At 40.3% G+C, this 63903-nt stretch overlaps 4 protein-coding genes and 1 long non-coding RNA gene across 10 annotated transcripts; 3 read left to right on the forward strand and 2 right to left on the reverse strand.

Moving 5' to 3' along the window:
• Positions 1-1426: 1426 nt before the first annotated feature.
• On the reverse strand, positions 1427-5963 carry LOC147872614 (uncharacterized). Its single transcript, XR_015537043.1, has 2 exons — positions 5790-5963; positions 1427-1647 (listed from the first exon to the last, which is right to left on the reverse strand). It is a non-coding gene; the product is annotated as an uncharacterized LOC147872614 (long non-coding RNA).
• Positions 5964-13329: 7366 nt separating this feature from the next.
• LOC110834265 (uncharacterized) lies at positions 13330-26010 on the forward strand. Of its 4 annotated transcripts, XR_015537092.1 has the most exons (3): positions 13330-13820; positions 19806-24443; positions 25538-26010. XR_015537092.1 is itself a non-coding variant. In XM_087355981.1 (2 exons), the coding sequence occupies exons 1-2, from the start codon at positions 13791-13793 to the stop codon at positions 23697-23699; spliced, it is 3924 nt and encodes a 1307-aa protein (XP_087212107.1). In that variant the 5' UTR covers positions 13330-13790; the 3' UTR covers positions 23700-26010. The 4 variants fall into 4 exon arrangements, 3 of the variants coding, with proteins under 3 accessions (XP_087212107.1, XP_087212108.1, XP_021928914.2); XM_087355981.1 differs by having other exon boundaries at positions 19806-26010; XM_087355982.1 differs by lacking the exon at positions 13330-13820 and adding an exon at positions 15781-16661 and having other exon boundaries at positions 19806-26010.
• Positions 26011-34561: 8551 nt separating this feature from the next.
• On the reverse strand, positions 34562-43038 carry LOC147872615 (mitochondrial import inner membrane translocase subunit TIM44-like). Of its 3 annotated transcripts, none has more exons than XM_087355983.1 (6): positions 42894-43032; positions 42584-42700; positions 39927-40090; positions 38932-39065; positions 36714-36987; positions 34562-35429 (listed from the first exon to the last, which is right to left on the reverse strand). In XM_087355983.1, the coding sequence occupies exons 1-6, from the start codon at positions 42894-42896 to the stop codon at positions 34790-34792; spliced, it is 1332 nt and encodes a 443-aa protein (XP_087212109.1). In that variant the 5' UTR covers positions 42897-43032; the 3' UTR covers positions 34562-34789. The 3 variants fall into 3 exon arrangements, with proteins under 3 accessions (XP_087212109.1, XP_087212110.1, XP_087212112.1); XM_087355986.1 differs by lacking the exon at positions 34562-35429 and adding an exon at positions 35549-35788 and having other exon boundaries at positions 42894-43038; XM_087355984.1 differs by lacking the exons at positions 39927-40090; positions 42894-43032 and having other exon boundaries at positions 42584-42658.
• LOC147872616 (transmembrane protein 218-like) lies at positions 42989-44654 on the forward strand. Its single transcript, XM_087355988.1, has 3 exons — positions 42989-43063; positions 43194-43397; positions 44514-44654. Exons 2-3 carry the CDS (start codon positions 43197-43199, stop codon positions 44652-44654), a joined length of 342 nt encoding a protein of 113 aa, XP_087212114.1. The 5' UTR covers positions 42989-43063; positions 43194-43196.
• A 79-nt stretch (positions 44655-44733) lies between these two features.
• On the forward strand, positions 44734-51031 carry LOC110834254 (thioredoxin, mitochondrial). Its single transcript, XM_087355987.1, has one exon. It carries the CDS (start codon positions 44734-44736, stop codon positions 45232-45234), a length of 501 nt encoding a protein of 166 aa, XP_087212113.1. The 3' UTR covers positions 45235-51031.
• The last annotated feature ends 12872 nt before the right edge of the window (positions 51032-63903 follow it).

Consider the following 63903-nt stretch of genomic DNA (forward strand, 5'->3'; position numbering starts at 1 on the left):
AATATAAATGCATGAAATTAGCTTGTTTCAATTATACAGCAAAATTTCATGTAGAGTGAATTTCAAACATCTGTACAAAATATTACGTCTGAATTGTCAGTATGTTTGTAATTAAGAAAACACAATGAAAATTCAGAGACAAGTAATAGATAAGTTTCACGGCTGTCATAGTCGGATATTTTATGTATCTTGATATTTATCAGACGAAGTCATCAACAAGCAGTGTAAATACCGATATTTTCTGCCATCATATCGTGTCATTCTATAAAATTATAGCGTAACTACGAGAGAACAACAAACATTGCGTGCGACGAAAATAAGTAGTTATTAAATCCTCAATAACATTCAAGGCAATCCGCAGACCAGTGGTTCTGAATCTGTGGTGCAGATACCCCTATAGGGTACACGCATATATATAGTTAGATATTTAGTTAGTTAGTTGGTTAGTTAGTTGGTTAGTTAGTTGGTTAGTTAGTTGGTTAGTTATTTGGTTAGTTATTTGGTTAGTTATTTGGTTAGTTATTTGGTTAGTTGGTTGGTTAGTTAGTTAGTTAGTTAGTTAGTTGGTTAGTTAGTTGGTTAGTTAGATGGTTAGTTAGTTGGTTAGTTAGTTGGTTAGTTAGTTGGTTAGTTAGTTGGTTAGTTATTTGGTTGGTTGGTTAGTTAGTTAGTTAGTTAGTTGGTTAGTTAGTTGGTTAGTTAGTTGGTTAGTTGGTTAGTTAGTTGGTTAGTTATTTGGTTAGTTATTTGGTTAGTTGGTTGGTTAGTTAGTTAGTTAGTTAGTTAGTTAGTTGGTTAGTTAGTTAGTTAGTTGGTTAGTTAGTTGGTTAGTTAGTTGGTTAGTTAGTTGGTTAGTTAGTTGGTTAGTTGGTTAGTTGGTTAGTTAGTTAGTTAGTTAGTTATTTGGTTGGTTATTTAGTTGGTTAGTTAGTTGGTTAGTTAGTTGGTTAGTTGGTTGGTTAGTTGGTTATTTAGTTGGTTAGTTATTTGGTTAGTTAGTTGGTTAGTTAGTTGGTTAGTTAGTTGGTTAGTTAGTTGGTTAGTTAGTTGGTTAGTTAGTTGGTTAGTTAGTTGGTTAGTTATTTGGTTAGTTAGTTGGTTAGTTTGTTGGTTAGTTAGTTGGTTAGTTAGTTAGTTGGTTAGTTAGTTGGTTAGTTATTTGGTTAGTTATTTGGTTAGTTAGTTGGTTAGTTATAGCCAAAATTATCCAAAATATTTCACAGTTTAAATTTGAAAGTCTGTTTATAAAACGAAAGAGTCTTTGTATGAATATCTTGTCGTTTGTACAATACACGATTACTCTTGGTTTCAAATACAAATTAAGTCCCTATTAAAAATTGGTACGTGGACTGAAAAGGCTCAAACGTTGCCCCAGACATTTGCTTTACTCTGGATTGAATACCACGAACGTATTAGTTTAGACAGGTTTTGCAGAATACAGTTTTAATTCACAGTAACAGATATTATTTTATGTTGTAATAACACAAAATGTCAGCATATTTTCAATGAGTAATTTTCATTTCTGAAATTTCTTAAAGAACTGCTTGAGTTGTATTACACCTTCTTCGTTAATTTCCTTATAGCCATCTGGGCTCTTGCGTACCATTTGGCAACGTTGGAATATTTGTTGACGTCAAATCCAAAGCCCTGGAAATGAAACAGCATTTTGTTTTAACAGTATTAATAATACTTTTACCTCGGATTGTGGGTTTCATTTATATGACTGCAACAGCTAACAAAGAATAGTCAACTCCTCGCAGATCCCCACAGGATTTTAAATAGGTGGAAAATTTTCTTTAATCAAATGTTAAATGTTCAATGGGTTTCATGATACTTTCGCAGATAGATACAAATACGGCTGAGCCATTAGTGCCAGAACCTAGCCTCATCGAAGTAGAGACTACTATTGAGAATTGTAAAAAGGATAAATTCAGATTCCGGCCGAGCTGACCAAATCACAAGACGAATCTTTGGGTTCCGAGATACACAAACTTATTTGCTCTGTATGGAATAAGGACGAAATTCCACAGCAGTGGAAGGAATCTGTTATTGTACTAATTCATAAGAATACATTGCACTAATTATTGAGGAATCTCCTCCCTCGTATCATCTGCCTACAAAATTTGTTATCCAACATTCTTCTGGTGAGGTTGACTCCATATGCCAATGACATTATTGGGGATCATCATTGAGGGTTCCGTCGTAATAAATCTACATCTGTTCAAATTTTCTAGATTCGCCAAATACTGGAGAAAAATTGTGAGTACAATGGGACAGTCCATCAACTATTTATACACTCCAAGAAAGCCTGTGACTCAGTTAAAACAGAAGCTCTTTACAATAATTTGCTTAAATTTGGTATACCTAAGAATCTAGTCAAGTCAATTAAAACGTGTTTAAGTGAAATCTCTGGCAAAATTCGTGTAGGTAAACATATGTATATAGCCTGAAACAGGGAGATGCTTTATCGCCGCTGCTTTTAAGTTTTGCCTTAGAAGTTGCCACCATGAAAATTCAAGGATATCAGGACTGTTTGGAATTGAATGGGCACATCAGCTTTCGGCCTATGCTGATAACATTAATCTGTTGGGTGATAATATAAATACTCTGAAAGCGAAAACAGAAACTCTCCTAAGGGCTAGTAAGGACGTTTGTCTGGAAATAAATGCAGAAAAGACAAAGTATATGATAATATCTCGGCATCAGAATCCAGGACAGGACCAGAGTATAAGGATAGCTAGTGAATTGTTCGAAAATGTGAAAAAAATTAAATATTTTGGGAAGACACTAACAAGTCAAAATGACATTCATGACGAAATCAAGAGCAGATTAAATTAAGGGAATGCTTGCTATAAATCAGTTCAAAGTCCTTTGTCCTCCAGTCTCAAATCAAAAAATGTAAAGATTAAAATGTACAAAAATGTAATTTTTCCAGTTGTGCTGTATGGGTGTGAAACTTGGTGTCTCACTTTAAGGGAGGAACATAGATTGATGGTCTTTGAAAACGGAGTGCTGAGGAATACGTAAAAGGCAGTAAGAAGGATCACGGAGAAAATTGCAAAATTATGAGCTTCACGGCCTGTACTCCTCACCTGATGTTTTTAGGGTGATTAAATCGAAGAGGATAAGGTCGGCAGGACATGCGGCACGCATGGGGAGTGTACTGGTGTTTACAGGGTACTGGTTGAGAGGCCTGAAGGGAAGACTTAGGCGTAGGTGGGAGGATAACGTTAAGATGGACCTTAGGGGGAGAGGAATCGTTGGAGCGAACTGGATGCAGCTGGCTCAGGATAGTGTCCGGCGGAGGGCTATTGTGAACACGGTGATGAACATTAAGGTTCCATAAAGACAGTGGTCTATTCTTTGACAAACCTTGAGTGAGAAGCGAATCCACGGTCCCAGTGTCAAAGCGCACAAGGCCCACTCCTGAGATCGCGCGGCCGCTGTGATCAGCAGATACCTCGTCCACACACATCTTAATTAACCTAAGAAATTTCTTTGATACTTCAAACTCAATAAAAATGCCATAAAGTACTTCTCTTCTGACTGAACCATACACCTTCCTGAAGTCCACAAATAGTTGGCGTACTGACACATTATATCTCTAACATTTGTCGAATGCAAAAGGTCCTATCAATAGTTGACCTATTATGGCGGAATCCACGTTGATCGTTCCCGATAGTTTCATTCATACATGCGCTTAAAAGTGCCAGAAGAATATTCTATAAAATTCTGTATGACTTTGACAAAAGAGAGATACTTCGGAACTTACCGCACTCAGTTCTGTCCCCTGTTTTATGGACTGGGAAAACAATCGATTCTTTCCAACGTTGTGGCAGTTATTCCTGGTTCCAAATTGATACTGTAGGCTTGTGTATCTCTGAGTGCACTGTCCTACCACCAGTATAGATTAGTTCCACTAGAACTGAGTCAATACCTGGGGATTTATAACGTTTGAATTTCCCAATGGCAACTTCACCTTTATTAAGACACGGGTCCGGGATGAAGGGCTTGTGGCCGCGCGTTCTGGGTTCGAGTCCCGGTGAGGCGCAAATAAAAATAAATTGGAAACAAGTAATAAAGATTTACGCGTTTCACTTGTTAGGCAAGTGCGTCCTTTTCAGGCCAGGGGTCAGTTTATTGGTAGGTGCTCTGCATTCAGTGCAGAAGGCTCTGACACTTAAAAAAGAAAATAAAAGAAAGTTGCACAAGCAACGACTGTAAAGGAAAGAATTATGGCACCGTGTGACCCCCAAAATTCTTGCAGAGGGCACCCGCCGTCTAAAGGTTTTTTTTAATGGTCCACGTGAGTTATGGCATCATTACTGCCCAAATACATCAGTTTTTTGTGAAAGTTAAGGGGTGAAGTCCTATGACTAAAGAACGGGAAAGTTTTCTTCGACGACACTCTTTTCTGGAATTCAGAGGAAGCAACATCCTAAATTGTTTTGTAGCTCGATTCGGCCAGTAAATGTTAATCGTAAAAGAAATAAATTGTGCTTGCGAAACTACGAACTTAAATCTCAAGACCATCACCGAAACTTTCCTTGCTGGAATTCAGCTTATACCCCTCCATGTAATATTCCCTGAGAAAAGTTCCATGCCTACATGAGCAAAAATCCCGAATTACATCACATACGACAAAGATCGACAAGACTGCAACCGAGCCGGGCAACTCCAACAGCAAACAGGAGTGGGACGGTTACAGGCTGTACTGTATGTACTCCAGCATCCTTAAATTAATCAGCTACGTGCGCATTTAGTAACTTCATAAAGTAATCTTTCCATCTGTCTACGAAACCATGTGAATCCTTGAGCAAATGTGTCCTAGATTTTTATCCTTTCTTATTTTCATTTATGCCTCTAAACAACTCTCTTCAGCTTTGGTTTATGCTCTTAGTTTCCAGCTCCTCTGTCTGATCTTTGAGATGCTCCGTCTTCTTATTCCTCAGAGTTCTGCTGGTTTTTGCGACTATCACTGACATATCTTGTATAAAGTGAAGTTTTCGCGGCGACAGCAATTGAGGAAAAACTCCCGGGTTACAAGCCGCGTCAGGTGTCCGAACGGTGAATTAACCTTATCTCCTGACAACGTTTCGAGATCAACCTCTGCTGCCATCCTCAGGCCCAGTCCGATCCTTTGTTACTTAAGCGCTCGCCGCTCTTTATTCGCGTACGGGCCTGCATCCGTTGAAATCCGACCTGCTTTCTCTGTCTTACCAAGACGGACCATTCTTCATCAAACCATGTTTTAATTCGCGAAATTTTGTGATAACCAACAATCTCCTTAGCTCAAATTTTCATGTTATCCCGTATATTTACCGAGGCCTTATTGACATCTACTTACCTAAACTCTGTATTCTCGTCAGCTTTTTCTAGGACTTCAAAACTATTTCAAGTCTTTACCTGATACTCGTGCTCAGTTTCTGCATCGCTTTTGAAAATATCCTCCCGACCAATTTTGGTATTGAAGTCTCGTATTAGAATTTTCATGTAGTCTCTACCAAACTGATCAAATACACGCTCTAATTCTCCATAAAATCTATGTTTTACCTTAATATCCTTATCTTCAGTTAATGCGTACACATTTAAAATAATATCACATATAATTGTTAATTACGACAGCCTGCCATTAACAAATCGTATCCCTGATGTCAGTTTCAAATTTAATCGAAATATTTAATCGGCTGTGACATAATATATGCGGACAAGTAGACATCGACTCCTAATTACGCATAAATTATTATGTATGCTTTGTGCAAAGGAATCATAAAAAATAGTTGCCTTACTTCAATGCTTGACACTGAAAGCAATGATGGAGTAGTCAGCAATAGTGATGTTCTTTCCTGCAACCCAATTCTGCTTTTCCAGAAAAGCGTCTAAGATATGGAATGCACCTTCCAGTTTCTCCAAGCCGGCTTTGTCACCGTGAGTTCCAGTAGAAATGATGGGAAACAGCTGTGAAAATACAGCATGCATACATTTTTAATATACTCTAACAAGATCACTGGTTTCTAAACGTACATTAGACTGACATCATTGCCAAAATACAGAGTGTGGAACCATTATTACAACAAAATTTTGTAATCCTTTGAAGCCAAAGCTCGTCTAAACGATATCTGAGAATTCTGTAATCATCGAAATAAAACAACTTTTCACCAATACAAATATCAATTGGTTCGTGCTGTTTTAGGAAATACTCGCTGTTTACAGTGAGAATCGTATGACACTCATAAATATAAAAAGGGAACAATCTTGATTGTTGAATCAGGTGGGTGATACTTGGCTTTCAGGGGTTAGCATTCTTGTTTCGAGTCGGAAACCACAGCAGTGAGGCATCAAGTTAATATTCTGTATATTCCAGTCCCGACAAGATATTCCTGACCCCTCAGCCCGTACAGAACAACTGAGTAGAACCATCTTCTCCCGTCCCCACGGATTAATTATTTTCCCTTACGTATTTTACTGAACTGGAGCGGTTGTGGGCTATTTTCTGGAATTATTCCAGCATTTGCCTGGACGGAGCAATTAGAACTACGAGAAAAGAGCGTTTCACTATAGGCAAAGATCGCGCGACCTCCCAAATACAAATCAGCTTTGGTTGCCATTCAACCGCGTTGCCCGTTCAGTTTATTGACAGCCTTTCCAAGAAACTTCGGTCATAATCAAACAACACGAATATGAAGATGCCTGTCTTGTGCTGCGTAGTTGGGTAGATATTGACCGACGTTTCAACCAACCAACCAAAAAGCTAACTGAGGGCGGAGGCCTGCGCAAGCGCAAGCATCGTCCCTACCTAGGTGACACCATTCCTGCACTCAAGGCGCATTGCTGGAAATGGTAAACTGTCTTAATATAAAAAACGGAAATTTTGCTCACGCTAACAGGGTTAAGCCGTGGCTGGAGCCTCGACCATTCAAACTGGGATCTGTTGCTGCTGATGGGAGGTTATCCCGTCAGGCAAGTTGTCCAAAGGAATTCGGTTGGTTGGATCTCTGGGGTTTGAACCCAGAGAGGGAGGGGCCGTTTCGGCTGAAGGCCTCTGCGGCGTGGGGGGAAGATCATTTCAGCTGATGGCCTCCATGATCGGGGGGGGGAGGGTGGCGGGCCGTGCCCCTATTAAGTTATACCCTGGCATTCGCCTTACAACTGAGGAAAAGCACGGAAAACCTCAGTCAGGGTAGCCGAGTAGTCTAACCACTCGTTGTGCCGACTTGGCCGTCGTTTGGGGACGGCCTCGGCTGGCCTGCTGAACATCGGTCGCCCTCAGTTGCCCTTCGGCGACCTCTGGCAGCCCTCGTTCGACACGAGTGCCTCCCGAGTTGCCGAACTAAGGGGTTCCCCACACCAGCTAACCTCGAGTCAAATCTCTCAGTCAGTGCTCTGGTGTGGTCGGCAAAGAAAGGGACCCCCAGATCCTCATGTATTTGCCTGCTACTAACGTACCAGGGCGCGTTGGTAACAATGCGAAGACACTTGGATTGCAGAACTTGCAGCTTCCGGACGTGGGTGCGGGCAGCTGACCTCCAGATCGGGCATGCGTAATCCATCATGGGACGGATGAGCTGCTTATAGAGCAGCACACCGTTCCTGATGGACAGGCCACTTCTCCTATTGATGAGCGGGCCTAGCACACCTAATCGTTGCGCCGCCTTCTTTCCCACCTGGTTGACGTGCGCCGACCAGGTAAGCCCGGCGTCAAGGGTGACCCCCAGATACCGCGCTGTTTTGACCCATTCGATCGGCTGGCCGAGAAACTGCACTGCTCTAGGCTGTTGGATGCGTCTTCTCGACGAAACGAAGAGAACCGCGGTGCTCTTCGAGACGTTGATAGCAATCCTCCAGGCCCTGAGCCAGAGCTCAAGTCTACTGAGGTAGGTCTCCAGATACCTGACGAGAAGCGTTGGGCTACGGGACGTGGCTACTAGAGCCGTGTCGTCCGCGTACTGAGCTAACTCGACGTGGCGGGACGGAGTGGGTATGTCGTTGACATACAGACTGAAGAGCACAGGGGAGAGAAGTCCGCCCTGCACAACTCCAGCCCGCATGGCTCGACGTGTGGACGTGGCCGACTGGAAGGACGTCTGGAATGTCCGGTCAGCGAGGTAGGAAGAGATGGTTTTCACCAAGTACGACGGGAAGTTGAGGACGGTCAGTTTGTATAGGAGGCCTTGGACCCAGACTGTGTCGAAGGCTTTGGCGACGTCCAGGAAAACCGCGCCGGTTAGCCGCTTCTCATCAAGGTTTCTGTTGACCCTTTCGACGAGGCGAGCCAGCTGCAGCGACGTGCTGTGTCTGGGTCGAAACCCAAACTGCTCGTCGCGCAGCAGCCCGCGTTCGCTGACCTCGTGTAGGACCCTCGTTAGAAGGATCTTCTCGCAGAGCTTGCCGACCGTGTCGAGAAGACTGATGGGTCTATAGGAAGAAGGTAGCGTGGGGTCCTTCCCCGGTTTCAGTATGGACACCACGCGGGCGTGTTTCCATGCCGAGGGGAAGTGCTGCCTGCGGAGGACCGCGTTGAACACTTTCGTGAGAAAGGTTATCGCTCGTCGTGGGAGATGTCTCAGGACCCTGTTCGGTATACCGTTGGGGCCCGGAGCCTTGCCAACCTTGAGTCCCTTGATGGCCTGGGCGACCTCCGAGGGACTGGTTAATTTCGGTTCACTTGCGGGGGCATACTCGTATGCTCGCATCTCCTCGTTAACCATGTCAATTGCAGCCGGGTCCGACGGGTTGTCTACCGGCTGGAATTGGACCTCAAGGCTGTCGGCCAGGGCTTCTGCCTTCTCGGGGTTCGAGAGAGCCAGTCCTCCCGGCACTATCAAGGGGGGCGACGGAGTGGGGACTCGCATCACCCGCTTGGTCATCTTCCAAAGCGACTGGTCCTCGCAGTCCAAGGATTCGAGCGTGTCTCTCCACTGTTCGTTCCGCCACTCGTTGAGACGATAGGTCACCGACCTCTGGAGTCGATTGACCTGGGTCTTAAGAGCGGGGTCCCTCGTGACCTGCCACCGCCTCCTCAGCCGGTTCTTCAGGCGTATTTCATCCCGAATACTAGCGGGCAGAAGCGGTCGCCTGTCAACGCGGGGTCGAAACTTGGGAGCGGACGCTGCTGTGGCTTCCAGGATAGCACTGGTCAGCTCCTCGACGCACTTGTCGATTGCCTCCTCGTCGTTTACCACGGGGTTCCCCGGGAGTCTGCTTTCGAGGCAAGCCTGGAATTCAGCCCAGTCCATTCTCGCGAAGTCCGGGCGATCAGGCAGGTTTTGAAAGGACGATCGGCACGTGGTGTCGATGAGGACGGGCAGGTGATCTGAGCTGAGTGCGGGGCATACAGTCAGGTGCACCGGTAGAACGAAGTCCTTGATGAGGACAATATCAAGGACGTCGGGTGTGGCGTTGTGTGTGTAGGGAGCCGTGGTTGGGGAATCCGGCCCGTAGATCAAGCAGGAATTTCTGTTGGCGTAATCACGCAGGAGCGAGCCCCTAGCAGATATCAGCCTAGAATTCCAGTCCGTGTGCTTTGCGTTGAGGTCACCAGCCAAGAGGACCGGGAAACCCCCGCTTAAGCACTCGGTCAAGTCCGACTCAATCCAGGGCCGGGTGGGTGCGAGGTATGCCGCCACGAGCTTAACTTTCCTAGTTGCCAGCACCAGGTGAATGGCGGTTGCTTCCAGTTGCTGCAGACCCGAGACCGGCACAGGGTAGTGATCAATGCCCCTGCGGACAAGGATCGCTGTGCCGCCCCCCAGCGTCGGGCGGTCCGTACGGTGGCAAACGTAGTTCGCGAACCTCAAGGCCCGACCCGACGTGAGGTGCGTCTCGTTCAGGAGGCAAACATCGACTCCGTAGTCACCGAGGAACTGCTCCAGCTCCAGCTTCCTGCCGCGAACACCGTCGGCGTTCCAGTAAGCCAGCCGCAAGGCTTTACCACCGTGTCCTCTAGGCCGTGCAGTCATTGTCGGCCATGAAGAGGAGAACGGTTTTGAGGAGGGCTCGCGGACGAGACCCGCCGGTTGGGAGGGAGTGGATCGCGGCGAGGAGACGGCGCGTCAACTCGACGCAGACCCGTGGTGAGAGGGTCTCCAGGTTATCTGCGATGTCCTGGAGCGGTGACTGACCCTTGGGTGGGGTGGGGTCAGTCTTCTTGGGAGCAGGTGCGGGCTTGTTGGGAACAGGTGCAGTGGGATTTGCCACCGGCACCGCAGGACGAGCGGGCTTGGCACGGCCGCCCTTGGAGACAGCCTGCCGCTCAGTCCGTGCTATGGCGCTAAATGGCGTTGGGGCGGAGTTCCCCATGGCCGCAGCTTTGACGACGCGGCCACCACGGACCACGTGGTTCCACCCAGGGCCCAAGTTCTCCTGGTCTAGAGAAGGCTTAGCTGGCGCCGATTTGGGCGCTGGCAGGCGCGTGGAGACGCCGTCCTTTCTGCCGCGATCCCCTTTCGCACGCTGCGCAGCGGCCGCCTTGGCTTCCTTCCACTTTCTGCAACCTCTATAGTTCGCAGTGTGGTTGCCCCCGCAGCTGCAGCACTTAAGCTGCTGCTTGGGGGTGGCACACGACCCGGATGGGTGAGCGTCCCCGCAGGCCACGCACCTAGGTGCATAACCGCAGTTCCGCTGCGTGTGCCCGAAGCGTTGGCACCGCTTGCACTGCATGGGCCCCTTCGGTGCGACGTACGTCTCCACCTTGACCCGCAGACGACCGACGTTTCAAAGGAACTTGCTGCCTTTATAATCGCCCTGCAGCATCGGTCAGGATCTACCAGGCTACACGGTGCTACGTCATAGAAGACGGCCATCTTTATATTCGTCGCCGTGAAAAACTCAAATCTCACCTGACACGATTGTGGGTGTTCAACTTATCAGTGAGGCACAACACACTAGTGTTTCTTTTGTGTACTACTTATATAATGTACGAGCCTCGGTAGCTCAGTCACTATAGTAACTAGCAACGACCGGACGACCGGACTTCGATCCCCGACGGGGGCAGAGAGTTTTCCTCTAGCCTCTGAGTGCAGACCAGCTTTGGGACCCACCCAGCCTCCTATCAAATGGGTATCGGGGCCCTTTCCCGGGGGTAAAGCGCGGCCGGTGCGTGATGCTGACCACTCACCCCCCATCTAGTGCCGAGGTCGAGAATGAGTAGGAGCTATGTACCTCTCCCCCCCAAAGCACGTATATGGTGTATAGTGGTGCTTTCTCCTGTAGTATCCTAGTTTCTCTTTTGCTGAAATTTTGATGCAGTTTCTGACATTTTCCCACTCCCTGTTGATGTCCACACTTTCATTATCCTCATCCGCCTCTAAAATTTGAAACTTATTCGAAATTTCAACTTGATATTGTTCCTTCGCCTCTCCCTCACTTAATTTTTTCAAATCAAATCTTTCTGTGTCAAAATTTTGTTTAGTTCGTCTACTTACTGAAAGCCGCTCCCTCACTTTTGCTACCACCAGATAATGATCAGTGTCGCAATCTGCTCCTCTGAATGATCTCACATCAATTACATTTGTCTGCCTTCTCTTATCTACTAAAACATGATCTATTTGATTGTGTGTTCTGCCATCTGGAGATGTCGAAGTGTATTTATGAACATCACAGTGTGGAAATTTTGTACTTTTTACAATTAAATCTTTTGACGTAGCAAAGGTTACTGCTCTAACACTGTTATCATTACTAAGTGCATGGAGACTCTCGCTGCCTATTGTGGGTTTGAAGATATCCTCCCTCCCAATTCTTGCGTTGAAATCTCCTAGCAGAATTTTCATGTGATACTTGCCAAATGTATCAAATACTGATTCCAATTCTTCATAAAAGCTATCCTTGATATCATCGCTTTTGTCCTCAGTTGGGGCATGAACATTAAGGACAATGATGTCGCACCAACGTCCTTCCAAAATTACGTAAGCCAACCTGTCACTAACAAATTCCACTCTCTTAACTGCTGCCCTAATTCTGCTATGAACAAAAAAACCTGTCCTAGCTGATGATTGTCATTCCCCTTTCCATGGATAAATGTAAAATTGTCCACTGGGATCGTGCCCTCCCCCTCCCATCGCACTTCCTGCACTGCCACTAAGTCTAACTTATAATTCCCTAATTCCCTACTCACTGATTTCAGTGCCCCAGACCTATAGAGGCTCCTAATGTTCCAAGTACCAAATCTCATGTCCTTCTTCAATTGCCGTGGTCGTGCCAAAGAGTCCGTCCTGATCCGAGGCTTGGTTGATTTTTTCGTAACACATCTTTTTTTAAAGGTGAAAGAATTAAGCCCTGGTGATTCATAGTCAGGTTTTTTTAAACCTCTTTAAAGACTAGTGACAATTTTTACTAGATTAGCTATCAGGTTGTTTGCCTTGCCTCTCCTAGTTTGTTCAGTTTAATCAGTGTCAATGAGTATAAAGCTGTCTCTTATGCAAGACAGTCTTCATCATTATTACCCTCCGGACTTTCTTTGACAATGAAGCTATCATCCTGTGCTTCATCAATAGTTAGTGCAACTGCATTTTATGACATTTATCGCACGCATTGTCCTTGCCTGTCAAGTGAGGAAAGACACTAGTCATCCATGTATGATGTTCCTAAAATTTTTCCTGAATACGCTGTTACACTTATTCAGAACGATTAAAAAAACACAAAATTTCAGTAATGATTTCCATATCTAATTCAGTAACTGAGTACACTGTTCAAACAGGCATAAACTTATAATTACTTAAGAAAACTATGACATGAAGTGCGTGTACACGCTGTGCAGCAGAAATCATGTACAGAAAATTTTCTAAGTCTGATACCAGAAGTGATGTAAGCATACAGCTGGTATCATAATTCCAATCATTCATGATCTTCTTGCATTACTTTTCTGTATCATAATAAGAATTCCATGGCTATGGAGGCTGTAAAATGTCATTTATATTTAAGCCTTTCCATTTAATTTTTTCCTTCCTTTATTCACTTTGAAAAATGACAGGAATGAAGTCGGTTTCTCAACGTGTTATGGTCGAAATTAGATTACTATAATGTAACACCATTTCAGAATGTGTCATTGACAGTATGACTAAAAGCTTCCATATTATTACACTGCAGCATATTCCCCAAAAAGTTTATGTGCATTTTTTTGCAAAATTCCAATTTGTTAGGGCGACTCCAAGCAAAAAAAACACAATAAAGGTGGGTCTGCAGCCACAGAGACATTTTATTTGTATTTGTATTTATCTAAGTCATGGAATGCAGGATGGGTCCAATAAGATTAACATTATCATTTCTCAGAAGTGGCAGATAAGATTAACATTACCATTTCTCAGATGTATATTTTGTCCTGTAGCAGGTGTCTGATAATGCAATGTCATGGCTGTTATCAGCTTAATACCTCTATAAACGTTTCCATGTTGTATTAATTCTTGTTAATATTATTGCTTGTGGAACTTCACACATATTATAATTTTATTTTGTACTAGTCCATTTGTGTGTATTCCTAAGAATTATACAACTGTGGATCAATTATCTTGTATATATTACATCTTGACAGTAGCTGGGTATGAAATCAGTTCTGTAGTTTCCAGAGCAGCAAATGATAAATGTTATTCTGTTATTTTTTACTGTCTGGTGTCTTTGTTTCAGCTGCTGAGTACATTACTGAAACAGTGGTTGAGTTCCATTGACCTTGCAGGTGCAGGCAGACTGTGCCACTGTTCTGTTCTTTTCTTTTTTTTACTGCCATTTTGCATGTGCATTGATACTCAGCTACTTCTAGCTATCAGTGTTAACAGCTCTTCATCTGATAGCAGCAAGTGATGGATCCCGTGGCTGACGACAGTGACAAGGTATGTGAGCCATGTCACCAGACCAGTTCAGAATTGGTAAATATGGAGCTATTTTTGAATAGGAGTTCACTAGATATTTCATTGATATATGCGTAGTTTTCCACTGAGGGAATGAGGAGAAAATCCGAAAGTCTTTATAAATGACAAATCAAGAGGTCATAACAGATGTGTAGATGACTGGTTATACTAACCAGGATTCAAACTAGGCATCTCCAGACTGAAATTGGAATAGTTATCGCTTGTGTCACCAGTCTGCGAGCCTCCAATGAGATGCTCTCCCTGCCATCTGTAACACTGTTTTATGGCCTGAGTTGGAACATGTGTTTAATGAAGAGTACTGCTGGAGGCTCGTGGATCAGCGGGGGACTCCTGATCTGATGTTTATTGATTCATAAATACAAATATATATATATATATAATTAATTATTTGTGATCTCCTTTTAAGAAATATAGATAGTTAGGTGAAGGAAATGGTAATATGAGATCTTGAAACTATGAGTGGTGAAGATTAATGACTTTGGTACTGAACTAGATGGCATTACTGAATGGCATTGAAATATGGATACGTCACTGTCACCACTATGTTCATAAGTCAGAAATCTATAATGGTAGACCCACTGTTGCAGGATGTACATTTTGCAGTTATCGCCCTGCACAAATGAAACAGATCAGTAATAATTCACACTTCAAAGGCAGCATAAGCAGCTTCTCATTATTAGATTCTATTAGTCAATTGAGGACTTTATCATTGATAATATTTACATACTGCTTGCTAATCTTATGGTTGTAATTTTTGATTCCTATGACATTTTTACATGGTAAACTTTGATAAGGAAGTGCATCAATGCAGTCCTCTTATGTAAGACTTGAGGTTCTCACAGCGGTGAGTATGAAGATTTCCGTCTTCTGGGTTGTTGCGCTGTGTAGTCTGGTCGATGTTAACCAACGTTTCAGAGGTCATACTGCCTCCGTCATCAGGGCGATGACGGAGGCAGTATGACCTCTGAAACGTTGGTAAACATCGACCAGACTACACAGCGCAACAACCCAGAAGACAGAAATCTTCATACTCTGATGACGGAGGCAGTATGACCTCTGAAACGTTGGTTAACATCGACCAGACTACACAGCGCAACAACCCAGAAGACAGAAATCTTCATACTCTGATGACGGAGGCAGTATGACCTCGGAAACGTTGGTAAACATCGACCAGACTACACAGCGCAACAACCCAGAAGACAGAAATCTTCATACTCTGATGACGGAGGCAGTATGACCTCGGAAACGTTGGTAAACATCGACCAGACTACACAGCGCAACAACCCAGAAGACAGAAATCTTCATACTCTGATGACGGAGGCAGTATGACCTCTGAAACGTTGGTTAACATCGACAAGACTACACAGCGCAACAACCCAGAAGACAGAAATCTTCATACTCTGATGACGGAGGCAGTATGACCTCTGAAACGTTGGTTAACATCGACCAGACAACACAGCGCAACAACCCAGAAGACGGAAATCTTCAGTCCTCTTATGTTTTGAATACTGTAAAGTGTTAGCATAGCTGCAACACAGATGAGGTAGGAATCAATTATAGCAAGGGGCTGCAAACGTCTGCTGGATACATTCCAGTTTGCTTGCATCAGTAGTCATAACAGAAATCTTAACAACAGTGGCGTATTCAAGCTTTCATGTAAGGTAAAATGTAACTTATAAAGACAGTCAAGAAAAGAGAATGGAAAGGTTAAAATGTGAGAAAGATCTATAATATTATACACCAAGAAAATATGTAGTCTTTGACTGTGGAATCTAAGTTTAGAATCATTAAATACTCCTAGGTCTATAATAGAGTCAGTAAGAGGTAGAAATGATTGAGAGAGTTTTTAATCTTAGATTAAAGTAGTGGTTTTTATTGAGAAAGAAATAATTATTGTTTTACTAATATTGAGTTTCATGAACATTGTACAGAATCAATGTCAGATTGAAGTCAGTTGCATTTGTTAGGAGATTTAATGACATGGAAGATGTTGATCAGCAGCAAAAAGAAGATACCTTAGGTGATGATGATGATGATGACTAATGGCTGAAGTTTTGGAGACATTAAAGGAGAAACAGAAAGGACCGTAATGGCAGCACAGGATCAGGCACTCAGCACAAACTTCTTTTGAAAGAAGAAATTGAAAGCAGGTGTCGATTATTTAAAGAATATGAAGAAACTATTGACCATTTAACATCAGGTTGTCCCATTCTGGCAAAGAACATAACAAGACATAATTGTCCATACACGTTTACATTACTCACTATGCAAAACACGCATTGAAACAACAGAAAACTGGTACACATCTAAGCCAGTATGTGACCATGAAGATACAACAGTACTGTGGCAAATAGCACTGACATAGCAATTAAAAATAAGAAACATAAAATTCGCTTACTCATAGGTTTATGTAGTACTACCATTGGTTAAGAATCTAATATGGGAGGAGTCTGAAAAGAGATTAAAATACAAATATTTAAGTATTGAAATTCTGTGAATGTGGAACATTAAGTGTTTTGTCCTACTCATAATCAAAGGAGCCACAAGAATTGTGACTAAAGGACTAAAAGAATACCCGGAAACAATACCGGGAAAGCATTCATTCGATTCTCTACAAAAAAAAAACAGACATACTAGTAACATCACACATTATTAGGAAAGTGCTAAAATCAGAAACTCATAAGCCTGTGTGGCGGAATTTGCCATTGGTTCAAGAGGAAAAGTACCAAGGAAACCTGTGAAGAAACAAGCACAAATAATACTAATATATGATACATTCATTGCAGTATATCAATTTTTGAGGTATGTAAAGAATTTTTTTTAAATTTTTGTTATACATTAGACATTAATGACACAGGTAAATATACAACAGAACAAAATATCAGGATTTAAGGAAGTGTTTCTGGCTGTGGATGGAAGAGACAGCCTCCAGGTATGTATGGTAGCTGCGCAAATATGCAGAACAGTCACATGCAAGCAACATAAAGTGGTCCTCCAGCTTGAGGATTGGGTTTGGAGCTAAGAACCCATTGCCCTAAAAATCTAGCACATTACAAACTGTTATGAAGTGCCTCATACTTTGACACATTCTATAATAGAATTCAGTGATGGGCTATCGTGAATATGATAACAAACTTCAGGTTCCATAAAAGGCAAGGTACCTGTCCTGCATAAGAATGTAGAAAGATATACATTGAAAGTGAAGGTAGCTCAGTCATTGGCTGACTACAAACTGGTTAACCAGGTTCAGTCCCCAGCAGGAACAAAGGACTTCATTTCAAACCTCTACAGCTAGGGCAGAACACTGACCATTCACTGCATCTACTGCTGAGGTAAAGAACAAAAAGAAGCTGTGCTGCCTCTTCCCCCAGTTGCCTCTGTGGCGTGTGACGGGACAGCTTAAAAAGAGCACAGTGGGTAGATGCGCTGTACCATTGAACCAAGGTCTAATGCAGTGGTGCCCGCGTTGTTACGGAAAGAGGTTATACTGAATAATGAAGGCCGTAATATGTGTAGGGAACGTGCATCAAGATGAAAAACTCGCAAGGTACGTCAACGCTATGCGTATGCAAAGGCAGATCAAAGTTTGTTTGTAAGCAGTAATTTACCTCCCGGCCGGATGCTAGTATTACGTTAAGTGCACCTACGCAGCTAGCGAGGGAATACCAGCCGTTACTAGTAAGCTTGCGAGAACACAGTGTGACAGTGCGTGGAATGTGAGCTATACTACTATAACGTGATCTTGCTGTTTTCTCGCACTTTGTGGTTTATTATACTTGGCGTTATTCTCTGCACCAATTGTATTACTTTTTGCCCCAGGGTAAGTGGACAAAATAAGAGACAAACGGAATGCCGAGTGGGAAGAATCATATTTCTTCGTCGACATCAAAGCCAAATGTGTTTGTTTGTTGTGTGGTAGTAGTGTTGCAGTACCGAAGAAACATAATGTTGAGCGTCATGTCAAGACTAATCACAGCTCCTTTGATACTAACTATCCATTTAAATCTGAGTTAAGAAAAAAGAAAATAACGGAACTGAAATGAAAACTCTCAGGCCAGCAGTCGATTTTCACTACACCCGTGGTAAAATGTAGATGTGCCACTATTGTTTCCCTTAAAATTGCTCACTTGCTTGCAAAGAAGAAAAAACCATTTCAAGATGGTGAGTTGTTGAAGGAAGCATTCCTGATTGGTGCTGGTTGCCTTTTTTTTGAAGGGTTTACCAACAAGCGTGAGATTATGTTGGCAATATAAGACTTGCAATTCTCTGACAACACAGTTACGAGGTGGATACAAGTAATTTCAGGCGACATGCAAACTCAACTAAAGACTGGCTTGGAACTGTGTGACTGGTTCTCACTGCAATTCGATGAGTCGACAGATGTATCAGACACTGCACAGTTGGCAATCATGGTGAGAATGGTATTTAGCGACTTCAGTGTAAAAGAAGAGCTGCTGAAAGTATTGCCTATAAAAAGGCAAACAAAAGGTGAGAATATTTATAACACATTTAAAACCTATGCAATGGAAATTACTTTGCCCCTGCACAAGCTGTCAGCGATCGCTACTGATGTTGTACCAGGAATGTTGGGCAGCGTCAATGGATTCATTGCCCTCTGCAAGAAAGATGAATCCTTTCCGGACTTACTTCCGTTTGGACACGTCATGAATGTTGTTAAAAAGATAATTAACTCTATTCGCGCGGCACCCTTGCAACACCGACTTTTTAAGGCCTTGCTGGGAGAGTTTGAAGGCAAACATTCTGATCTTATCCTATACACAGAAGTGCGATGGCTGAGCAAAGGTAAAGTTCTTGCACGGTTCTTAAGCTTGATTGAGGAGATAAAAGATTTTCTAAAGTCCAAGAACGCGGACTTCAACGAACTAAGTGACCCTTGCTGGTTATTGGACTTGGGTTTCCTTACTGACGTCACTGACAAAGCGTACAGTTTAAATCTGGAGCTTTGGGGAAAAGAAAAGCGTGGCTCAAATGATAGGCTCTGTAAAATCAATCAAAGCAAAACTAGTCTTGTGGATGTCACATATGAAGATGAAGTCTCTAGTACACTTCCCAAGTATGAAGAAAATGGTAGGGGATAGTAATTTTAGCTTGTCACCATTTGTTGACCACCTTCAGATACTTCTGGAGGAGTTCAAAAAGAGATTTCAACAGTTCACTGCCATTGAACCAGTGGTAGCTTTTTTTGTAAATCCTTTTACTTGCCAAATTGAGGTTACAGAAACTGCTGTATCTATTGGAAGATTCATTCAAGCAAGGACAGAAGTACTGGAAATGGAGATTTTGGACCTTCAAAATGACGTCGTTCTGAAATCCTATGCGACACATGAAATCTTTTTGAATTTGGTTGATCGAGAAAAGTTTCCTTCCTTAAAAAATGCAGCGTACAAGATAAAATCTTATATAGGTTCCACTTACCTGTGCAAATCACTGTTTTCAACCATGAACATTATAAAATCAAAGCACAGATCTCGACTTACTGATGTCCATCTTGACGATTGTTTGCGAGCAGCAACATCATCCTACACTCCCAAATTTGAAAAACTGGCCGATGAAATGCAGTGCCAAACATCTCACTAACTTCCCCCTTGAGTAATAATAATTGTAGTTATAAAATTACGTATTTTGATTGCATGGTTTCTTGTATCATTAAACGTCGTGTTGTTTTGTGTATTATTTGGTGTCCATATCTTATTTGTCCAGAGAAAAGAAAATTTGGCTTTGTTAATTGGTTGGTGCCCACCACGATCTCATAAACTCTCAAATGTGCCCGTAGGCTCAAAAAGGTTGGGGACCACTGGTCTAATGAGTATGTATGTATATGCGTTCATTTGCCATGAAAGCTTCACATGCTTCGTTTCATTGGGCCACATACAGTATTTGTGTCTCCATTTTATTTACTTATTCAGTCTTGTGATCTTGTTGCAGGTTGAGTCAGAGTCCTTGGTGTTGCAGTACACAAAGAGAACAGGCTGTGCTGACATGCAGGGTGAATTATATGAAATAAAGTTTGCAACCCTGTTATTTATTAGGGGACTTAATAGGTCAGAGAACTTTAGTCTTGCCTGTAACATGCATGATGCCTGTGATTTTGATGATGTTGTTTTCAAATTTGGACATCAGACGCTATTCATACAGCTGAAACATAAGTCAAATACTGAGAAGAAAATAAAACAACAACAGCTTATTTCGGAGAAGGGAAATTTCAGCTTGGTGCGGTATTTCAAGTCATATTGCGAAATGAAAAAGAAGTTCGAATATAGTAAGGACCTTCAGTACTGTGGTACGTTTAATGACTTTTCCTTTATAGTGTATACAAATGCTGTAATCTCCGAACGTTTAGGAAATGATGTTGACGAGACTGACTGGCACAATATTCTAAAGACAGGGGGAAGATGTATATCTTTCAACGAAGACATTTCTCTGATGAGGTGCATCACAGATTCATCACAGTTGTCAGATTTCAAGGAGTTCTTGTCTCGGCTGCTGTTCTTCACAGGCCAGGCAGCTCAGCAAGAACTTGATGACCTGATAAATCAGGAACTGAAATGTTTGTATGGTACAAGTGTAGTATATAATGATTTTCTGGAACAGGTAAAGAAATGGTGGCAGGAAAGAAAATGTTTCCTCACAAATGAAAATCCTTTCTGGAAAAAATTTTTTAAGGATCGTATTGACAACATTTCAGAAAAGATGCTCAATGAAACTGAAGCTCTTTCTGTAAAATTTAAAAAGGATGAACACGCTTTAATTCGAACTTACCGAATATTCAACCAGTTGCTGCATGTAATCCCTGAAGATGGCAGTGAATGTGTCATACTCAGCTGTCTCAAGGTTCACCACAGCTTATCAAATGAGTCTCACCTCTTTGTAGATGGCACAACCCTGCAATCCCGTTGGGAAGAAGTTGTCGCTATATGGAGCAGATTCTGTGACATTCTTGTTGTAGTGGAGACTGGCGCTGTGGATATGGACACACTGGTTGGTATTCTCCTCAAGAATCCGAGCAAGAGGCTGGTTTTTGTAGCTGGAACTGTTGCCTGGAATAAGCCGCAGCCAAGGTTTACAACATTTCGTGATCACGTAGCAATAAGGCAGCTGGATGAGGAATCACAGGCTCAAATATTAGATGCTTTGGTGCGTTTCCAGGGTTATGATGTATCTCTTGGAGCAGTAACTGACGGCAACCATGAGTTCGTGCCTGCTGATATCATCGTACAGCTTTCGACACACAAGCTGGTATTGGGAGATGTTCTGACCGGTGATTTAGAGTACTACATACCTCGAACTTTACAACACACAGTCCAGGTTGTTAAGGATCAAATTCTGTTTCACAGAGCGACAGACTCATCTGTGACGTTGGCTGTGAGTGGCTTGTCTTACCCTGAGCTGCAGCAGCTGATGTCGACTGATACAGAGATGTCAGACCAGCGTGCTTTAGGGAATGATAAATGTAAAATAGAAGTTATCAGTACAGAAGATGAATTTCTGAAGCTCACAGAGTCATGTGAGACTGTTCATTGGCTCCATAGAGACGGGAATGTATTCATATGTAGACAATCCTGGGGCAACATGAGCTTAGTATCAAAATATTTAAGTAAATTTGAGAATGTTGAATCAGTAATGGATGTTCCTTATAGTGTGACACTAGTGTCAGCTGAGCCAGGGATGGGCAAGTCGACGCTCCTCACCCATTTAGCACTAGGCACTAAAGAAGCTGATCCTGCCACGTGGGTGATCAGGGTGAACCTTACTGACTTCACCCAACAGCTGGTCAAATTGAAAGAGACTTTACAGTCATGTGATGTGATAGAATTCCTACTCCAAGCTTCGAAAATCATAGAAAAATGGAGACCTTTATTTAAATGGAAGTTGACAACACTGAAGAATGTGTGTGTGTTGTTCGATGGATATGATGAGGTAAGTCCTACCCATGCAAACAAAGTTGCTCTGATGTTGAAGTTTCTTCAGGCAAACAGACTGCAGAAACTCTGGGTTACCACAAGGCCAGTGATGAAGGAGAAACTAGAAAGTGAACTGTCCACACGGTCTGTCACATTGCAGCCATTTTTGATGTCTGACCAACAAAATTTTCTGGAAAAATTCTGGAAAAGGAGTATGCCTGATGTTGAGGAACATATTTTGAATAACTTCATAAAGAAGCTGCTTCAGTTGACTACAAAGAACTTCAGTGACAGAGACAGGCACTTCATGGGAATTCCCTTGCAGTCCATGTTGCTGGCTGAGACATTTGAGAAGAACTTGAGAACTTCTAGTGGTCTCCCACAAAAGTTTAACTTGTACCAGCTGTACAGTAAATTTGTAGAGCGGAAACTTAAGATTTTCTTTGACAAGAACGATATGGATGTGACAAAACCTGTAGTGGGTGACTTTTACAACAAGCATAAACAAGAGATGAAAGAGAATCATATGATCTCTGCTCTCTTTATGCTCTTGCCTCTTTCTGACATAGAGATGTTTCCTCAATCAGAAATCATGACAAACAGTTTTAAGTCATTTATAGATTCAGTACAAAAGGGCAATGAGCAAACTGGAATTATCAAACAAATTTTTGAAGGGAAACCCATGTTCATACATAGGACTTTTGGTGAATATTTTTGTGCTCTTTGGTTTGCTGAGAATTTTAAAATTGTGCAAAGTTACGTGAATATAAAAATATTTGATCCAAATTTCCAAGTTGTCTGGAATTTCTTCAACCAGATTCTGGCTCAGAAGTTTCCCTTGCATCTTGCTGTTCTGAGTGAGGAAAAGGTTTTGGTGGATACTTTATTGTCAGAAGAGAATTTGGACGTGAACTCGCAGGATGACGGTGGACGGACAGCCTTACATCTTGCTGTGATGAGTCTCATTGATGATGATAATCGCAGAGTTGCGGACCAGATCCAGATCATAACAACTCTGCTGAGACATGGAGCTGATCCCAGTATCAAGGATAAGGTGTTGTGCTGGCCGCCACTCCGTATAGCAGAGAGGATCAGGGAGTGGTTGGTTGTTGACCTGTTATTGAAACAAATAGCTGACACGGAAGACCTAGTTCTTACTGCAGAGAGCATTAATAATAATGATGAGAAATATATACAGAATGTATTGATATTTGCAGCCAGACACGGCCTTGTGCACCTTGTATCATTCATGTTGAAGCATGGCATAGATGCCGGACATGCCATTAATGTTCTATATGAAGACTCGGACTGTGCAGCTACCATGTTACATGAAGCTGCACAACATGATCAGGTGGAGTTGGTACAGTTCCTCCTTGACCGTAATGCCAACACTGAAACACGTGACAGTCGATATGAGAGAAGTGCACTGATGTGGGCGGCCAAGCAAGGTAATTTTCGAGTTGTTGATGTGTTAACAAAGAAAAACGCTGATGTTAATATGTGTGACATGCGTGGTTATACTGCGTTACTCATAGCAACTAAGAACAAACGTTGGGATGTAGCTAAACTTCTGTTAGAGCGTGACGCAGATGTCAGGGCTTGTGACTGGTCTGGGAGTAATGTATTGCACTTTGCTGCTGATTCTGGTCAAACAGAATTTGTGGCCTACTTACTGGATAAGGGACAGATTGATATTGAGTGTCATAACAAGTACCAGCAGACTCCACTGTGGCTTGCTGCTCAGTCTGGTCGGTTACAAGTCTCACAATTGTTGTTAGATCGGAATGCAAACTTGCACGTGCAGGATTTGGCCGGATGCACTCCCCTACATGTAGCAGCTGCTAATGGTCATGAGCATATTGTGCAGTTGCTTCTGCAACATGGTGCTAATCCCAGTGCAAATGATGTGCACCACTAGATGTAGCTTGTCTTTTGACATCAGAAGTGGCTAATCTCTTGGAAAATATGACCCAGTAATCTTAACCAGTTTTATATGACATGATTCAGTAATGTGTGGAGCTACAGTGAGGATGATGATTAAAACTGGTTTGAAGTATTGTGGAAATGTGGTAGGATTTATTGCTGTTTTGGAACAGTTATGTAGAAGGAATTGATTAATTGACAAACATAATGTTTATCTCAGTCAGGTATTTATTTAGTGTCTTTAGGTATGTTCGTGATTATTCTTGGAGGATAGGAAATTCTTTAGTACGAGAGTGTATTGAATCATTTTGACCGTTCTTATCAAGTTATTTGAAGTGCTGTGTAATAACATTGTGTTCTTAGCCAGTGCTGGTCTTGGTAAAAGGACAAATGAAGAATGGCATTTGGTTTTATTTGTTTTTAGGTACATTGGTAGTGAAGTTGCAAAAATAAGCCATTTAGCTTTTTCATGTATGTTGTTTAGTGGCCGCACTGTCTGAGGCGTGGCCTTGTGCCTCTTGGTCACTGGGACCATGGGTTCAAATCCCACTCAAACCATGGATGTTTGTCCGCGTTTTTCTGTGTTGTGCTGTCCTGTGTACAGGTAGAGGCCTTGCGACTGTCCGATCCCTCGTCCAAGGAGTCCTACCAAAATTTCCATAGATCAAAACCAACGAAAAAGTTGGGACCCGCAGTGCTCGGACACTTGAAGAACAGGTCGAAAAAGTATCAAAGTAAAGTAAGTATTTATGTTGTTTGTCTGTCCACGTGTGAAAACTTCATAACCACTGAACAGATTGTCGCTAACTAGATAGCTTACAGAACCTGAAGGTTCATCACTGAACTCATCAAAGCCCTCCACCGGACCATGTCCTGGGCCAACAAAATCCAGTCTCCTTCAGCTCCTATCTCCCATAGATCCTGTTTGATATTATCCTCCCATCTACGTCTAGGTCTCCCCAGCGGTCTCTTCCCTTCAGACATCCCGACCAATACCCGGTGCACACTTCTTGCCCCATCCATGCGCGCCACATGCCCTACCCATCTCATTCTTCTTGACTTGATCACCCTGACAATACAGGGGGAGGAATATAAATTTTTAAGTTCGTGATTATGCAGTTTTCTCCATACCCCATCGTCTTCTCTCCTAGGCCCAAATATCCTCTTCGACACCCTGTTCTCAAACACCTCCCTCAGAGTGAGAGGTCATGTTTCACACACATATAAAACAACAGGCAAAATTATTGTTTTATTATCGTTATTTTAATCTTTAGGTTCTTAGAAATCAGACAGGAAGACAAAATATTTTGGACTGAGAAGTAGCAAGCATTTCCGGAATTGAGTCTCCTCCTAATTTCCTCATGAATTTCCACTGGGATCAAACCCTCCCCCTCCCATCACACCTCTTTCAGTGCCCCTGCCTCTAGAGACTCATAATATTCCATGTCCAAATCTGAAGTCCTTTTTCAATTACCATGGTCATGCCAAAGAGTCCGTCCAGTTCAGAGGCTTTTTAGTTATGTTTTTTCTTAACAATACAGGTTTCTATTTTGATAGGTTGTTAGCCACACACCCAACCCCTAAGCTGGGGGACCACCCCTTATCCGCTACTGCTTATTCAATATATTCACAGCTAACCTCCATTACTGGATGAATTTCTCCCATCCGCAACCTGAGGACGCTCCATGCCATGGTGTTTCTGAATGCATATTGAGTGTACCTTGCTAAATATTTATTGGAACAAAAAAAGTGTTTCAAACAAATGTTGCAGAGAAAAACTGTACACATTTTGTGCTTGATGCACATTTCTAATTGAGTATTACGGTTTTCTAGGTAATGAATGTTATTTTTATGCTGTGCCATCTATAAACTGCGAAATATTGGAGCTACTTTGATTAAATTTGATGTCAGAGGTAATTTACTTATGTACCTTTAATGTTTTATGCTATTTATAAGACAGAATCAAAGTTTAGCATCCACAAGTTGAAAATCCACAGGCAGTAACAGAGTGAACATACCAGAATTATTATGCTATGCATAAGGTAAAGATAAAATTGTCATCAGCTGTGTCAATTCAGAGTAAAAGTCCAACATTTTGGAGACCATTTCAGTCTGTCATTGGGTTTTGGTGGTGGTGGGCTCCAAAACATTGGACTTCGGTCTGATTTGACGTACATATTGTGGCAGAAACTTGTTTACTTACTTTTATGTTAGATTATTTAAAGTTTTAATTTGATTTGTTTAATTGTAAACAACCACATATAATAAGTAGATCTGAGTGAACATTAAAACCTATCATTCAATTATTATTGTGAAATTTCTTTGGGGAACTTAGTGTGATCACATCATCACCACAACCACTTAGCCTTATGTATACTTATGTAAGATAATCCACTCTGAAGAGTTTCTCATGGTTATATTCTCAGAGAGTATAACATATTCTTACGGATCGTCCAGACTATCATTACTTAACACCGAAGGTCAACCGGGACGGTTTCTGTCCTTCATGCTACCTGTGTCACAGGAGCGGTTCACCAGATGAGATTTTGTCAATTTGTTTGGCACAGGTGAATCAGGAAATGTGTCCCTCCACTCATTCTGGCAAGTCATATAAGAGTTCTGCTTGTGAAAAAGACACCCTTACAATTGAACTGATGAAAGACAGCTGATGGACTGGCACAGCAGTTTATAACATGACATGACCTGAAGATGGCTGTCTTCTGGGTTGTTGTGCCATGTCATGTGCAGAAGACAGCCATCTTCAAACTCACCACTGTGATAATATCAAATCCTATGTATGACATGACCTGCATGGGTCCTTGTATAGTCACACTATGCTGGGTATCTAGCTTTAGTGCGGTAGGCGATATGTACAGAATTTCTGACAGAAAATATCTTGGATAGAAGCCACATTGCTCATAGGATAACATGAACAGCTGTCATTAGGAAACTTGTTGTGTGGGTTGTGATGATAATGTCTAATGGGAGATTTTGGTATTACTGGTGTTGTATCTTCAAGTTCTACTACCAGGGAATTATTGTAAGTAGGAATGTGCAAATACCAACAAGCCAAAACTTGAATTTTTACGCACCTGAGAAAATGGACTTCAACTATAGATGACAAACTGTTTCTAATATATGTTTTGCATATCTGGAATTAGTTATAGTTTAGCTTTCATGAAAATACGGTACATCATACAAAGAGGAAGCTGGTTGCATATGATAAGTTTCATGAAAAAATTTTCTTGCTCATCAACGCAGGAGTAACTACTTTAGCTCTGCCTCTATCATGTCATCAAACAAGAAAAGTGTTTTGTTCCCTTGGTGATATCATGATGATGAAATGGGGGAGGGGGTGATTCTGGTTACATGATGTCAAAACTGAATTTTACCTTACAGAACATTGCATGCATATAGCAAATGCAAACATTTTATTGAAATTATTTAATACAACTGGTTTCCTCTGTGTATGACCTGTATAACTCTTTCTGAAAGAAGTCATGTAGACATTTTATCATTAATACTTCTAACTAATAGTATAATTAGCTAGAGAAGAAATTCCCTTTATTTTATGGAACCCAAAGGTCTATTACTATGTTCACAAGAGCCTGCCACTAGTCCCTATCATGAACCAGTTGGATCCAATCCACACCCTCAAAATTATTTCACTAAAATCAATTTTAATATACTCTTCCGTCTGTTTCCACGTCTTAAGTGGTCCTTCCCTTAAGACACTGCTTCCCAAACTTTTTCCTTCATTACCCAAAACTGCTTATCAGAAAGTCTTTTTTACCCAATGTAGGTAAAACACTAACTGCACAGAAAACATGTATGACAAGTGAAGAGAGATCGGTAAAAATAGGAAGCAAACAATATGTTTGACGCAATGTCTTTATTTTAAACATCTCTAAACATTTTAGCAGCCACAAAAAATTTGGTAATCACCCAGGTCCCAGCTAATGAGTAAAATGCCACAGCTCCATATTATTTACTAGTTCCGAAACATTGGGAGGAATTGGAGACAGAGCACATCTCAAATCGTATTGGGGGTTCCGCAAACAGTTTCGTTTCGTGCTCTTTATGAAGGCAAGAGTGGAAAATCCTACTTCACACATATAGGTGCTCGGAAACTGCAATAATTGCATCACGGCCTCCCCAGCTACCACAGGATATTCATCGTGAAGTCTTAACCAGAAAGACTCCAAATGGTCCATTTTTTCTTCAAATAACATTTTGCACTGACTGCTTGACCTAAGCTTTATCATTTACTCTGCAAAACCATTAACACTATTGGGGATTTCAGTCAAGTCACACAGAAATTGGTTTACAATCCACTGATATATAGACCTTTCTAGTTCAGGAAAGTATTTCTTGAAACGCAAAGATAGTTCTGTTAAGTGGGTGATCACGTCATCCTTGATTTCACTGAAATCAACCCCATCAGCATCCTCCAAGAACAAAGAAAGGGTGGGGAAGGATGCAATTTTATGTTGCTCTGCCTTTTTTAGCCAATACTCGAGCTTTTCTTGAAATGCTGTTATTTCTTCACTTGCAGAAATCATATTTTCTTTTTTTCCTTGAAGTTGCAGATTAAGTGCATTCATGTGAGAGAAAATATCAACTAAGTAACTAAGCTGAGCTAACCACTTCATGTTGGAAATTATGGTAAATTTTAATGTGTATTCTGAGGTGTGTCATTACCCAAAGAAAAACCACTTTTACCCAGGTTTGGGAAGCACTGTTTTAAGACTTCCTTCCCAAAATTTTGTTCACATATTCCATCTCCCCATTTTATCATTGTAATAATATCTTGTGAAGAGCATTATGCAATTGAAGATGGTCGTCTTCTGGGTTGTTGTGCCATGCAGACTGGTAGAAGGTTACTGACGTTTCAGAGGTCCTTGCTGCCTCCATTATCAGGAAAACCTCAAATCCTACTTATGCAGTTTTTCTTCCCATCCTGTCACCTTGCACAAATATTCTGCTGCTCCCACAACACATTCTGAACTGTGTGTTAGCAGGCCATCCCTAAACTTTGTCTATGAATTTCCTCATGAATGCAATTTCAGCTTGTTACTGCCATACCCAAATATCTCGACTTCCCACATTTTCAAAAGATTTATCAGCTACCTTTATGTACGTCTTGTCCCGCAGTCTGGTGGCAGACGTACTCAGTCTTCTCTACGTTTACCTCTAGATCAACTGCCTTACTAGCATCTAATAGAGCTTCTGTGTTTTTCTTTGTGATACTTATGTTCTCACCTGCCAATTAAGGTTATCCACACAGACCAGAAGTTGATGTGTCTCATTCAATTCAAATCCTTCATGATCGTGTATTTTAAGGCGAAGTTGAAAGCAATGATGATAAAGCATCTTGTTTCAGACCATTGTGAATAGGAAAAAGGGTCAGACAAATGTTCACCTATACAAACTTCACTGTACATTACATTTAAATGTACATTTTAATTAGCCTAATTACGAGGCGCGTCCCAAAAGTAAGTTTCCCACTCGTCCCACAGCTAGCAAACCTTATATTGCGCGAAGCGACTGTGCGTACGTGATAGAGCAATGACGTAGCATGGCGCATGCACTAACGGTACTTCCCGCGTTCTCACAGTAGCATCGTTGCAGCTGTTGAAGATGGAGGTTCTTATTCCAGCTCCCGCCGACTGTGAAGTGCGGTCAGTGATAACGCTAGGCCGCACACGGCTCGACGGACAGCGAGTCTCCTGCAGGAGTTCAGCTGGGAGGTGTTTAATCATTCACCCTACAGCCCGGACCTCGCTCCCAGTGATTTCCATCTTTTCCTACACCTCAAGAAATTCCTGTCCGGTCAGCGTCAGCGTTTTGAGAATGACAGAGAGGCGGAGATGGTTGTCACACAGTGGTTCCAATCCCAGGCGGCAGACTTCTACGACACAGGTATTCAAAAGTTGGTCCCACGGTATGACAAATGTCTCAATTCCGGTGGCGAATATGTTGAAAAATAGCTGAACACTTGCTGTATCTGTTGCAATAAATATTTCCATGAAATTGTGTTTTGTTTCTGTAAACGGCCCCAGGGAAACTTACTTTGTGGACGAGCCTCGTATATAAGATCAGGTACTAACAGCTCAGTTTGCTTTATATCATAAACCCTGTGTGCTTTATTTAGCTGGCAAAAGTAATTCTTCCACCTAACAATGTGGGAATAGACAATCAGGCCACATTCTTATGTTTTAATAAAAGTCCCAGGGTGGTAACCCTTTTCAAATTCATTTATGCCTGTATGCAGATCTGTAATATTTCTGTTCTGTTTGTGTCACAGGTCTTTAATTTTGTCCTTCAGATATTCCCATTCTTTGATCCTTGGAAGTTCTGGTGCCTTATCATCTCACACTGTCCATATTCTGCAACCACTGCAATTTAATCTGTTTCCTTTTATCTAATAACTCTTACCATTGTTCATCAAACGATGGTTTTTGCTGCTTTAACTTGTAATGACCTAGACTCTCTTTGACTGAAAGCTTGATGTTTCTCCCAAGCTCAGTTGATTTCCACATCATCATCCAAGTTTTCCATTGCTGCAAACCAGTTTTGAGATTTTTATCTGATATTGTTCCTTTAGCTTATTCAGTGTAGTGACTGACTACGGACTGGACGACTGGGATTCGATCCCCGGCGGGGGCAGCAGAGGATTTTTCCTCTAGCCTCTGCTTCCAGACCAGCTCTGAGGCCCACCCAGCCTCCCAATGGGTACCAGTGTCCTTTCCTGGGGGTAAAGCGGAGCCGGGATGTGATGCTATCCACTCACCCCCATCAAGTGCCGAGGTTAAGAATGAGTAGGAGCTATACAGCTATACTGCCTCTTCCCCCAAGTGTCTTATGGTGTATACTGGGACAGCTTCACTTTAATTTTATTGTTCCTTCTGCATTGTTTAGCTGCTTGAGATGAAATCTCTTGTCAAATTTTTGTTTCTTGTTTACTTAACAGCCTCCAAAAATTTTGCTTCTACCAAATAGTGGTCACTGACACAGCCCCTTTAGAATATCAGACATGAAGTACACTTGAGTGTTGTCTTCCTTCTGTCAAGACGTGACGAATCTGACTTTGTCTTTCTGTCAAGTCTAAGTGTATTTATGAATTTTGCCATGTGGGAACATTCTGTATGCTGAAGATTTGCGTCTTCTGGGTTGTTGCGCTGTATGGTCTGGTCGATGTTAACCAACGTTTCAGAGGTCATACTGCCTCCGTCATCAGGGCGATGAGTATGAAGATTTCTGTCTTCTGGGTTGTTGCGCTGTGTAGTCTGGTCGATGTTAACCAACGTTTCAGAGGTCATATTGCCTCCGTCATCAGGGCGATGAGTATGAAGATTTCTGTCTTCTGGGTTGTTGCGCTGTGTAGTCTTGTCGATGTTAACCAACGTTTCGGAGGTCATACTGCCTCCGTCATCAGGGCGATGACGGAGGCAGTATGACCTCTGAAACGTTGGTTAACATTGACCAGACTACACAGCGCAACAACCCAGAAGACGGATAACTTCATACTCACCGCTGTGAAAACCTCAAATCTTATATTCTGTATGCTCTTAACAGCTAGATATTTTTATGTGGTAAAGTTTACTACTCTGTCCCCATTATCATTACTAGTTTCATGTAAACTCTCATTCCAAATTTTCAGTTTGAAAATATCTTCTCTTCACATTTGTATTGAAATCTCCTTACAACTTTCACGTGGTACTTAGGAAGTCGATCAAATACATATTGTAGTTCCTCATAGAAATTGTATCATCTCGGTTATCCTCAGTTGCTACATGTATTCATTGTAATATCACACGAACTGCCTCTTTGTGTTATATATATATATATATGGCTTCTGACGCTAATAAAGTCTGCCCTCTTAATTGCTGATGTGATTCCCTTCTGTACAAAAAATCCTGTCTGATTTTCTATGGTAGGTAGTTGTTAGCTTCAAGTCCAACCTCCAAGCTGAAGAAACATCCCTTGTTGGCTGTCCACAGCTGCTTATTCAATATACTTTCAGGTACTCTTCATATCTGGAGGCCTTTTCCACATGACATGATGATAAGGGACCCACTTAACACAGTCTGATGTCATTTCTTGTGTAATTTTAATGCTAACAATGACTAATTTTAATTTATAACTATGAAGTGTTTGAATTTTTTTTTATTGATCCCACCCCAGAGACCACTAAATCCAGTGGTTAACTGCAGTTCTTAAAATGATGCTCTTCATGTACTGAGAAAGCCCTCATAGCATTACCATGGTTTTGCTTATATTTTATTAATATAAAACGATGACAAAATCTGTTTATTAAAAAAATGGCAACCAGAAGACCAATATTTCATTTACTTCTGAATTTTACTGACTAAATGTAGACAAAATTATTTTGAATTGAAAATGAGAATTCAGAATTTAATAGATTGATCACATATTGTTTTTGATAGGTACTGAAAAAAAAAACATGTGCTGTAGAAAAAATCCTGTTATTCAATTAGGAGAGAATTACACAATATCGCAACTGAATTTGGAACATCCATGAACCTAATTAAATGAAGTCTATAAAAGTCTGTGTAGGCAAATGTATGTATCATGCATTTTCTGTTTGTTTATTTACTTATTTATTTATGGTTTATTTAATGATACTGTCAGCAGCTGAGACTATGTAGTGTCAGATGATAGGATAGTTAATGAATTTTGTATTAGAAAGAATAGCGAAGGGAAAAAATTGTATTTTCTACAAGCTTTCTCAGCATTTGCCATGAGAAACCTGTCGAGATAGTCATTCTCTGGGCTGAGATTTGAACCCAGATCTTCCCAGATATGAAGCAGGACCACTCAACTGTCATGTCCAGTCATTTTCTATTCAGAATGGTCTTCTAAAAGAAAAGGCTTTATCAGCACTGGTTTTCAACTTTGTTTTAGAATATACCATTAGGAAAACTGAAGAAAATCAGGCAGGACCAGAATTGAGTGGGAGACACCAGGTTCTAGTCTGTGCTGCTGACATTAATTTGTTAGGAAAAAACAAGCCCTATTAGATGCCAGCACAGTGGATGCAAAATAACTGCTGACTTCGTCAACCATTACAAATACACAAGTGGGAGAGGGGAAGACTGGAAAGTGATAGCACATAATGGACAGAGGTAACCCAGTTCTTCCTTGTACTGTCGGATGTAAAATTATTATGTTTAGGCTGTAGAAGTAGCATGTGTGAGGTAAGGCCTGTACCTCGCTGGTGTTTTATAGTTCTTTGATTTGCAAACCACAGTGTAGTGTAAAGGCCAGTCTATCAAAATGCTGCTGACAGTGTTGAAATTAAAAGGGGAAAAAATTTTGTTATGTTCAGACAGACGTTTTGACAATTTGCTGTGACGGTTCAAGCTTGAAGTTATTTCATGTCCCCTGTAAGGAGGTTAGTCTCAAAGTAAATACATAAGTTACAGTTAAATCTAACATAGATGTTCTCACAGTGGTAAAGATGTTTTGATGTTAGCCTTTTTGGTTGTTAACACCATGTGAACTTTGTTAGAAGATACAAACATTTTGGAGGAACATATTGGCTCCATCTTCAGGGCTGAAGAATGGAGTCAGTATGTTCTTCTGAAGAATTAGTATTTACATACACACTTAAGCCATGATGGTGGAGGCAGTATGTTCCTCCAAGAATGTATCTACTTGCAAGTTCATACGGCATTACAACCCAGAAAACCAACATTTATACATTTGTGTCTAATCATCAAAATGGATTACGATGAAGCTAATAAACCTTTAAAAAATAAGACTAAATGCAAATATTTGTGAATGATAGGAAAAGATCAAAATTGCATTCATGAATAAATTAAAAGCAGATTAATGCAGGCCAGACTCTGTTGCTTCTTGATTTTCTATCTAAAGATTAAAAAAATACAATACCTGTATTACAGTGTTACCTGTTTTCTAAGGGCATACAACTTCGTCTCATACATTAAAAAAACTGAACATAGGTTGGGGGTGCGAGAATGGTGATGGGGGAGAATATCAGGGCCTAAGAGGGAGGAAGTTTTGATGAGAAGTTTCATAACTTCCATTCTTTGACAGATATTAATAAACCAATCAAATCAAGGAGGATAAGATGGACTGGGCATGTAGAATGTATACGAGCAATGAGAAGTGCATTCCATATTTTGCTCAGAAATATCTGAAGTGAAAAATCCACTTGTAAGACCTAAATATTGATGGAAATGGATCTTAAAGAAATGGTGTGGGAAAGTGTGGACTGGATTAATCTGGTTCATATATATATATATATATATATATAGGCTTTTAGTTCACATGTGAACTGGAAAATGGCTTTTTTTCTTCTTAAAACTCAGAACCCAGATCCAATCAGATGTTCATTAAATTTGTAATTATTTTGAATTGTAACCTTTTAAAGCCCAGTGACACCTTTGTGGACCATCTGTTCCGACACTCGGTAAATTTGCATTTTGTCCACAGTTTATTTGCGGGTTCTGTATCATCCTCAGAATAAACAGTGATTTTCCTATATGTACTGTTTTCTTTGAGGTAAGAACTGAATTTTTAAATATGATTTATGGGATGAAGCTTCACGGCGACTGAAATTGATTAAATACTCTCGGGCTACAAGCTGCATCAGGTGGCTGAATGCTGAACAAACCAAATCTTCTGCCAGCGTTTTGAGAACCATCTGGCGTGCAACCCAGATGATGAGAACAGAGATGGTTCTCGAAACGTTGGCAGAAGATTTGGTTTGTTCGCCATTCTGCCACCTGACACGGCTTGTAGCCTGAGCGTATTTCATCATGATTTATGGGCTTCAAAGGGTTAAACTACTGGCACATACCTACAGCATAATTTTAAAATTTTTATTAGTAACTTTTTTCAGATTAGTTCTTTTAAGTAACACATTTTTAAAAGGACAACAATTTTGAACATGTGAACAGAAGGTAAAACAGGCCAAAAAAATGTTAAATGTCAAAAACTAGATCAGATTATTACATTGATGTATAATATTTACAGCAACCTAATTTTTGGAAATGGATATACAGTATCAACACTAATTTTTCTCACTTGCATTTATTAAACAAATTGTTCAGTGCTGCTTGCCGACAGATCCAGTAACTTCCACGCTGCTCTTGGGTTTACTTCGGCACGATCTCTACAAAGAACCCACACATAATGGACTCTCAAAATTTTATCTGGATCACCTTCTACTACATTATTTTTATTATCACGTGCACAGAGAATCTGTTGCGAAGTGAAAGTCACAATTAGCACAGGTCCTTGATCCATAACCTTCCCCATTGCTAAATCTACATTGTCAATGTCCAATATTTTTGAATCTAATTGATAACCAGCAGCAGCGGCTTGTCTTATAGGAGTAGCCAATAAATTAAATGGAGCTTCGTAACACCAATCTCGAAGGATTTCTAAGTCACCTTGTACAATTGCTTCTAATATATTTGGAATAATGTCTTGCTCACAGTCCCGCAGAAATTTAATTTTATCAAAGCTAGGATCAAGTTTGCAGATCTCGGTCAGCGTTTCTGACAGCTCCGTTTTCTGGAAGAGGCCACCCACGATATCCGACACCTTATCGGTAAGAAGACGAGATGCTCTTATCACTGGATTGTCACTTTCATCATATTTTATCTTCCAGTCGAGTACTTTGTTCACGTAAGGATTATTATCTTTGAAATTCTGCCAGTTCTGATAAAACCTGAAAATAATATCACAATTTGGCATTATTATAACATGAAAAAAATATATTAAACTCCTTATTATACATGTGCAGTATGCATAAACTAGACTTTCGTCCTCTTTCACAATCATATTGTCTGTTTGGGGCGTTTATGGTTGAATATGGTCAAAGAATACCTTCTTCTTTTGTTGCTTTATGGTGATATCAGTGGTGGGATGCGGGGTTTGTTCCAGGGGTCACGGTGGTGTAGAGAGGGGATCCTATAGGTACCTAGTCTTTTAAAATATTAGTGTCTTACAGTCAGTTCTGTTGCGCTGTACTGTGCGTCAGGAAAAAGTAATACAGTAGTCAACACTCGTGAATCCTAAGAAGAATCTCTGAAAAACATAAGAAAATTGTACAGTGAAACAAATGGTGAAGTTAATTTTAAAAATTCGAGAATGGGAAATTGGCGACAGAAATAGGTGACCTTCCAACTGCAAGAATATGAAAAAGTGTTTTTACAAAGATGTGGATTTTGACCTCCTTCAGTAGTGCAACCAGAAGCGAGCAGAAGGAACACCAGTGTCTTATCCCTTGTGTGCACAGAAAGCCAAGTACTTCATGAAGCATTGGGTTTAGAAGGTGAATTCAGTGCATCCATTGGATGGCTGACCAGAATCTAGCAGTGATACAGTGTTCACGAGATTCCTGTACAGAGAAAGGCATGGCCAATCATGGCGTAGCCAATATGTTTCACATAAAATTTCAGAAATTTGTAGAAGAAGAAACTTGAAATTGGATCAAATATACAGTGCCAACAGATTATATTAGAAAGGCTTACAAACTGATACATTCGAAAGAGAGACTGCTCCCAGACATGTTTCGTCTAACAAATGCCTTGCGGTCATGTATTGTGGAAATCCAGAAATCACAAACTGAAACACCTCTACTAATGAAGGCTGGTTTCTGTTACCTCTGTCTACATTTAAACTTTCTTCAAAATCGCCATCTTAGAGTTACTGAAGTAACTATTACAGAAAAATATGGTATCAAGATCACAGGTAAAGGCATGATCTCAGTATTAAATATGACAACAGTGCCAGTGATTCAAAAGTTATTAGTCAATGATGAAAATACACATTTGCAAAATCACAATAAAATTCTAAATGATACACAAGAAAATGTAATTCATTAAAAGTTGAAACAGACATGATCTCACTATAAGGTTGTTCTTCCCAGAAAGCAACCTTAAAATTAAAAATACTTAAATTTACAGACCACAGAGTGTGAACCACAACTAGACTGTGCCAGTAATATTACTTTGAATCCTTATGAAGTTCCATCCCTGTTGCCTTTGTGTTTGGTTCAATGACTTTATCATCCACGTCTTCTGAAGTCTCGACCCTTTTTCGGAGTCGAGCCGGTGGACGATACACGTGCGCGTGTATCCCGCCCTCATCCAGCTCTTTTTTCACTATTTTAGCTGTCTCAGAGACAGTCTGGAAGGCTCCAGTTTTACCCAATTTCTGACTTTGTTCTGACAGAGTCTCTGCAGCTTCACGTGCTGTCTTGCCCAGTCCTTCTGTCAGCTGTCCTGCAAGGATGATTAAAAACAAAGTTAAGGATTATTAGCATTTAAATATGAAATGCAGAAGCACAGACAATATCTGGAAGTGCATTACAAAACAATAGAGGATTTCTGATGCATTGTATAACTTCCATTAAAGTATAATTAATTTTTACAAGTTTATTTCACCTGTTCACCATCAATATTAAAATTATGCTAACAAAGTAAGTGATGATAAAACTAACTAACTAGATGGCTTACCGAACCCAAAGGTTCATCACCGAATTAACCAAAGCCCTCCACCGGACCCTGCCCTGGGCCAACAAAATCCAGTCTCCTTCAACTCCTATCTCCCATAGATCCCGCCTGAGATTATCCTCCCATCTACGTCTAGGTCTCCCCAGCAATCTCTTCCCCTCAGGCTTCCCAACCAATACCCGGTGCACACCTCTTGTCCCATCCATGCGCGCTACATGCCCCGCCGATCTCATTCTTCTCGACTTAATCACCCTGACAATATTGGAGGAGTGCAGATTTTTAAGCTCATCATTATGCAGTTTTCTCCATGCCCCATCATATTCCCTCTTAGGCCCAAATATCCTCCTCAACATCCTATTCTCAAACACCTGCAATTTGTGTTCCTCCTTCAGAGTTAATATCATTTTGGTTTGTTTTTGTTGTTGCCGAATATTTCACTTTCAAAGGATTTATTAGCCACCCTAATATGATTTTTCCCACCTGTCTGCTGATGAGATACTAACATGTACATAGTTTTTTCTGAATTTACTTCTAGCCCCACCTGCCTACTAGGTTCTAGTAAAACTTTTGTGTTCCTCTTTATTGTATTTATATCGTCCCCCAATAAATTAACATCATCAGCATACGCCAATAGCTGATGTGTCCCATAAGTTACCCCAAAACACCTTACATAAATGTATTGCAATGTATTCTGTGATTACACAGTGCATTCTGTCATCAAAAACACAAGATATTTATTTCACATTATTACAATACATTATTAGCTGCATTAATGTCTGTTGCTTCAAAGTCAATCATGATTATCTGGATACAGATGTTCTCTTCAATATATCATAATACAGGCAACTCTCGGTTTACGAACAAATTCCGTTTCAAGACGTTCATTTTACGTTTTTGTTTGTTACGTGTATCTTGCATTCCTGAGCTTTTACGATATGTTTCGCATACATTAGCAGCCATTTTAAAGCACTAAAACCATGTACCAAACATCGAATGGTCTATACAATACGTTTTATTATAATGTATGTATGCGTTATGTGAGAAAACATTCTACGTGGCGTGGCATGGCATGTAAACCAACGTCTTTTTACTGGCTAGATTAGTTTTATTAACCAAGAACAGTTCAGTATAATTATCAGATAATAATTTTCTGATAATTATTGTATCAAATATATTTTTTAAAAGTTTATTTATTTAAATCTTACAATTATGTTCACTATACATTTGGCATTTCATTTTATAAGAAACTCTATCTATTGGAGACTTTACGAAATTTTGAATTGTGACGTAAATTATAGCGAATGTTTGTAAACCGAGAGCTACCTGTAGTCACTGTACTGATCTTCCAGTGTCACTCAGGTGGACACACTGCTCAGTCGCTGTCTCACCCGTAATTCACTTGGCACTCCACCTTCCAACTCTGCATATTGAATTGCAATTTCTACAATTCCTATAAAGATTTCTGTCTTCTGGGTTGTTGCGCTGTGAAGCCTGGTCGAACGTTTCAGAGGTCACACTGCCTCCGTCATCAGGGCGATTCATCACCTCTGAAATGTTGGTAAATATCTACCAGACTACATGGTACAACAACCCAAAAGACAGAAATCTTCATACTCACCACTGTGAAAACCTCAAATCTTACAATTCCTATCAAGTTCACATAAATAAACTACCACAAAGCAGATTCACACGACAGCCACAGTTAACACTAACCAGCTTTCTTGGCAATGTCAGATTTACTTGCTTCCTCCAAAGCTTCTTGTACCTTTCCCTTGAGAGACCCAAGTGTATCCTTCAACACCTCAGATCCTCTTGAAGCCTCTGATTCAACTGACTGAAATTTCTGCCTGTAAGTGAAATACTTTTATTAAAATATACATACAATATTAAATTAACAACGCACAACTATGTTCTTACAAAAACATGAGTTTATATTGTTAATTATGTTTCCCCTTTTTTCCATGTTTTTTTAAATGTAATTTATGTTACATCTTAATAATATAATTTACTGCTCTATCCTTGTCCATAGTTTCCAATAATATCATTTGATATTACCAGATATTAACATTTTGTAACACTGCCAGTTTTCAACACACAAAACATTTCATGCCACGTAGGATTTCAGGTATTCACAGCGGTGAGTCTGATTATGTCTGTCCTCTGAGTTGTTGTGCCGTGTAGTCTGGTATCAGCTCACTAATGTTTCAAGTCATCACTGGGCAAGGACCTCTGAAACATCGATAAACTCATACCAAACTACACGGCGCAACAACCCAGAAGACAGCCATCTTAATTTCATGCCACACTTTTTGAGTACTTACAGGATAAGTGACGTAGACAGACATGAGACAATATTAAAATGGATCTTACAGAAAGAGGTTGTGATGATTTGAACTGGCTCCACATCATGTCCAGTGATGATATTTTGTTAAAATGAGCATGTCATCTTGTGGTTCCGTAACAGCAGTAATTTCACGACTAACTTAATCAACTGCACAAGGATGGCCTTGCTGTACCATGCAGTTTGTTAGTTATGTTATGAAGATTAAAAATTACTCCATCATTAACCCACATTCCCTAAATGAAAGAATGAATTAAATTATCCTTACTTGCATAACATCAACTCTGGGCAGAAAAAAAAGAAAGGTACATTCAATCGTAAGTTTTATTTAAGCGATAATTTAAACATTACTGATACGTTACACAACCTGGCTTTTTGCAGAGCCTCAGACTGTTCCAGTTTCTCTGCTTCTTCCCTGAATTTTTTAAGACTCTCTTTCATTTCTTTATTCTTGGCCATGTCCTGTTTGATATTCTCCAGAAGCTGGGACAAGAAGTTTGGCCGGCGAGCTGGACTAGAGAAATATCGAATCTAGGAAAGAAGAATATTGACAAAAAGGCAACAATTACAATATATGTTTGTTTGGCTTCATGATGCCCATAGCATAAAGAAAGTAGATAACATAAGAAAATGTCAGAATGCAACATAAACAGAGATAAAAGAATATCTTGAATATTCAACAAAACAACTGAAATCTTTTAAACATCCATTGTTTGTTTTTATAAAATCACGAGTATACAAAATTCAAGACCTCTACAAACCACATGTTTACAGAATACAAAATAAGAAATATGTTCAAATAATTTTAAAGCTAGTAAAAATTTCTTGCCAAACTGTTTGACAGCCTGTTCCATGTAAATGATTAATAAAAGCACTGTCATAAACATTTTGTTATTGCAGCTGTTACAATGGGATGATACTACATCTCTGTGAAACTGGATGTTAAGAGGCCCAAAATCCGCCCCCCCCATGTGTGAATATAGAGCAGCAGTAGACAGAAGATAGACAAGGGACTCGGCGAAAAACTTGTCGCAGTACCACTCTGACCACTGCAAATCCCATGTGGACTGCCCTGGGAGCAAAACGCAGCCTTTACAGTGAGAAACCAGTAATTAAACAACTGTGCATACCCCATGCAAAACAAACTAGTCTCCAACGATACCACGTTCACCCCAATCACTGAAGCAACGAAAGGCTGCATAAATAAGCAGAACTGTGAGAGATGGGTAAACTGAATCTGGTTCACATAACTTAACTTAAACACCTCAAAAACTACTGATTAATACAGACTGACCCACGAGACTACACGTTTAACCTGCCCTACAATATGTTAACTACGTTTACAAGATGAATTAGCAGCACAGAGAAGCAACCAGTACCCTTTAAAATTTGAAGTCTTTGTGGACAATCAGCCATGTTAAGACTGTGTTGTAATCCAACATTTTGTGACTCTCTGCCTCCAACATCAGGATAGATGGAGACAGTCATCAAAACACTGGATTACAGTGTCATTCTCACGTTGCTGATCACCCAAGGTGACATCATTGTTGAACCATAGATACAGCTTCTTATTATTTACACTTTATACATTGTTCATTTCCCTACATGTTTCAGCCCCTCATCAGAGACTGCCTTTGTACCTTTCAAAGAGCAACAAAATTCATATATAATTTGTTACAATACTGCAGATTAGAACATAATAAGTGAGTACAACCTTTATGTAAACCCTATAGCTTGTTAAAGGTTTTAAAGAAACCCCTAATGATGGTTGTTTAGGGGTAAAATGTACAGGGAACAGAATAGAATTTATTTACATTCTATAGATCCCTCATCAACCAAAGCCAAGGATGAAGAACCTGTCATAGCACAAATAGAATACTTGTTTCTAATACAAATATAGACTACTCAGTTATGACCATAATTCAGTCCACTATAGTATTACCCCAAAAACAACTACACAAGAAAGCATCACCACTACTTACATGAATTTATAATAGCCAAGAATTTTTTGTTGAGGTAAATTCTTCTATGGAGCAGTAGTACAGTGGTAAACAAAACATAGTGTAGATAATAAAATGTTGTATCTGATGGTTTAATACTAAAGTTAAGTACCCAGTATCATTTTACAGTACTGTAAGAGCAAATGAAATGAACCCGCTTCTAGATATACTATTAATCTTTTAACAGTACTCCGCAACGACCAGGTTCACCTATTTTTATACTTCAGGGTCAAAACAGAGCGATTGTTCTACAAAAATCATTAACAGTATTTGTCATTGTTATCAAAGTAAAGACAGTCTACTCATCATTACACTTGCAGAATGACTTCACACTAAGTGTTTTGGAATCTTATTGTGAGTACCGTAGTACTGATGAGGTGCACGTAATGATGGGTTACTTTACACCAGTGTTTTTATTAGCCACATGGCTGAGTGTCATGTAATGTGGCATGAAATCTTTACTGTGTCTATTATACAAAACTGTTGAAGCCAAACTTGTCTGCTTAACTATAACTCTGAGCCTTAATGTAGTTACAGAAAATCCAGTTTTTAATATCTTACTTTAGATAGGCAGAACATAGAAATATGGCAAGAGGTAGCTTTCTCTTGCACTCACATCATGCAATCTCCTACCACTTCAACATGCATACAGCACATAGGCTGTACTGGTATCCTACTTATACTGTTATAATATGGTGAACTTTTTTATTATTTAAGTTGGAATGGTTTGTATTGGGGCTAGTAACCTAAATAAAAATTAAACTTGATAGCAGGATTCGTGGATTGGACAGGTTAGAATAGTTTATATTGGTTGAATTCAACATGTGCTTGTTTTAGATTACAACAAACTGCGATTCAAGACATATTACTACCAAAGTAAGGACCAGTGTTACATCATTTGTAATGTAAATAATTTAAGTGAGTTGGTGTTCACCGAACAAGTCCTTTTTGGATCTTTACTTTGATAAGTCCTTTCTCTGTTATTCAATTCTCATATCATGCATACTACTGTATGTGAACTCACTGCATTATGTCCACATTCGACCTGCGAAATTGCTGGGTACCGTAGTAAATATATTCTTGTGAAATGATAAATCTTAGTGGCCACTTCCCCCGGTTTGTGTAGTATTCGTTGTCGAAACTAGAAACAGAACCACAAGGATGTTGTACACAAAACCCTCTTTTACATCATCTCACAACATAACCTCACAAATAGTCACTTGCTTTTCACAGAGATTTGTAACTTCAAAAAGTTGTATTATCTTGCTGTAACATGTATTCCTTTCCAAAATATTAACAAATATGTCATAAGTATATTCAATTAATTGTAATACCATTTCGACTTCGGTCAACAAGACTATTTCTATCTGTACCAGAGCGCGATTCCTGATGAATGGTCAACTTTGAAACTAAAACGACAAAACAATTGATATAAGATTGGGCGCAAGTTTAACATGGCTGCTCTGGGTAGAATGTGCGATGTAATTATGGTTAGCCGTTCAAGGTATGTTCGTCGATGTTGGTGGTACTGTTAGTGTGAACAGTCATACATTATAGTACACTTGCTCATGCAACATTGCTGCATATTGTGTACATTGGAACCGAACGTGTTGCTTTTTTTTTATCTATTTCAGGTGATGACGGTCCGTGTACTGGGTGTGGGAATTGGTTTATTCCTCATTATAGCTCTTTGGGCCGTTGCTATTCTCGTTTGCATTATCTCCCACCGTACCCATAAACATGTTGGCACAGCAATAGTTACAATTGCTACAGTGGTAACTTTAATCCTGGTTCTTATTCCTAGAGAATCAGAAATACCCAAGAAACCCGTGTTTAAGGTAAATATTCGTATTTTCTTTAGTATGTTTGGGTTCCATTATTTCTTAACAGAAGTCTAGTGCAGCTGCGAGAAATGTTGAAGTATATATTTAACTTTTGTGTTCGGATATCAGTAACAAATATATAAGAGCATTTAGTAATCAAAAGATTGATCATATTTATATAGAATGTTCAGTGACTTTTGTCAGTACTTTAGTATCCTATTGTGGAGGTCATTCAATATCAAAAATGTCATGTGGACATAGCTTCCGTTCTCAGCAGTTACAAAGCTGCCAATATTTTAATTTCATCGTGATTTAAACTTTATGTAGAATATTGGGGGTCATTCTTTTATCTTGAATGACAAAACATTATACAGATGTATGATTTGGGTTAGGGCAATAAGGATAAGGTTTCAATTCAAAATAGTCCCTGTGTACATTTACATAAAAATAAAATTTACTGTTTAAAAAAACAACTTTTTACAATTAAGGGGCTATTAGTACAGATATTATGTAAGAATTTTTTTCATATTATTTAACTGTATCTTAGATATAAGAAAACTAGACATAAGCATTGACAGAAATAACTCTATCAACTGCTTATTTAAAAGTTGTTGCAGGAAATCAGAAACACTTCTTAGGGATAATGGTTGGCAATCCCTTCACTAGACCACTGAGACTGACGCTAATATTAAAAATAAGAGGTAGAGGTCGGGTGAGAAGTGCTGGCACTTGCGCAAAGGACTGATTTTGGTCGTATGAGATGGACCCGTCCGAAGCACGCGCTAGAGGAGTGTTAGCTTCAGTTGGTTTGTAGCTCTAGCTATGTTTAGATCAGTGCGTCACTGTAGCTGAGGCTGTGCGACCCTCACTACTACTGAACTCCCCTCTCTCGGCTTACGCATCGCGCATTTAGGTGCCACCACTACTTGTGTGACCTTTACTAAAGACACAGCTGACATGTGGATGTTATGTTCAGGGTTATAATGCTGAGTGGACTTGTAGGTAGATAGGTTTCAGAGAAATGTACCATCTTCATTTCCAGCCATGAAAGCACAAAGTCTACTCACACTGTTGTTGTCTAATTATGTGACATGAACATGTATTTATTTTGTATGTTTGTATATTTTACAGTTGTATGACCTGTTGTTTGTTTGGAGAACATCTCTTGTTATTCTGCTGGGACTGTCGGCTGCCATAGGATTCCTGATTTTTGTCGTCACGCATCTGATGGAACCGCAGCACGCGCATCCGATTAAGCAGTGGAAACTGTAAGTGCCTGTTTCTTCACGTTGACGACAGCAGCTTCATTAACACTTTGTCATGGTTGAGTAGAATTCTCGAATTACATAAAATGATGAATTCATCAACTTTAGCAAATGCATTAAGTAATGCTGTGCGATGTGTACCCAGAACACTGGCCATACAGGGAGCAACAAGAAATATGTTCTCCATGTCAAACTTCTGCTGCAAACAAAATATGTCCAACAACTTTTCAAGCACTTCCCAAGTAAGAAAATCTTTTGTGATAAAGAACAGTGAAGATTTTGTTAACAAGGTCATGAACAGCGATGTTCCTGTTATTGTGAACTTCCATGCAGAATGGTGTGACCCCTGTAAGATCTTGTCTCCAAAACTTAAAGAGTTGGTTGAGCCAATGAATGATATTCATCTTGCCGTTATTGACGTAGAGAACAATGCCGAACTGGTTCACGCTTTTGAAGTCAAGGCAGTACCAGCCGTTCTTGCCGTAAGAAATGGTTTAGTAGTTGATAAGTTTATTGGTTTAGTTGATGCAGATATGATTGAGAATTTGATTAAGAAATTAACGATTAAATCAAAGCAAGACGAATAACACGGTGAACAGGTGGATACATTAAGAGATTCTGAAACATAAGACATTCACAGGTTGCAAACATTAAAATAGGACAATAGTTCTGCAATACAAGCCCAGGGGTTGCCAACATTTTTTGTGTTAGGGCAAATATGAGGATATGTAAATTTAAAATTAATACCATATACTCTTACACAAAAAGATAATTGTCTCTTAAGAAACACTACTTTTTATCATTAAGAGGTCATTAATATGGATATTATGTAAGCATTAGTTTCATTTTCTTTAGCTGTGTCTCAAATATAAAAAAACATGGCATAAGCATTGACAGAACTAACTCTATCAGCTACTTATGTAAACGTTATCGCAGGCACTCAGAAACACTTCTGCAGGAATGCAGTTTTCAATCCCTGCATCAGACCATCAGACTGCAATGTACTGATTAGCAATCCGACTTCATATCCAGAGACCCCGGGTTTAAGTATGAGTCAAATAACCGACTACTTTGGCTTTAGCTTTTTATGGTTTCCATCATTCTGTTGAGGAAAATGCTGAATTTGAGCAATAATACCAAAATTTAGCTCAGTTTTCATCACATTTCATAAGTAATTTACAACACTGACTCCCCCCCCCCCCCAAATTATCTTTATTTATTTCATAAATATGCGCTTAGATGAAAGGTAATGTCCCGTAAAATTTAAAAAGAAAACCTTCCCCATTTATGCTTAATACATCTACATAACATTTATGTATCGGTAAATTGTATTTAATTTTGTTTGAAACATTTTTGTGTGGTGAATATTTGACAGGACAAACACCGAAGACCATAAACAAGACTGAAAATGTGCAATCAATACAAGATTACACAATTCACACGTGTTCTTTGCACCTTTACTTTACAGATATTTTTCCTTGTAACTAACTAACTAACTGCATGAAGCAGAGTCATTTTTCTCATATATATTCAAGAAATTCCCCACGTTTTATGGAAACTGAGGGTTCATTACCATTTTACAAGATCTTTGCTACCATTTCTTATCCCGAGTCAGATGAAGCTGTTACACACTCTCCAACACTTTTTCCCTAATGTCTACTATGATATTATCCTTATCTGTGTCTAGATCCTCCAAATGATCCTTTTCCTTCAGGATCACGTACGCACAGTCGCTTTGCGCAATATAAGGTTTGCTAGCTGTGGGACGAGTGGGAAACTTACTTTGTGGACGCGCCTCGTACTAACTGGTTTCTGATTCCCAGAAATATCATCCAGTACTTTCTCACATGTGTTAAAATACTACACAATCATAAAACTAAGAACAGTGTTACTTTTTTATGATAGTTACTACCTATTTAACCCTGTATAAAAGATACAGTGGAACCACGGTTCCGGAGAATTTGACGTAAATACGTCTATACGTTAAGGAGTTTATATAGTGGCTTTATTCTAAATATTTTCTTTATACATGCTTTACAATTGATTAAAGTACTGCCTACCTTGAATTAGTTACGCTTAAGATGGGTCTGTGGTAGCTGAAATATGTTATAAAATTTGTACATTTTAGAGTATCAACATATCGTGCAAACACCATATATATACAAGATTTTGATCTAGTAGTACTACATTGAGGATTTGACATCAACATTAAGCGAAACGTTTCCTCCATAAATGTGACAAAGCTTTTGTTTTCCTCCTTCATAAAACAAAATCTCCTGTCAATATTATCGGCACTGTATTAGGATCTTCTGTGGCCATAACTGAAAACATCTTTGTATAATTTCTCAAATGACTCAAAATAAATCTCTTACAATCATCAATAGGTGTGTACATCTTGTTCATAGTATGATGCAAGAAACTAACGCAACATTAGATAAGTACCTGTGACATTGTAAAACGTTTTTACCAGCACAAAATTATCTAATATCTTCTACAAGCGATTCACAGCTCAGCTCTTTCCGCAATAACGAAAGCGGATTGTTGACGGCAGTAATGTAACAACAATGCCGAGTAAACAGATGACGTTTCCTAGGTAACATAACAATGCATGCAATCTGACCATTGTTGTCAGTCCATATTTACAAATTGTTGTGGTTTCCTAGGTAACCATCTTACACATTTTCCTGTCGCTTTTTCGTAACACCTTTTTTGCGGAATGACACTGACCCTTTCATATAGACATACTTACGTCAAAACTATTGAATGTTACATCAAACATTTACATTTTACAGCAGTTACTGTAATTGCAGTATAAACATCAGAACTTTCATGATCTTCAATAAAATCTCAGGCGATCAACCACATCAGATAGTTAAAAGATGAAACCGATGTTTCAGGTACAGTTACGTCACTGTGAAAGCTTCAAATCATATTCCATATTTGTTACAAAGTCGATGTTCGGCCCTTCTTCACTGTATTAGGAACAATGTTCGCAAATTTAAAAATAGGTATAAATTTGCGTGGTTTGTAGTAGTGATAATATCTTAAAAGGAAGTATATTTTTATTATCTTAATTAGACAAACAACTTTTAATTGAAACTTTAAAAATCATGTGTTACTAATATTATAATTAGTTAATACAGGAAATTCCCTATATAATTTCTAAAATAATCCCCTGGTAAAATGTCACCACTGCTAACCACCATTTGCCAGCATCTGTGCCAATACACAAATCTATTTTTAAGCGTTATTCAGTCTAATACAATACCAGTCGATACAAACTCCCTGGAATATAAGTGTCTAACTCCATGGAAAAGAGTAATTGAAAATGTGAGTCCTTGTTTTTACTTGATCCTTTGGCATTTCGCTCGTTGAACTGTTAGATCTTCAACAATTTCCTATTTTATTCAATTACTCTCATTGTCAGTTTTTTGGCTTCTTAGTTTCCTGGACTTTGGTTTTTTCATTACTTACATCACAGGCACCTAACTTTTATATTTGCTTTATAATTGTTTCGGAGAATGTTTTTCTTTTCACTTCCCATAGTTGTATGTTGTTCTGATCGGCTTATATTCCAGGACTTTCACTTTTGCCTTGTCCGGAGATATCGATTGGGCCCAACGGAGTAGGTATACCTGAAGACGGAGATAGAGTCCTGTTTCCGAAACGTCGATCAATTTTATTATTTTATTAGATGATGGAAAACATCCAAAAAAAAACTTCTTATTTTAAAAACGCACCATAGTCACAAACTTTTACATTTGAGTAATTGAAAAGCTGATAGTACACTCAGCTTCTAAAGAAATTTCCAAAATTTTGTGATACCTGAATGTCAGTTACCTTGTTCACAAGAACCTGTCCCTATCCTGACCAAAATTTTGTATGCATTTCTCATCTCCCCCATGCTACTTGCCCCGCTCACCTCATCCTCCATTGATCACATTTTCCTAAGCACCCTGTTCTCAAACACTTCAATCCATGTTCTTTTTCTATTTGCATGACAGACCAGTATTCACACCCATACAAAGCAACAGACATAAGTATAGTTTATATATATTAATCTTTTATTTCTTGATGGATGGGAGCCAAAATATTCTGAACTGCATTGTACCAAGCATTCCCTGAATTTAGTCTGCTCATAATTTCCTTCTGTATACAAATTCTGATTTGTTAATGTCGTTTCCAAGTATCTGAGCTTTGCCACATTTTCGGGGGATCTACTAGCTACATAATGATTTTGTCTTTAGTCTGGTGACAAAACATTAACATGTACCTAGTTTTCTTTGCATTAACAATATTTATGTTCTCACCTTGCCTATCGAACGTCATCAGTTTAATTCAGTTCGTGTGTCCCATTCAGTTCCAATCCTTGTCTTTTCATAGACGTTCGTGATGGCTTATTCTGAAGCAAAGCGGTCATAAAAGATCTTGTTTTAGACTGTTTGTAATACAAAATGCATCAGACCTGTACACATTTTACTATGGGCTTCATTTAAACATGATTTAATAAGTAACTGGTTTTATTGTTGAACTGAATTGTGTGAAAATGTTGACTTCCCTTCTAACTTAGTCCTAAGTTGGTAAGCCTTCTTAAATTAATTTATGCATCTGAGTAAAAAAAAAGACAGTTTCAGTTCATTACTACCCCCAATTCAATTCTAATATTCCTGGTGGACAAAGTGTTGCATTACAACAGAATTTGACTGTACAGATAATGAAATGTAATTTAGCTAATGGGTTGACATGCTGGAGTCATACGCAAGTGATCATAAATTGATTCCTGGTCAAGATGGAATTTTTTTATTGCATTAAATGGACGGTTTACTATACAAATTAAATTTTTTTTTATGATTATGCAACAGATTTCAAAACCTGTGTCTTGCTAATATTCTAGAATCAAATATTTTGTGTTACCAAAAAAATTTATTGTATGTGATACTGTAATTACATGTTCAACTAGTCTGTAAGTGATAAAACAAATTGGTCTTTTTAGACGTCAGTAAATATTTATTTTGGATTGTATATTCCTTAATCCTTGCCCTGCTTTTTTAACTGCTGTGTCGAGTACTTGGTTTGTGTAGTTACAAAAAGCCTTAAATATATGACAATAAAAATGTACTTCAGCTCAGGTTTCAAATTAATTACGTTCTGTGGTATGCATGGCAAAGGGTTGGGTACGCGGTAGTTCAGTGTTTCTCAGCCTTTCGGTTTTTCAAAAGACCAGTCTGTTTGTTTCACATTGCACAGTAAAAATCTACAAATCTAATTTTATTACAAACACATTTGAACATTTTTGGTTTATATAAAAATGGTTGTATTAAGGTCGAAGATACATCTAAACATATTTTTCGTAACAAACTGTGCAGAAGGACGTGTCTTCACAGAGCCGTGGGTTTATGATAAGGCTGGACTGCCCTATTTCTGAGCGATGCAGCAGGTGACAAATTCTGCTCACTGTTCCTCGGGTCTTGCTGGGTTGTACCATTAAATGTCGCCAGAAGAATAGGCAAACATGAATTATTCAGATTTCTGTCTTCTGGGTTCTTGCGCGTTGTAGTCTGGTCGATGTTAACCAACGTTTCAGAGGTCATACTGCCTGCATCATCAGGCGATGAGTATGAATATTTCTGTCTTCTGGGTTGTTGCGCTGTGTAGTCTGGTCGATGTTTACCAACGTTTCAGAAGTCATACTGCCTCCGTCATCAGAGTATGAAGATTTCTGTCTTCTGGGTTGTTGCGCTGTGTAGTCTGGTAGATGTTTACCAACGTTTCAGAGGTTATACTGCCTCCGTCATCAGGGCGATGACAGAGGCAGTGTGACCTCTGAAACGTTGGTTAACATCGACCAGTGTACACAGCGCAACAACCGAGAAGACAGAAATCTTCATACTCACCGCTGTAAAAACCTCAAATCATACGTGAATTATTCAGTTGCTAAGAGGAGTGAAATAAGTCATTAGTCTTAAGGTAGTAACTTTCATAGAATTTCTGAAGAGCTATAATACTGGTCGCAGAATATCTGTGGGCTTGAGCTCTGTCACAATAAGAGGGGCAGGGAAGATGGAAAGTGTGGGGGCGCAAGGCACCTCATACTAGCCTTGTTCTCGCTGCCCATACTTCGGCTTGCTGGCCACCAATGTGCGTATTTGTAAGAGTTGATTAAGCCTAGTAATATTTTAAAACAATTAAGCTGGGGATTAAATGTTTGTTTACCATTGATTGAGAAAGTGAATTGTAGAAAAACAAATGACAAGAATTTTTATTTTGTGGCAAAGAAATGTATATTATATTTATTTTCTGAACATTGCAACAAATGATGCTACAAACTGTGATGATTTCTTGTTTTATTGCATAAAAACAATAAAAATTACTGTTGAATTCAAAGTTTTATGACAGTTCCTAAGTTCATCGTGAAGGATGGTCACGTTTAAATGGCTATTATGTGCCGATGCGGCTACATTTTACTTTAATCAGCTTTGAAATGAAAGGACAAGGAGAACACTTTTCACAGTAATTGTATGTAAATTTGTATAGGATGACTCCATTACAGTTCAGTAAGTTTATTTATGTCTTTTTTTACAATGTGCTTTGGGAAAATTGGCCACTGTGATGGCTACATAATGCACATCCGTTTGTTTTATTCCACCCCCTCTCCTATTTCAGATGCAATGGATTTACTAGAGCTGAGGAATTAGGTTGGCATTATCTATGGAATGACTCATTGTGAATGATTTCTTTGCTGGAATGACCTTGAGTGAATTAGCCGGATCAATGACTTGACGATGTTACAAAACTCGCCCAAACACCCATAGCCAAAACCAGATGTTGGTTTAATCACCAGCTGCCTGAAACCCAGCACCGGGTATATACGTACATTCAGCTGACGAATTTATGATCGTTGGTGCAGATGGGTTCGAGCTGTCAAACCACAGCCCTGTTTCTTTTATTTCATTTTAATTCATTAATAATTGACAATGCCGTTATAAAGCGACAGATAACAATAATAATATATTACACACGTAATTGATTATAGCTGCCCTCATTGCAGGTAAATGTAAAGTCTCTGATGATCACTAAACTCTTGACCTCGGAACTCTGTGGAAGTGAGTGGTCAGCGTCATGACTCGGACGCTGTACCCAAGAAATATTTCTGCCGGGTATCAAACCCCGGTTCATGTAGCCCAGTCACTACTGAATGAGTTGCCCGGGTCTGATTGTTGTTCGTACCACCGAAAATGTCGAAGCGATACAAAACAGTAGAGTCCAGAAATACATTAAAATTATAATATGAGAACCGACAGCAATGTTAAATGGGACAGCCGGATTCAGCTCCAAAAACATGAGACACGTTGAGATTCTTAATTTGTATCAGTGGAACAGAACAGACTTACGAGGCGGCCAGCCAGTTAGTTAAAGAAGGCTGTGGGCAGATTAGGACGTCGTTTTCACAAACGCTGTCAGAAAAACGACCAACGACAATAACCTTAGGTTTGTGAAACAACCCTAGACTACTTTCAGAAGACGTGTTGTCGACATGCTACCATAGATTTAAACAACCAACCACAGAAGAGTATTAATGGGAGTTCCGGCCGTTGGTTGGGACTTCAAACTCGAGAACAGTAAGCAGACAAAGACAGTCTTATTAATAAGAACAGTGCATTTCCAGCAGTATGTACGGTGCTCTGTTGAGTTGCGTAGTGGAAATACGACAGTGGATCCAGAGAGACGCCTGTGTATTTGTGTAATCTGAACTCTTGACTGCCAACATCTTGAGAAGGCATTCCATGAACAACCTGGTTATTATTTTCATTCGAAAAATCTATCCAGATACGCCATGTAATAAGGTAATGTTATATGCCACTAGACAACATACTTTATCAGTAAATTTTAAGATATTCCATCAAAACTTTCCACAGTTATCGCGATTATCAAGCGTTCGCCTTTCTGGACATTTGTTTAAAGTACGGTGTGTGTTAGCACAATGCGTGTTCTTCCCTGCGCGTGGAGTTGTAAGATTACGCTGTTCAAGTGCTACAAATTCTTTCTCGATTGCATCGCACCGATTGTACCAATGGTTAGCGACTGCTCGGAGACTCAGCTGTTTCTTGGTATGAGAATTTTCGGCTTGACAATATCAGGATAATCGACATCGCGTGTTAAAACCTGATATAAAGAATTTAATTGGCATTCGTATAGCGTAGCACATTGCAGTGGGAGGAAGATTTGAAAGTGTATCAATTCAAAGGGTGGGTTATGAGTGATTTTTTTTTTCTTCAAGGAAATAGAGTGGGTGAGATCTCTGAAACAGTTCTCCTCATACTATACATAGAAATGAGAAGCCATGTTTTGTCTAACACACAAAAATTATTTTAATAAGATGTAAACCACACGAAATGTATATTTTTTGTACGTTTTCCATGTTAATTTTGTTTCTTGGAGAAGAAACAAAAATGTGTAAATTTCTCTGAAAACGCATAGAAACTGTTTTCCATTGTTCTTTTAGATTGGATGGGTGCAAATGATTTTTGATTTTCGTGACTGCAGTGTAACCATGAATCATATTCGTAGTCACGTTACTGACATCGTTAAACTCTTGTGTCAAGGTCAAGGTAGCAGCGGGCGATTTATATGACGGATGGACGGACGTAATATCTTTCCTGTATGAAGTAGACAGCAGCGTCCATTCTTGCTGCAATCTTAATACGAGGAAACTCTCGTAGGAATTGTTTTATTCCTTTTTTGTAATTTATATTTTGTTATATATCTAGCGTATGGACAAACATGTATTGACATCCATGAATTTTACCTGTGACATCCTCAGAACAGAATTTCCCCATATAATTTCAAAGAGAATGACTTGGTAAAGTGTCATCCCCACTAGCCGACATCTACCAACATCTTTGGCAGTATAAATGTATAATGCTACAGAATATAAAATACATTAATACGGAGGACGTAAATACACAGGACAATTGCTACTAAATATATTAGGATATTTGTAAAAATAATTTGAATCAATTAAGTAAATTATACTATTATAGAATGTAACAAAAGGTGGGTGGTAAACATCCGGCTTTACAATAAAAATATCAATAAAGTTAGTACCCAACTCACTGAAGTTCGTAAATACTAGGTCTAGGAGACCAGTGCTGCCAACAGTTTCCATGCATTGTCTGAGGTCGAGAAGACACGCGAAGGTGTAGATGGCATCTCCCTTGAAAATAATAATAATAATGGCAGTTAACCAGAGGGAGACCACGCTTCCGGTCAAAACGAGGGGTGTTAAAATCACCCATGAGAATAACCCGTGTTCAAATTGTTTTCTAGAAATCGAAAGTAATTAGCAACAACTTCAGCTAGCATCAGGCGGAAAGTAATGGTTGCCGATGAGTAGAATTAGACCATCAGAAGTGGGGATTTCGAAACATTCTAAGTCGTGCCTGCGTTTACAGGCACGTACTCCGGGGGATAAAGCGATTAACACTCCACCCCCACGCGTCTTATTTGTGCATATTCTGTCAGAACGGAAATAAATTGTGATCGTAACACGAGTCGTTTAGCCAAGTCTCAGTTAAACATAAGATACAATGACCAGACGCTATCGTAGAATTCGAGTTGCTTGGTTCTGAGACCTCTGACGTTTTGGTAATAAATGTCCAAAGAATTTAAATGCTGTAAGCGACGTCAGCTTCAATTGGTCTTTAAGCGAGTCTTCTATGTCTGCGGAAGTGACGTCCGGGGGGAAACGAGAGACGAACAGCGACTTCGCTATGACAGAGCGAAGAAGAGCTCCTCACTCCAATCATCGTGGGCCTCACTTTCTTGGAAGAGTTGGCCGACCCAGGAAGTTCAACCCTCCTACTGGTGGGGCCTTCTTCTGTCACAAATCCACCGCCGGAAGTAGTAGGAACAGCAACATCTGCATTCTTCCCGGCATTAGACTTAACAGACACGGAATGATGATCAGGCGAACGGGCGGCAGCCACTTTGCTGCTGGGGGCAATGACCTAACAGAGTTCCATCAGATGACACCTTTAGGTCCTTAATCCCACAAGTAATTTTATTTAGATGAAATTTAAGGTGATCATTGTCCTTCTGAAGTTTCTGAACATCTTCAGAAAGCCTAATCACCATCTGAACCAAATCTTCGACTAAATCGAACCGTCTCCAGTTGTACACTGAGCGATTCAGGATCCTTAAATGATGGCAAAATGAGCTCCCTGTCAGGAGTGTCATCATCCCTGGACGCACGAGACTCAACACAACGAGAAACACACTTAAAGGTGGATACACCATTACTCATATAAAACGAACATTCACTTTCCGTAATTTTTAAACAAAAGAGATGATATCTAGAGCCGCAGGGCCCACTACAATTGATAGACTTTTGTTTACCATAAAATGGTTTATTACACTGCACCAGCAAAACACGTCCGTTCACTTCGACAACTCGAACGATAAAGAATAAGGCCGGGCGCAAACGGAACCACTAGCCACCTCTACCGGTGTCTGCCACAAGCTGCTGTCTGTATTTTGTATGGAGTTTTAACAGACTCAGCGCAGACACGGCGTTCGTAGTGGCCAGACCGGGCCACTCGCTGCGGTAGTGGCCGTGTCTCGCTACTTGTGGCTGCCTCCGACCACTGTTTATCCCGCTAGTGGTAGTGTTTAGCCACTAGTGGCTCCGTTTGCGCCCGGCCTAAGAAGCATTATAATAAAGTCTGTTACAGGACGATGCCATTTTGTTTTCGTGTACAGAAAACTCCCTGGGATACTAAATTATAAAAGTACGCTAAAAATGTCTGCATGAACAAATAAAACCTATTTCGGTAAACCACCTTAGTAATTAGGACGGGAGTTGGATTATTTGGGGTCAGTGGTGTAAAATGTGACATTACAGGTCCAGGTTGTTACGGGAACCTGATACTAGGAGGCGCGTTGATTTGAAAGTGGAAGCATTTCAGAGAATAAGCTATTGAAATTCTAAAAATTATGTTGAAGATATTTTATTAATTAATTAATCTTGTCCGTCTAATCACAATTTAAAATTTAAAATTAAGATAGTTAAAATACCATGTGATGCTCCTTATCGAAACATTCGATTTACATTTGGAACATCACTTTCTCACTACATGTTTCGGTTCTTAGATGAACCATCTTCAGGTGTGTAAAAATTAAAATTATATAAACTTAAAACTTAATCATAATTTCTTATATGCAACTTTTTTGTAGTTGTTTATCACTTATTAGTGATGTTCACTTCCAGATTCCATTTTAATATATTTGAAGTTGTTCTATATATGTGCGTCGTGTTCAAATAAACTTTTAGGTTGGTGAATATTTTTGTTGATGTTTTTTATATCAGTCTGTAATGTAAATAATTCAAAGAATAAATGAATATTAATGAATGAATAAGAATAAAGAGTATAGAAAACAAAATAATATATTTGAAAAGTAAAAACAAAATCATCTTATGAAGATATTTTGATAAAGCTCTTTCTCGCTGTTTGACATCATGGTGGGGTTTTACTTCTTATGTCAGATGCAGCTGCGTTTAAGGACAGATGTGTCTGTGTGATATGAGGAAAAGGTCCGTGCTGAATTTTGGTAAATAAAATAAACCTCGTATATCTACAAAGAATAATATCCTAATGTAAGCCAACAAAATCAAATTTTCTGGGTAAAACCACTGACCAGTCGGCGCTGAGTTGGAGATATTCTCAGCGAAGAAAAATATGTTAAGTTGTTAAATGGTTGAAGATGATGTCTTAGTTATACATGGCTTTGATTTAAATATTGCTGGTGGATAAAGTATGGCACTCTGATGGGGTTCGATTGTACTTCTTAACTATGTCACCATTTCTACCATCACCTGCTTTTACCTTGTTTTCTTCAGGACATGTCCAAATGCACGAACTTGGTACAGAGATTTAAAATTTATCTTTGTAACAAGAGGATACTAAGCCATAATGTAAAATTTACCACGATGTGTCTCCACTCCTGTTTGACAGTTGTGGTCTGATCTCAAAAAACCCCACATATTCAGACTAACCGCCATGGTGGTCTAGCGGTTAGAACGCTGGCCTTGTAATCCTGGGGTCTCGGGTTCGATTCCCGGGGTTGCCCGAATTTATAACTTGTGTTGGGCAAGGCCGTGGTCTGGGCAACACGGAGTTTTCCTCCGTGGCATCCTAACAATTACTCCATTCACACACAGAAGAAGGCAATGGCAAACCACTTCTGGATCATCTGCCAAGAACGTATATGAACAGGTCCCAGTCCGAGAAAAGGATGGAAGGATCCTGTTCATATGGACCTGTCGTCACACAGAACACTAAATAATAATAAGATGAGGTGGTCTAGCGGTTAGAACGGTGGCCTTGTAATCCTGGGGTCTCGGGTTCGATTCCCGGCGGTGCCCGAATTTATAACTTGTGTTGGGCAAGGCCGTGGTCTAGGCAACACGGAGTTTTCCTCCGGGGGCTTCCCCGGTTTCTCCGTGGCATCCCAAAAATTACTCCATTCACACACAGAAGAAGGCAATGGCAAACCACTTCTGGATCATCTGCCAAGAACGTATATGAACAGGTCCCAGTCCGAGAAAAGGATGGAAGGATCCTGTTCATATGGACCTGTCGTCACACAGAACACTAAATAAATAAATATTCAGACTACGTAAAACAATTAATTAATGTTGCTCAGATCCTCTCCTACGCACGTGTTCATTGTATTATATGAAAACTGGTAACGTATTGCATACAAAATACAAACTATGAAAACATTAAAATTCTTAGTCCTCGAGTAGTATCTTCGTGAGAGAACCTGCAGACAAATGAAGATTGCTGCAGCACATTCAGAAATCTATCATCTTCTTCGCTAATGTATTATTTTGTCTGAATCATGTCCAAGTGCAAGTCCATATTTGCATTTTGCCCCTCAGGGCAAGCTAAGGTAATTTTGTAACCAGGTAATGCAGATTGTCTCTGGTTACAGCGCTCGTAGAATGAAGCCATCGATCTATATCCTGTGTTATTATTATTATTATTATTGAGTGTTCTGTCTTACGACAGGTCCATTGCTCTGCCCAAAAAGAGCTCTCCAGTTTTCCCTATTCTCGGCTTCTCGTTTTAATTCCTGGAACGTCATCTTCTTTCCTTGTTTAAGATCGTCCTTGTTTAAAACATTGAAATTGTGGGGGGGGGGGGTGTATTTTTTAAAACGCGTAATATTTATTCCTTGAGATCAATAAGAGATTTCTGAAAGGTCGAAGGTTTGAGTCCTGGTGAGGGTAATTTCTGGGGCTCTGGATATTTATTATTTACTTAGTGTTCTGTCTGACGACAGGTCCATATGAACAGGATCCTTCCATCCTTTTCTCGGACTGGGACCTGTTCATATACGTTCTTGGCAGATGATCCAGAAGTGGTTTGCCATTGCCTTCTTCTGTGTGTGAATGGAGTAATTGTTGGGATGCCACGGAGAAACCGGGGAAGCCCCCGGAGGAAAACTCCGTGTTGCCTAGACCACGGCCTTGCCCAACACAAGTTATAAATTCGGGCACCGCCGGGAATCGAACCCGAGACCCCAGGATTACAAGGCCAGCGTTCTAACCGCTAGACCACCGTGGCGGTTGCTCTGGATATAAGCATGATAAAAGATCTAACACCAAGACAAAAATTTGTTTCGGGAAGGAAATTACAGTAAAAAAGCCACAATCTATAAAAACTGCCCTATTTTGGTGTCTCTGTGATGTGATGTAACGATAAGTATCGAATGATCAGGAAGATTGGTAATTAATGCAAGTATTTGTCGAATTTCTTAGTAGTGACACTGCGAGGTCTCAGCTAGTCCTGTAAAAATTAAAAATGTACGTGTTAAAGGCAGGAAGAAAGGATAAGCTCCAACAAGGAAGAAATGTTGATTTGGTAATTTCAACTTGAAGTCGCACACAGTAACTTTCTGTTCTTGAAGCATTGCGTGATGTTAGTCAATTTTCTTTAACGTCATAAGTTACGAAACGAGAAATTCTTAAACGTTTTTATGTCTTTTAAGTTGCATCACCTGTCAAGAGGTCACTTGTACAAACAAGACTTGCATTTCGAAGATGGCTGTCTTAAGTAAAGGAATTAACGATTTTGACGTTGACTCTGATGAAGGGAGCGAATAGAATGGGGGAAACATTTGAAGACGAAAGAGATGGACATTTCGATTTTTTATATATTTTTTTAATTGTGAGGCATCGTTACCATCTTTATGACAAATGAATCCAGATGATACATGCGCAATAGCTCTTTCAAAGCGTTGGTATACTCCGACAAAGGCAATTGGTTATCTGAACGCCATCAGATCGTAATAGATCACATTTTTTATTGACTTCAAATCAAAAATGGAAAGAGATTTGCCTCCAGTCACGGATTTCAAGGTTATCAGTGCTGAGGCTTTATCTTCACCCCTGAAAACAAAGGTAATATTTTCCTCCGAAACCTTAGTATTTACTGACAAGTCCACACGACGCTGTTACCCTTAAGGCTAACTTCGACGTCCTCACGGTGACTCGACCAAGAAGGTAAGGACAGATTCTTGTGCAGACTGGAAGGACGTTTGGAATGTCCGGTCAGCGAGGTAGGATGAGATGGTTTTCACCAGGTACGACGGGGAGTTGAGGACTGTGAGGCCTTCGACCCAAACCGTGTCGAAGGCTTTGGCCACGGTTAGCCGGTTCTCGTCACCTCGTGCAGGATCCTAGTCAATAGGATCTTCTCACAGAGATGGATTGATGGGTCTGTAGGAAGAGGGCAGCGTGCTTACTCTGTGTCTCTGTCGCCCAAGACCGCACTCATGTGGGTTCTACGAGTTGATTGCTTAACACTTTCTGTTTACCGTGAAATGTGTACGTTTCAGAACGTTTTGTCTACGTGAGAGGATGGGAAATTTAAACACGAAACCCGTTATACACAAACACACATTGACACAGAAATAAGTGTTCCAGTGGTAGTGACTTGTTGCTAAGTTACATTCAGAGGCCCAGACGGGTTCTTCCGTGTACTGACACACTCAGGTCACTGGCTCACGGTTTTATTGGGAGGCTCATAGGGGAAACTGAAGATGGTTCCTTGTGTCGAGTTGCAGAGGACGCGGCCTGTCTCATGTGTGATTCGTAGAACCTAAGAAAACGCAAATGTCCGAAGCACGAGCTGAGAAGATGCTAATGGGACAGTCGAACAGACCGACGGAAAATTTGAATTTGCACTCCGGTGAACACGTCGAAGGAGGTGTTCTGAGTTGTGACGCCATGTTGGTTACAAGCATTTAGGAGGAAAGTATCACTTTCATATTATGCTTTCGGTGGAGATTATGCGGTTACCCTGAAGATGAAGGTGATACCTCCCTTCGGAATGATCGTAAACACCAACGAGACGATACCATATCAGAACCCGGAAGACAATCATCGATTGACTGATGATTGTTTTTGGAAGATGCAGTTTTGAATAACTTCTGTCAGTTCAGTGTCTTGTTTGGTCCTTTTCTGCCACCACGATAAACTTCTGCTTAAAGAAATTAATAACTTCGATCTGTACTAAGGGAAGAAGGTGGGTGTAGAACGATACTCAGTATGAAGGATCAAATGTAAATTTTGTTCGTACATTTTTATTTTGATTGTGTGCTTTAAATTAAGGGGCATTTTACTTAAGGAATACAGGTCTTTAGGTTGGTCATGTTGGTATTATACTCCAGTGAAAGATGGCGTGTTCAGAGTGTGAATTTTTCAAGTGTTGTGTGCACAAATACGTTGCAGTGGCGGCCCGTCCATAAGAGCTGTAGCACCCCCTATAATTTTTCAAAAAATGAAAAATGTATTTTTTATTCTGATAATGATAATGAGCAAAGGAAGTGTATCATAGTTATAGCAAATTACTTTTTCTAAGTAAGACTTGAGGTTTTCACAGCGATGAGTATGAAGATTTCTGTCTTCTGGGTTGTTGCGCTGTGTAGTCTGGTCGATGTTAACCAATGTTTCAGAGGTCATACTGCCTCCGTCATCAGGGCGATGAGTATGAAGATTTCTGTCTTCTGGGTTGTTGCGCTGTGTAGTCTGGTCGATGTTAACCAATGTTTCAGAGGTCATACTGCCTCCGTCATCAGGGCGATGAGTATGAAGATTTCTGTCTTCTGGGTTGTTGCGCTGTGTAGTCTGGTCGATGTTAACCAACGTTTCAGAGGTCATACTGCCTCCGTCATCAGGGCGATGAGTATGAAGATTTCTGTCTTCTGGGTTGTTGCGCTGTGTAGTCTGGTTGATGTTAACCAACGTTTCAGAGGTCATACTGCCTCCGTCATCAGGGCGATGAGTATGAAGATTTCTGTCTTCTGGGTTGTTGCGCTGTGTAGTCTGGTCGATGTTAACCAACGTTTCAGAGGTCATACTGCCTCCGTCATCAGGGCGATGAGTATGAAGATTTCTGTCTTCTGGGTCGTTGCGCTGTGTAGTCTGGTTGATGTTAACCAACGTTTCAGAGGTCATACTGCCTCCGTCATCAGGGCGATGAGTATGAAGATTTCTGTCTTCTGGGTTGTTGCGCTGTGTAGTCTGGTCGATGTTAACCAACGTTTCAGAGGTCATACTGCCTCCGTCATCAGGGCGATGAGTATGAAGATTTCTGTCTTCTGGGTTGTTGCGCTGTGTAGTCTGGTCGATGTTAACCAACGTTTCAGAGGTCATACTGCCTCCGTCATCAGGGCGATGAGTATGAAGATTTCTGTCTTCTGGGTCGTTGCGCTGTGTAGTCTGGTTGATGTTAACCAACGTTTCAGAGGTCATACTGCCTCCGTCATCAGGGCGATGAGTATGAAGATTTCTGTCTTCTGGGTTGTTGCGCTGTGTAGTCTGGTCGATGTTAACCAATGTTTCAGAGGTCATACTGCCTCCGTCATCAGGGCGATGAGTATGAAGATTTCTGTCTTCTGGGTTCTTGCGCTGTGTAGTCTGGTCGATGTTAACCAATGTTTCAGAGGTCATACTGCCTCCGTCATCAGGGCGATGAGTATGAAGATTTCTGTCTTCTGGGTTGTTGCGCTGTGTAGTCTGGTCGATGTTAACCAACGTTTCAGAGGTCATACTGCCTCCGTCATCAGGGCGATGAGTATGAAGATTTCTGTCTTCTGGGTTGTTGCGCTGTGTAGTCTGGTTGATGTTAACCAACGTTTCAGAGGTCATACTGCCTCCGTCATCAGGGCGATGAGTATGAAGATTTCTGTCTTCTGGGTCGTTGCGCTGTGTAGTCTGGTTGATGTTAACCAACGTTTCAGAGGTCATACTGCCTCCGTCATCAGGGCGATGAGTATGAAGATTTCTGTCTTCTGGGTTGTTGCGCTGTGTAGTCTGGTTGATGTTAACCAACGTTTCAGAGGTCATACTGCCTCCGTCATCAGGGCGATGAGTATGAAGATTTCTGTCTTCTGGGTCGTTGCGCTGTGTAGTCTGGTTGATGTTAACCAACGTTTCAGAGGTCATACTGCCTCCGTCATCAGGGCGATGAGTATGAAGATTTCTGTCTTCTGGGTTGTTGCGCTGTGTAGTCTGGTTGATGTTAACCAACGTTTCAGAGGTCATACTGCCTCCGTCATCAGGGCGATGAGTATGAAGATTTCTGTCTTCTGGGTTGTTGCGCTGTGTAGTCTGGTTGATGTTAACCAACGTTTCAGAGGTCATACTGCCTCCGTCATCAGGGCGATGAGTATGAAGATTTCTGTCTTCTGGGTTGTTGCGCTGTGTAGTCTGGTTGATGTTTACCAACGTTTCAGAGGTCATACTGCCTCCGTCATCAGGGCGATGAGTATGAAGATTTCTGTCTTCTGGGTCGTTGCGCTGTGTAGTCTGGTTGATGTTAACCAACGTTTCAGAGGTCATACTGCCTCCGTCATCAGGGCGATGAGTATGAAGATTTCTGTCTTCTGGGTTGTTGCGCTGTGTAGTCTGGTTGATGTTAACCAACGTTTCAGAGGTCATACTGCCTCCGTCATCAGGGCGATGAGTATGAAGATTTCTGTCTTCTGGGTTGTTGCGCTGTGTAGTCTGGTTGATGTTAACCAACGTTTCAGAGGTCATACTGCCTCCGTCATCAGGGCGATGAGTATGAAGATTTCTGTCTTCTGGGTTGTTGCGCTGTGTAGTCTGGTTGATGTTAACCAACGTTTCAGAGGTCATACTGCCTCCGCCATCAGGGCGATGAGTATGAAGATTTCTGTCTTCTGGGTTGTTGCGCTGTGTAGTCTGGTCGATGTTAACCAACGTTTCAGAGGTCATACTGCCTCCGTCATCAGGGCGATGAATAGGAGGCAGTATGACCTCTGAAACGTTGGTTAACATCGACCAGACTACACAGCGCAACAACCCAGAAGATAGAAATCTTCATACTCATCGCCCTGATGACGGAGGCAGTATGACCTCTGAAACGTTGGTTAACATCGACCAGACTACACAGCGCAACAACCCAGAAGATAGAAATCTTCATACTCATCGCCCTGATGACGGAGGCAGTATGACCTCTGAAACGTTGGTTAACATCGACCAGACTACACAGCGCAACAACCCAGAAGACAGAAATCTTCATACTCATCGCCCTGATGATGGAGGCAGTATGACCTCTGAAACGTTGGTTAACATCGACCAGACTACACAGCGCAACAACCCAGAAGATAGAAATCTTCATACTCATCGCCCTGATGACGGAGGCAGTATGACCTCTGAAACGTTGGTTAACATCGACCAGACTACACAGTGCAACAAACCAGAAGACGGAAATCTTCATACTCATCGCCCTGATGACGGAGGCAGTATGACCTCCGAAACGTTTGTAAACATCGACCAGACTTCACAGCGCAACAACCCAGAAGACAGAAATATTAATACTCTGATGACGGAGGCAGTATGACCTCTAAAAAGTTGGTAAACATCGACCAGACTTCACAGCGCAACAACCCAGAAGACAGAAATATTAATACTCTGATGACGGAGGCAGTATGACCTCTAAAAAGTTGGTAAACATCGACCAGACTACACAGCGCAACAACCCAGAAGACAGAAATATTAATACTCTGATGACGGAGGCAGTATGACCTCTGAAAAGTTGGTTAACATCGACCAGACTACACAGCGCAACAACCCAGAAGACAGAAATCTTCATACTCTGATGACGGAGGCAGTATGACCTCTGAAACGTTGGTTAACATCGACCAGACTACACAGCGCAACAACC

Source organism: Zootermopsis nevadensis, unplaced genomic scaffold, assembly GCF_977971745.1.
Source record: "Zootermopsis nevadensis isolate Lab colony 2312 unplaced genomic scaffold, Znev_1.0 Znev_ptg000025l, whole genome shotgun sequence".
Classification (NCBI taxonomy): domain Eukaryota; kingdom Metazoa; phylum Arthropoda; class Insecta; order Blattodea; family Termopsidae; genus Zootermopsis; species Zootermopsis nevadensis.

Excerpts from the sequence above, each read along its gene's own strand:
- LOC110834265 (XM_087355981.1), top strand. The coding sequence starts at position 13,791 with ATGGATCCCGTGGCTGACGACAGTGACAAG. Across the intron at positions 13,821-19,805 it reads TGGCTGACGACAGTGACAAG|GTTGAGTCAGAGTCCTTGGT; the intron begins GTATGTGAGCCA and ends ATCTTGTTGCAG.
- LOC147872615 (XM_087355983.1), bottom strand. Across the intron at positions 40,091-42,583 it reads TCGAATGTGGACATAATGCA|ATTCGATATTTCTCTAGTCC; the intron begins GTGAGTTCACAT and ends CTTCTTTCCTAG. Across the intron at positions 39,066-39,926 it reads GAGGCTCTGCAAAAAGCCAG|GCAGAAATTTCAGTCAGTTG; the intron begins GTTGTGTAACGT and ends TTTCACTTACAG.
- LOC147872616 (XM_087355988.1), top strand. The coding sequence starts at position 43,197 with ATGACGGTCCGTGTACTGGGTGTGGGAATTGGTTTATTCCTCATTATA. Across the intron at positions 43,398-44,513 it reads CCAAGAAACCCGTGTTTAAG|TTGTATGACCTGTTGTTTGT; the intron begins GTAAATATTCGT and ends TATATTTTACAG.
- LOC110834254 (XM_087355987.1), top strand. The coding sequence starts at position 44,734 with ATGATGAATTCATCAACTTTAGCAAATGCATTAAGTAATGCTGTGCGA.